A 69,821-nucleotide genomic window follows, 5' to 3' on the forward strand; every position below is an offset into this window, starting at 1 on the left:
AAAACAAAACAATAAACTAGTCTTACTGATCCTGAGCAAAACCCCCAAACAGAAGACAAGACATCTGGAACTGCTTTCAACATAGCACAGCACACTCCACTTGAGGAAGAAGTAGCAGCAGCTTTATTAATTTCGCTTTTTTATTAATTTTTTTTTTTTTTTTTGAGACAGAGTGTCGCATTGTTCTCCAGGCTGGAGTACAATGGTGTGATCTTGGCTCGCTGCAACCTCCCCTTCTAGGGGGTTCAAGAGATTCTTGTGCCTCAGCCACCCAAGTAGCTGGGATTATAGGTATGAGCCACCAAACCTGGCTAATTTTTGTACTTTTAGTAGAGACGGGGTTTTACCATGTTGGCCAGGCTGGTCTTGAACTCCCAGTCTCAAGTGATCTACCTGCCTTGGCCTCCCAAAACGCTGGGATTATAGGTGTGAGTCACCATGCCCAGCTCTAATTTAGTATTTTTAAAAAACTATGGTAAAATACAGAAAAACATAAAATTTACCATCTCAGTCATTTTTAAGTATACAGTTCAGTGGCATTACGTATCTTTATAATGTTGCGCAATTATCACCACCATCCACCCCCGTAAGTTTTCATCTTGTAAAACTGAAACTCTATACCCTAAACAGTAACTTCCCATTTCTGCCTCCCCAAGTCTGACAACCACCATTCTACTTTCTGCCTCTATAATTTTGATTATTTTAAGTACTTCGAATAAGTAGAATCTTACAGTATCTGTCCTTTTAACTTTATTTTATTCATTTTTTTTTTCTTTGAGATAGAGTCTCGCTCTGTCGCCCAGGCTGGAGTCCAGTGGCGCGAGCTCCACTCACGGCAAGCTCCGCCTCCTGGGTTCACACCATTTTCCTGCCTCAGCCTCCCGAGTAGCTGGGACTACAGACGCCTGCCACCATGCCCAGCTAATTTTTTGTATTTTTTAGCAGAGACGGGGTTTCACCATATTAGCCACGATGGTCTTGATCTCCTGACCTTGTGATCCATCTGCCTCGGCCTCCCAAAGTGCTGGGATTACAGGTGTGAGCCACCGTGCCCGGCCTATTCATTTTTTTTTTAGACATAGGATCTTGCTCTGTTGCCCAGGCTAGAGTGCAGTGGTGCATTCATAGCTCACGGCAGCCTTAACTCCTCAGCTCACATGATCCTCCTACCTTAGTCTCCCAAGTAGCTGGGACTACAGGCATATGTCACCTCACCTGGCTAAGTTTTAAATTTTTTGTAGAGACAGGATCTCACTATGTTGCCCAGGCTGGTCTCAAACTCCTGGCCTTTGACAAGACTGCCACCTTTGCCTCACAAAGCGTTAGGAAGTATTTGTCCTTTTGTGACTAACATTTCATTTAGCATAAAGTCCTAGAGGTTCATCCATGTTGTAGATATACCAGAATCGACTTAGTATTTTGACCACTCACTTTGTTAAAAACTCTGTCTTGGCCGGGCACGGTGGCTCATCACGCCTGTAATCCCAGCACTTTGGGAGGCCGAGGCGGGCAGATCACAAGGTCAGGAGATCGAGACCATCCTGGCTAAGACGGTGAAACCCCGTCTCTGCTAAAAATACAAAAAATTAGCCGGGCGCGTTGGCAGGCGCCTGTAGTCCCCGCTACTCCGGAGGCTGAGACAGGAGAATGGAGTGAACCCAGGAGGCGGAGCTTGCAGTGAGCTGAGATTGCGCCACTGCACTCCAGCCTGGGTGATGAGCAAGACTCCATCTCAAAAAAAAAAAGAAAAAACTCTCTCTTGACGGTGAGCCAAGGAGCTCCTTGTAACCATTCTTAATGTCTTAGAAACAGATGCTCTGACAACACTCAGTAGATCAGAGTTAAGCTTGGACTCTGGATCAGCACAGATCTGAGTTTAAGTCTTGGTTTTTGCCTCGTACTATAACCTCAGAAGCTTTAGTTAACTTTTCAGAGCCTCGGTTTCCACATCTGTAACAGAAAAATAAAAATACTGCTTCTCTCATAGTGTTATAAAAAAAATTTACTGAGATAGAAAGTATCTCAGGATGGACTAAGGCATTTACGAGCATTATCTGACACTTGGGAATGGGTGAGGCTCATGTAAGCGCACAATAAATTAAAATATTGTTATTATTGTCCCCTTCTGTGGTCAACCACCTGTTGTTTCTGCCATTACATCTTCTTCTGGAGAAAGCTCCCTAGTTTTCCTTGGGAACAACTTTTCATCCATTGCATATAATCCCTGTGAAACTACCTATTACTGGCCAAGGAATGGTAGCAAGACCTCAGCTACCCCAACAGATACTCGCTCCTCAGAATCTGAACCTTGAGCAGAGTTATCCAAAACTGAGAGGAAAACACAGAGAAATTAACAACAACAAAACGGTTGTAGTTTATGTGTCGCCACCAAAGAACTCAGACAAGACTGGCCATTAGCTCCTGTAGCCAGTTCCTGTCTATTCCAAGACCTGGTTTTTTGGCTTTTCCATAGATGCTGTGGCTCTCTTATGGCCTCCAATAAACATAAGTGAGGCAGAGCTGGTTTCTATTGTTTCCAACTAACGAACTTAATGGATTCTGTATTAGAAAGAACTGGTATATTCTTTAAGCAAAGACTAGGACTCTATGGGGCTCAACAAACTCTGTAATCGCCTTTCCACTCCCCTGGACAAAATAAATACATTAATTGTCTACTGCTGGAGCGCAAATTATCCCCAAACCAAGTAGCTTTAAACAATAAACATTTACTATCTCACAGTTCATGCGTGTCTGAAAATTCCAGGGCAGCTTCTCTGAGTTATTCTGGCTTAGGGTCTCCCATAGAGGTCACGAGTGAGATCAGCAAGGACTGCAGTCATGTGGCTGCTTGGCTGGAATTGGAGGACCAGCTTCCAAGATGGCGCACTCCCATGGCTGTTGGTGGGAGGCCTCGATCCCTTGTCATGTGGAGCATCCCATAAGGCTGCTTAAGTATTTTCATGACCTGGAAGCTGGCTTCACCCAAAGTAAGCAATCAAAGAGAACAAGACAGAAGCCATGATGTATTTCATCATTTACCCTCAGGAGCCAAACTCTCCATTTCTTCAATAGCGTAGTGGTTACACAAGTCAGGCCTATTCAATGGGAGAAGAAACCACACAAGGATGTGAATAGAAAAAGGCAGGGACAGTTGGGGGCCAACTTAGAGGCTGGCTGCCATGCAGGGGAAGCCTAGAAGCCTTGTAGGGGTTTGTCTACCCCACCACTATCCTCCTTTCACTTGCTACTCCTCTTCACTGAAGACCCCAAGAAGCATATCTCATTTCAGAAACCAGCAGAGATGATGACTTATAAGTCATGGAGGAAGGAAGAGGTGGATTTGAAGAGAAAGCCACAAAATAGGCAGGGTGGAGATCTCCAGTCCAAGGACCAGGTCTGGAAGACTGGAAAAACGGAACACATGACGTTTAGGGAAGGGAGACACAGGCTGCCCCAAGGTTCAAGAATAAAGGGTAGCATAAGACAAGAGTGCTTACCCTTGGCAGTGGAGTCACTTCTCCTTTTACAACCCCAAAGAAAGGCTGGCATCCAGTTCAGCCCTGCTTGTGTCACGTATCCTCTACTGCTCTGAGTCCTTGGGGCCTGAGAACTGGGACCCATGAGTCCCGCTGCCCAGCTTCTACAGGCTGAATTGTGTCCCTCTAAATTGTTATGTTGAGAAACCCCTAGAACCTCAGAATGAGACTTTACTTGGAGAATGAACATTTAAAGAGGTGATTAAGTTAAAATGAGGCTGGTTAAAGTTAAAATCCAGTGCAAGTGGTATTCTTAGAAGAGGAACGTTGGGCACATAATGAAACCAGAGATGTGTATGCATGGAGGGAAGACCACACAAGGAAACAGTGAGAAGACAGCTGTCTGCAAGTCAAGAAAAGAGGCCTTCAGGAAAAACCAGGCCTGCCACCTTGATCTTGAACCTCTAGCCTCCGGAAATGTAAAAAAACAAATCTCCGTTGTTTAAACCACCTGGTTCTGTGGCATTTTGGTATGGGGACCCTAGCAAACTGAAACCCAAGGCTTCTGCATTGTTCCGGGATGTTAGCTTTTCTGTGAACTAACTCCGAACCTCTGCTATGTAATGTGTGAGAAACCAGACCCAGAGAATGCCTTTCCAGAGTCAAGGAGGTTAGATGGGTTGGGCTTCCCCAGCCAGCTGACAAGGACGGGCCTGTGGTGGATCCATAAATGCACTTGTGCACAGTCAGAGATTGTTTCCACTCTTAGTTCCTTCGGCAAACTTTCCAACAGGCCCCAGGCCTCCTTCTGGTCTCTGAAAGCTGTTTCTAAGCTCACAGGTTCTCAGGGCGATCTCCATTGCCCGACACATCCTCTCCCTAGCTGGAAACCACCTTCTGGATCCGTTCCCGCACTTCCTTTGGTCCCAAGGACATCATCATCTCAGCTACAGGAGGTCCTTGCTGAGAACAAAAAGAGCAAATATTGCCTTACTACCTTAAACTGCCTAAGAACTGAAGCTTAGCCTCAGTCTGCAGAAATTATTCCCAGGCCAGCCCCCAAACTGCTGCCTGTGTTCTGAGGATCAATGCTTGTGTTATTTCCCTGGACAAGGATGGGTCCTAAGAGCCTGTTTCTCCCCCAACCACTGCCTTTTTTTTTTTTTTTTGAGATGGAGTCTCACTCTATCACCCAGGCTGGAATACAATGGTACAATCTTGGCTCACTGCAACCTCTGCCTCCCAGATTCAGGCAATTCTCGTGCCTCACCCTCCCAAGTAGCTGGGATTACAGGCGCACCACCACACCCAGCTAATTTTTTGTAATTTTATTAGAGACAAGGTTTCACCACGTTGCCCAGGCTGGTCTCAAACTCCTGACCTCAGGTGATCCACCTGCCTAGGCCTCCCAAAGTGCTGGGATTACAGGTGTGAGCCACCATGCCTGGCCTGTTTTTCCCATATTAAGTAAGCTATTGGTAGGTCTGTTATCCCCAATAAACTGCAAACCCCATGAAGGTAGAGATTATGAATGTTTCATTCTATACTGTATCCACTGTACCTAACACAATGCTTGCACATAGTATGTACTCAATAGTGTCTGTTGATTGAATGAGGGGAATGATCATATTTCTTTCATTCTTGTATCTTGAACATTGAGCTCAGTGCCTGCCAGGAAACGTAAGTTCAAAGGATCAATGAGGGGCTCCAGGGAACAATCCAACCTGTGTCCCTGCCTCACCTGCTGTCCACTGAGGGCCACCCGGAGGAGTTTCATCACATTACTGTACTTGGTGCCTTCCAGACCTTCTGATAGCTTCTTCAGTTCTCCACTCAGCATATCCTGAGTTAAGCTCATACCAGATCTTTCTAGAAGCCTAGAAGAAGAGGGCCAGTTTACAGGGCCTGCATGGGCCAAGGCAAGTGGGTGGGAGGAAGGGCTTCAGAAGGTTATTGATCAGCTACAGTACAAGCAGCACAACCAATGTTCAAGCCTGTTTTGAGGGAGATGAGGAAGATATTGACCACTTTCTCCCTTATCCAGGTCGAGAAGGAAAAACTACCAAGGGACCACACACAGAGAAGCCAGTGGTCACAATGCAGGGAGGTAAGAGGTGCCATAAGAGGCTTTACTCATTGCTACCTCTGTGTCATTCAATCTTTAGGCCTCAGTTTTCTCATCTGTAAAGTGGGGAGAATAATAGTACCTGAGGCTGGCGCAGTGGCTCACACCTGTAATCCCAGCACTTTGGGAGGCTGAGGCGGGCAGATCACTTGAGGTCAGGAGTTCGAGACCAACCTGGCCAACATGGTAAAACACCATTTCTACTAAAAATACAAAAATATTAGCCAAGGGTGGTGGTGGGTGCCTGTAGTCCCAGCTACTCAGGAGGCTGAGGCAGGAGAATTGCTTGAACCCAGGAGGAGGTTGCAGTGAGCCGAGATCGCACCATTGCACTCCAGCCTAGGTGACAGAGTGAGACTTTGTCTCAAAATAAAAAAATAAATAAATAATAGTATCTGTCCTGCGCAGGGATATCGTAGAGAGTTAAAACTTACAAAGCACCAAGTGCCTGAACACATGATAAATACTCAGAAATATTACTTTTTTTTTTTTTTTGAGATGGAGTCTCACTGTGTTGCCCAAGCTGGAATGCAATGGCAAGATCTCAGGTCACTGCAACTTCCATCTTCCGGGTCCAAGCGATTCTCCTGCCTTAGCCTCCCGAGTAGCAGGGATTATAGGCACGTGCCACCATGCCTGGCTAATTTAGTATTTTTAGTAAAGACAGGGTTTTACCATGTTGATCAGGCTGGTCTCAAACTCCTAACCTCAGGTGATCCACCCACCCTGGCCCCCCAAAGTGCTGGGATTATACGCATGGGCCACCATGCCCGGCCAAGTATTACATTTTATATTTGAATTTAAAATTTTAAGAAATTAGTTAAGTACATTCAAGAGCTTTGAGACATTACAAAATGATCTTAAAAGAAACAGGTCTGCTTGCAGGCACGACAAAAAAGAAACTTAGGAATAGATTTGACATAGAATGGATAATTTCTGGGAAATTATCTGAAATATAGCTTTAAGATTGGTAGAGGGAGACTTCTTTGAAGACTAGCCAAGAGAAGAAATCAGAAGACCCCCACCCAGCTCCAGCAATGGCCCCGCCACCAACTTGCTATGGCTGTTCTTCCACAAATTGAAGCCTCTAGGATTCCAACGGGCCAGCAACCAACCCCCACATCCTGGCAGTCCAGCTGAGCAAGATGTTCTCCCCAAAAGCTTTAGTTTCAGGAGAAATTCTCCAATCAGTTAGAGCTGGACTTGCAAAAATTTGTCCTGGTCCTGATTCTTAGTCAAGAGATGGGAATAGGCTGGGGATGAGTATATTTCACTGCAACTTCCCAGTTCCTCTCATTTTTCAAAACAATTAATTAATTTTTTTTTTGAGGGACAGGATCTTGCTCTGTCACGTAGGCTGGAATGCAGTAGTGCGATCACAGCTCGCTGCAGCCTCAAACTCCTGGGCTCAAACGATCCTCCCACCTCAGCCTCCTGAGCAGCTTGGACCACAGGTGCCCACCACACCTGGCTAATTTTGTTTTTACTTTTTGTGGAGATGGGGTCAAGCTATGTTGCCAAGGCTGGTCTCAAACTCCTGGCTTCAAGTGATCCTCCCATTCACCCTCCCAGAATACTGGGATTATAGGCATGAGCCATAGCACGCAGCCTCTCCTCAGTTATTACTGGAGATTCCAAAGTGGAGACACTGAAGAGGAACTGAGGCTGGACATCTTCTTCCTGGTGCAGATGATCTGTGATGGCAATTCTGACCCTGCCTGCTCAAACATGGTCCAGGCAACCGCATTCCAAAGTCAACTCAGTATGGACCACTACTGTCTCAGGGAACTGGGTTCATAAGTGATTTGAAGAAACAGCCTTTCAGTGCAGACAGATTTCCTTACTAACTGTCAGCACTGAAGCAGATGAATTTCAATTTCAGACAAGGGTGATCATTCTTACTGCATCATCTCTGTGTTTGAATGTTTGTGTTCCCCTAAATTCATATGTTGAAATTTTAACCCCCAAGGGGACAGTATTCAGAGGTGTGGGCTTTGGGAGGTGATCAGGTCATGTGGGCAGAGCCCCCATGCACAGATGAGTGCCTTTATAAAAGACACCCCAGAGAGGTCCCCCATCCCTCCACCACGTGAGGACACAGCAAAGGGCCAGAAAAGGGAAGGGCCCAGGAACAAGGCCATCACCAGACATCGAATCGGCAGCAACTTGACCCTGGACTTCTAGCCTCTAGACCTACGAGAAAGAAATGTCTGTTGTTGAAGCCGTCAGTCTATGTTATTTTGCTATAGCAACCCCATGGACTGAGACAATTCTTAACTGGGTCACATGAGTACTGCTATTTACAAAATCCAGGAGATGAAATACTGAAGACATAAAATATAATGTGGGAAAAAAGCAGACACTCTCCCCAGTGGCACTGCAGGGAAGCAGGCTGCCGAGGAGCTGACGAAAGAATGACAGGTCCCAGGCCAGGAACCATGGCAATTCCAGACCTGCTAGAGCTGGCCCAGAGCTTGGCATAGGAATAGAAGGTATTTCTAGGGATCTGGCAGCTCCTGAACATTTGGATATCAGTTTTCCTGACTCGAGAGGCAGTCCCAGAGCAAATATGAAATCCAGCCTCATGGTGGAGACAGGCACTTACGACATTGAATCCTGGTGAATTAGAACTAATAGGCCCCGGCCAGGCACATGGCTCACGCCTGTAATCCTAGTACTCTGCGAGGCTGAGGCGTGAAGATCGCTTGAGCCTAGGAGTTTGAGACCAGCCTGGGCAACATGGCAAGACCTTGTCTCTACAAAAAGTAAAAAAATTAGCTGGGCGTGGTGACCTGTGCCTGTAGTCCCAGCTTCTCAAGAGGCTGAGGTGGGAGGATGAGCCCTGAGCCGCTTCCTGCAGATTGCTACATAAGGGAGAAATGTAATTCCACAGGGGATATGTGCTGTCATTTCTTTTGTCTGGTAGAGAAACTTGCCCTCTAGTTACCTGATACAGAGCCTCTGCAGGAAAAGAGGTCAGCATTGGGGAGGAGGGGCAGAAGGGGAAAGGCAGAGAGAGAAAGTAAATCTTGGTAATGGAGTACTGACTCCTGCATTAAGCTGTGCCTCCAGCAGCCCTTCTTCTAGCATCTGCAGCTACATAAGCAATCATTCCCCTCTTGCCTAAGTCAGCTTTGGATGCATTTGTAATTGAAAGTTATTACTGTTAACAGTAAGAATTAGCATCATCTCTCTCTTACCAAGAAGGAAAAGGAAGCTCAGATAGGTACAGTAACTTGGCCAAAGTGAAGCCGCCTGAGCAAGGTGACATAATCTGGTGAGCACATGGCAGAGTTGGGATGCAACCAGGTTGGTGCAAGCAGTGAACACAGGCCTATGTACAGGGAAAGCCCGGTCCTCCGGGTAAGCCCTCCCACCAACGAAAGCCAGTGAAGGGTCACTTTTTTACTGGCCATGGGGTTGTGCTGGGGGCCCAACAGCCTAGTCTTGAAGGGAAGGGAGCCGTGGGAGGGAGAGGGGGAAGGAGGGTGTGGAACCCTGAGCTCAGCCTGCGGGTACTCACCCAAGGACACGCTTAGCAATCACATCCACCTTCTCCGAGATGGCGTCCAGCTGCGCTCGACCCACCGCAGGGCGAGTCCACAGATAAGAGTACCCTGGGGACACCAAGTCCTGCAGGCGGCAAATGTGACCCTGGGGAAGGAGGCAGTCGTTGAATGCACTAGGGACAGGGCTCTGGAAGGGAGGAGGAACTGAAGCACCCAGTAACCCCTCCCTCAGCCTCCGAGACCCCTGACACCACACCTGTCTCAGCAGGAGGATCCTCTCCACGTAGATTGGGTTGAGGACATCCCTATTTTGCAGTTGGCTCCCAAAGGCCTCCTCCACAAGGGCCTGCAGCTTCTCCACCAGCTGGCGCCTCTGGCTCTCATTGTTCACCAGCCGCTGGAGGTGCAGCCTGCGGAAGAAATCAAGGGGCTGCCCTACTGTCAACACCCCAACCCACCCAAACCATCTCTCCCCCGGGGAGAGGGTGAAGTTGGAAGAATGACATATCAGGTTCCATGAGCCCTCCCTTTCGCGAGCTAGAAGTAGAATTCTCTTTACATTTATAAAAAGAAAGGGATGTGACTAAGTTCACAAACAGCCTGAAAGTCCCAAGCAACTTGGAGACATGCTTTGTTTTCAGGGGTTTTGCTTTTGTTTTTGTTTGAGAGTCTTGCTCTGTTGCCCAGACCGGAGTGCAGTACCACAATCATGGCTTACTACAGCCTAGACCTCCGAGGCACAAGTGATATTCCCACCTCACCCTCCCAAGTAGCTGGGCCCACAGACACACATCATCATGCTCGGCTAATGTCTTAATATTTTGTAGAGACAGGGTCTTGCTATGTTGCCCAGGCTGGGCAACAAGCAATCCACCCAGCTTGGCCTCCCAAAGTGCCAGGATTACAGGTGTGGGCCACCATGCCCAGCCACGTTTTCAGTGTTTTCAAAATAGTAGCTGACATTTTATTTGTATTTATTTATTTATTTTTGAGATGGAGCCTCACTGTGTTGCCTAGGCTGGAGTACAGTGGTGCAATCTCCACTCACTGCAACCTCGGCTTCCCGGGTCACCTGCCACTCAGCCCTATTGGACCTGAAGATGATTTTGGCCAGGTGCAGTGACTCACTTAATCCCAGAACTTTGGGAGGCTGAGAAGGGAGGATCACTTGAGGCCAGGAGTTTGAGACCAACCTGAGCAACAATAGTGAGATGCCATCTCTACAAAAAAATATTAAAAATAATAAACTTAGCCTGGCGTGGTGGTACACACCTGTAGACAGCTACTCTGGAGGCTGAGGAGGAAGGATCACTTCAGCCTGGGAGTTTGAGGCTGCAGTGAACTGAGATGTCACCATTGCACTCCAACCTGGGTGACAGGGCAAGACCCAGCCTCTAAAACATATAGAAAGTGGCATTTTTTTTGAGATGGAGTTTCACTCTTGTTGCCCAGGCTGGAGTGTAATGGTGCAATCTCGGCTCACTGCAACCTCCACCTCCTGCGTTCAAGCGATTCTTCTGTCTCAGCCTCCTGAGTAGCTGGGACTACAGGCACCCACCACCACATCGGGCTCTCTTTTTTTTTTTTGTATTTTTTAGTAGAAATGGGGTTTCACCATGTTGGCCAGGCTGATCTCAAACTCCTCACCTCAGGTGATCCACCTGCCTCGGCCTCCCAAAGTGCTGGGATTACAGGTATGAGCCACCACACCCAGCCTACATCCACTCTTGAATGCCCCATTCAAAAGCTGCCCACTGTTTACTGTGTGAACTTTGGCTAGCTTCTTAACCTCTCTATGTCTTGGGTTCCTCATATGTAAAACAGGGCAAAATCATACAACTGACCTCATAGATCTGATGGAAGAGGTAAATAAACAGCCCTAAAATATCTGCAACTGATGTTAATTATCTGGGCTCATGCAAGTAAATGCACTGAGGATACTGCGTCCCCAAACTAGTGCTCTAGGCAAAGTATCAGTAAGACCCTCACCCCAGGTGCACACCTGGCTGATGGTCTTAACCACTAATAACTTTTTTTAATGACAGAATCTCACTTTGTTGCCCAGGCTAGAGTGCAGTGGTGTGATCCTGTCTCACTGCAACCTCTGCCTCCCAGGTTCAAGTGATCCTCCTTGCCTCAGCCTCCCAAGTAGCTGGGACTACAAGCATGTGCCATGTCCAGCTAATTTTTGTATTTTTAGTAGAGACAGTGTTTCACCATGTTGGCCAGGCTGGTCTCGAACTCCCGACCTCAGGTGATCTGCCAACCTTGGCCTCCCAAAGTGCTGGAATTAAAGGTGTGAGCCACCATGCCTGGACAACACTAATACCCTTTGACTCAGACATGTTAACAATGATTTGAGTTGGAACGATATTTGGAGGTTTCCAAGTGAAGAGCTACTTGCAATATCAAATACATGAAATATAAAGCAGATGCCATGGGACAGTGCTCAATCACTGTGTTGGCTGGGTGAAAGGTTGACAGGGGGAGGTGAGTCTAAAATGAAGATACCCCTCTCCAGGCTTTGGTTGTTAACAGAGTCCACACAAGGGGTGGCTAGGAACACAACGCTAATGATAAAAATATATGTACCACTGGGTGTGGTGGCTCACGCCTGTAATCCCAGCACTTGGGGAGGCCAAGGCGGGTGGATCACCTGAGGTCAGGAGTTCGAGACCTGACTGACTAACATGGTGAAACCCCGTCTCATACCGAAAATACAAAAAAATCAGCCGGGTGTAGTAGTGGGCACCTATAATCCCAGCTACTTCGGAGACTGAGGCAGGAGAATCGCTTGAACCCGGGAGGCAGAGGTTGCAGTGAGCTGAGATTGTGCCATTGTACTCCAGCCTGGGCAACAGAGTGAGACTCCGTCTCAAAAAAAAAAAAAAAAAATATATATATATATATATGTATACCATTTACTGAGCACTATGTATGTGCCAGGGCTATACAAAATACTTTCATAGAATAATCATATAAGATTGGTACTGTTATTAATCCCATTTTAGAGAAAAGGAAACAGGCTCAAAGAGGTTAGGTGATTTAGTCGTGGTCACACAGAATTAGGTACCAGAGTCCATTATACCCTCTGCTGTAGAGACTGTCTTGAGCAAGAAAGCCCTTTCCCACCAGGGGATCTCCATGATCCCTACTCACCTGTTGAATTCTGGGAGCTTCTCCAGGTCCAGCAGGGCTGAGTGACAGGTGACCTGGGTCAGGTTGAATTGCGTGATCAGTTCTGGCAGGGTCCTGCCCATTTGGTTCTCTGCAAAGAAGAGAGGCCCAGCCATTCAGCTTCCTCCCTCCCTTCCTCCTTCCACTTTATCTCTTTTTTTTTTAAGAGACAGGATCTTGCTCTGCTGCTCAGGCTGGAGTGCAGCAGTACAATCATAGCTCACTGTAACCTCAAACTCTCAGGCTCAAGCAATCCTCCAGCCTGTCTTCCAAGTAGCTGGAACTACAGGCACATACTGCCACACCCGACTAATTTTAATTTTTCTGTAGGGCCAGGCATGGTGGCTCACACCTATAATACCAGCATTTTGGGAGGCAGAGGTGTGCAGATCATGAGGTCAGGAGTTCGACACTGGCCTGGCTAACATGGTGAAATCCATCTCTACTAAAAATACAAAAATTAGCCAGGCGTGGTGGCACATGCCTGTAATCCCAGCTACTCAAGAGGCTGAAGCAGGAAAATCACTTGAACCTGAGAGGCGGAAGTTGTAGTAAGCTAAGATTGTGCCATTGCACTCCAGCCTGGGCAACAGAGTAAGACTCCATCAAATATATAAATAAATAAATAAATAAACAAAAATTTCTGTAGAGACAGAGTTTCACTATATTGCCTGGGTTGGTCTCAAACTCCCAGGTTCAAATGATCCTCCTGCGTTGGCCTCCCAAAGTGCTGGGATTACAGGCGTGGGCCACTGCGCCCACCCTCCTTCTACTTTCAAACACAAGGGAGGCTGAGTGAGCAAGCCGTGGGCTCCCCATTCCACTTTGCCCAAAGGGATTTAACTTCTAGCTATTTATATATCTAGAGGCTGAATAGGTTTTCCTTTTCCGAAAGGGTTCTGTCGTTAAGGAAAAAAGGGTCTGAAAACAATCAGGCTAAACCCATCTCCATTACTCTCAAGACATGAGCTGCAGAACAGTATACTCATTGCCTGGCTGTACCAGAGATCTGAGTCAACTGGGTTTGGTTGGGGTCTGAGCATATTTTACAAGCTTCCTAGTTGATTCCAAAGCACAGTCAAGAGTTAAGAACCAGGCCAGGTGCAATGGTTCAAGCACCAAGGCGGGCGGATCACCTGAGGTCAGGAGTTTGAGAACAGCCTGGACAACATGGTGAAACCTCGTCTCTACTACAAATACAAAAATCAGCCGGGCGTGGTGACAGGTGCCTGTAATCCCAGCTACTCGGGAGGCTGAGGCAGGACAATCGCTTGAACCCGGGAGGCGGAGGTTGCAGTGAGCCGAGATCGCACCATTGCACTCCAGCCTGGGGTACAAGAGCGAAACTCTGTTTCAAAAACAAAAAAGTTAAGAACCATGGTGCTGGGAGCTGCTTCTTGTGAGCAGCAGCTCGGTCCCACACAGTCAGCAGGCACCGTGATCAGGCATAGGCCTAAAGCACTATATCCCTCACTAGGTGTGTGACTTTGGCAAGTTACTCAGCTTCTCTGAGCTTCACAATCCTCTTACGAACAGTGGAGACATGTATCTACCCTTTAACAGTATGTTCTATTAAATGAAGTGAGACCAGCAGGCAGACTATTCTGGACACATTTTCAGAAATCCTTCAGGTCATCCTATCTGATACTTGCTTCTTCAAGGTTTAGGTCTAAGTCTTGGATCATGGATAAGTGCTCAGCTTGAAATAAACTAGATTCATCTGGCAGTAAAATGAAGAAGGAAAAAAAGAAAGTAGATCCATATTAGTTCTAGTAATACTGTTAGCATACATGATTGTAATAGTAGCAATAATTGTCATAATCATAGGGTCTGTCATTTTTTGTGCTTATTGTGTGACAGGTGCTGGGCTCGGTACCTTACACTCCTGAGCTCAGTGAATCCTAACCCTATGAAGTAGACACTTATCCCCATTTTCCAGATATGCAACTGAGGCTCAGAGACTATAAGCCCCTTGAGGGCAGGGATTGTGTCTATCGTGCTCACTATTGTAGCCCCAGCACTTAATGCAGTGTCTGGCAAAATAAACATCTGTTGAATAAAAGAATAAACTTGTCCAAGGTCACCCGGCTGGTAGATGGCAAAGCTGGGACCAAAGAGCAGGACTGTCTGAGCCAAAGCCCTGCTCCTCCTGGCCACACTCTCTGCTGCTGGGACCGCTCAGGTGGACAGGTACCTGCAAAACCTGAGCCACAGTTGGTGATGATGTCCAACAAGGAATCGGGCAGGAAGCCTTCAGCAGCAAAGTGCTCCAGGAAAATGTCCCCTTGCCTCTTGGAGAGCTTGCTACCATCCCTGTTGAGGAGCAGGGGCAGGTGGGCGAAGTGGGGTGGCTGCCAGCCCAGGGCCTGGTAGAGAAGCAGGTGCTTGGCAGTGGAGACGAGCCACTCGGAGCCTCGCAGCACGTGGCTGATGCCCATGTGGTGGTCGTCCACCACGCAGGCCAGGTGGTATGTGGGGAAGCCATCGCTCTTCATGATGACTGGGTCTCCCTCCACGCTGGCCACGTCATGCCTATTCCAGCCATACACCAGGTCCTCGAAGGCCGGCGCTGCCTGCTCCAGGCGGAAGCGGATCGCAGGCTTGGGGTCCTTGGCCAGCTTCTGGGCCACCTGCTCCTGGCTCATGTTCCGGCACCTATTGTCATACCTGATGGGGAGCAGAGCAGCGTGAGTACTGCTGATGGACAGGTTGATGGACAGGAGTCCTACCTTTGTCATAGCTGTGTGACCTTAAGCAAGTCAGTTACTACTGCAAGCTGCTTCCTCAGTCTAGAACGGGGATAATAATACAGTTGTGTGGAAAACCAAGATAACATGGTGTAGCAGACATGAATGTCTGCCTATCTACCAGCCATTCCATGCTTTTTCCCTGCTAACAAGAAAATAGCAAAATGCTTAGTCTGAGGGGCTGAATCCTGATTGGTATAGCCAATCTTGCAATCCTATTGCCCCATGCCAGTGACGAGTCCAGGCAGGAATGTAACCCCATCCTAGTCACTAGGATGCGAAGAAAAGCACGCCTTGGGTGTGAGGAAGAATTAAGGTTCTGGGAAAGGTTTTTCTCTCCAAAGGACAAGGAGAGACAGCCACAGGAGGAAAATCCCTTCTTAAAATTTCCCACTACCCCACTTCTGTCCTCTTTGGATGTTGTCCTGTGAGGGGAGCATGCTTAAACCTGCCACAGCTACTTGCAACTGTGGGAGGGAGGGCAATGAAGGCAGAGAGAAGCCAAAATAGAGCCCTGGCATCCCTACGCTGCTAGTCTCATCCTGGAGTCACCCACCTCCAGCCTTGTGCAGAATCAAAAGACAAATGTCTATGATCGATGTCCTGGCTACTCAAAGTGTGGTCTGTGGGCCCCTAGCATCAGCCTCCCGGGAGTCAGTCAGAAATGCAGGCTCTCAGGCTCCACCCCGACCTACTGAGTCAGAATCTGCACATTAACTAGGTCCCCAGGTGATTCATCTGTGAGTTAAAGTATCGTTTCTCCCTTCTAACAGGGTATTCCGCTAACTACCCAAAAGCGTTCTGAGACACAGATGGAATGCTTGTAAGGATAGTCTTTGACACAGCTAAGCGTTCAATCAATCAATAAATGGTGCATGGGACTAGACACCGTTGCTCATGTCTGTAATCCCAGTGTTTTGGGAGGTCAAGGTAGGAGGACAGTCTGACCTCTAGAGTTTAAGACCAGCCTGGGTAACATAGCAAAATCCTGTCTCTTATTTAAAAATTTAAAATATCAGCCTGGGCAACATAGTGAGACTCTGTCTCCACAAAACAAAACAAAACAAAACAAAATCAGCCAGGCGTGGTGGTGCATTCCTGTAGTCCCAGATCCGTGGGAGACCAAGGTAGAAGAATCATGGGAGCCCAGGAAGTTGAGGCTGCAGTAAGCTATGATGGCGCCACTGCACTCTAGCCTGGGTGACACAGCGAGACCCTGTCTCAAAAAAAAAAAGTTGTTTTTTTTTTTTTTTGAGATGGAGTCTTACTCTGTTGCCCAGGCTGGAGTGCAGTGGCATGACCTCGGCTCACCACAACCTCCGCCTCCCGGGTTCAAGCAATTCTCCTGTCTCAGCCTCAGTACTCTGTACTCAGTACTCTGTCTCAGAGTAGCTAGGATTACAGGTGCCTGTGACCACGCCCGGCTAAGTTTTGTATTTTTAGTAGAAACAAGTTTCACCATGTTGGTAAGGCTGGTCTCAAACTCCTGACCTTGTGAACTGCCTGCCTTGGCCTCCCAAAATGCTGGGATTACAGGCGTGAGCCACCATAACCAGCCAAAAAAGTTGTTTTTAAAAATGAGTCAGTTGCACATGAGTGAACAGAAGGGTGTTCAGCTGCAGGAGTAGGGCAGTGCAATGTCTAAATCAAAGGAATTTGCTTCTTCAAGCTCTTCTGGCAGCAATTCTGACAGTGAGGTTGACAAAAAGTTAAAGAAGAAAAAGTAAGTTGCTCCAGAAAAACTTGTAATGGAACAAAAGACTGGCAAAACTCCGGGAGCTCTGTCATCTTCCAAACAGAGCAGCGGCAGCAGAAATAATGCTTCTTTTCTTTTTTAAATTTCATATAGAGATGGCGTTTCACCATGTTGCCCAGGCTGGTCTTGAACTCCTGCTCTCAAGTGATCCACCCTCCTCGGTCTCCCAAAGTGCTGCGATTAGATTACAGGCCACTGTGCCGGGCTGATAACATGTTTCAGACTGGGAAAATGAAGTACCTTAGTGTTTGGGATGTTAAAGGGGAAGTGCTAATTGATGATATTAGAGATTATTGGATGGATCTCGAAGGTTAAATAAAACCAGGAAGAAAAGGTATTTCTTTAAATCCAGAGCAATGGGGTCAGCTGAAGAAACATTCATTCATTCATTGAGACAGCAGACAAGGTTTCACTCCCGTTGATCAGGCTTGAATGCAGCGGCGCAATCATGGCTCACTGCAGTCTTGACTTCCTGGGTTCAGGTGATTCTCCCATCTCAGCCTCCCAAGCAGCTGGGACTACAGGTATGCACAACTATACCCAGCTACTTTTTTGTATTTTTAATAGAGACAGGGTTTATTTCTTTTATTTTTCTTTCTTTTTTTTTTTTGAGTCAGGGTCTCACTCTGTCACCCAGGCTGGAGTACAGTAGAGTGATCACAGCTCACTGTAGCCTAGACCTTCCCAAGCGTAAAGTGATTCTCCCACCTTAGCCTCCCATGTAGCTGGGACTACAGGCATGCATCACCATACCTGACTAATTTTTGTATTTTTTTTTGGTAGAAATGGGGGCTCACCATGTTGCAATGGCTGAGTTTGAACTCCTGGGCTCGAGCAATCCACTCGCCTTGGCCTCCCAAAGTGCTGGGATTACAGGCATGAGCCACCGCGCCTACCTGGAACAGATATTCTACATCGATACATTGATGATGCAGTAAGAAAACTATAAAGTTGGCCGGGCACAGTGGCTCAAGCCTGTAATCCCAGCACTTTGGAAGGCCGAGACGGGTGGATCACGAGGTCAGGAGATCGAGACCATCCCGGCTAACACGGTGAAACCCTGTCTCTACTAAAAAAAATACAAAAAACTAGCCGGGCGAGGGGGCAGGCGCCTGTAGTCCCAGCTACTCGGGAGGCTGAGGCAGGAGAATGGCGTAAACCCGGGAGGCGGAGCTTGCGGTGAGCTGAGATCCGGCCACTGCACTCCAGCCTGTAAACTATTTGATCAAGGGCTCAGCTATTTGGCCAAGGTCATGACGTTTACGGTGACATTGTCTTTTTATTATAAACAATCTATTTGTCTGTTGACAGAAGATTTTTTTTTTCCCCATCTCATTCTGTGACCCAGGCTGGAGTATAGCAGCATGATCACAGCTCATTGCAGCTTTGAATCTCCTGGGTTCAAGCAATCCCACAACCTCAGCCTCACAAGTATCTGTGAACACAGCCACGTAGCAACACTCACAGCTAGTGTTTTGGTTTTTTTAGTTTTGTTTTGAGATGGGGTCTCACTCTGTCCCTCAGATTGGAGTGCAGCGATGTGATCTCGGCTCAAGGCAACCTCTGCCTCCTGGGCTCAAGCAGTCCTCCCATCTCCCAAACAGCTGGAACCACAGGTGTGTGCCGCCATGCCCGGCAATGTTTTTTTGTTTTGGTTTTTTGGTAGAGGCAGGGTTTTCCGTGTTGCCTGGGCTGGTCTCAAACTCCTGAGTACAGGAGATCCACCCACCTCAGCCTCCCAACGTGCTGGGATTATAGGTGTGAGCCATCATGCCTGGCTGGCACACAGCTAGTTTTCAAATTTTTGTAGAGATGGAATTGCCCTATTTTGCCCAGGCTGGTGTGAAACTTAAGCGATTTTCCCACCTCAGCTTCCCAAAGTGCTAGGATTATAGGCATGAGCCACCATGCCTGGCCAACAGATTATTATTATTTTTTTAAAATTATAGTCATGCCCTGTTGTGGAATCCATGCAGCCATGTATGTATGTATGTATGTATGTATTTATTTTAAGCTTTCAGGATTTGTATTAAATCCTAGTCTAGTTTAACGGTATCTGATGTTATACACATCATCTCATGGTGAACGTGTTTAATAAGCGAAAGCAAATCAGACAGTTCATCTAAGTTGTTATATTTTGCAGACTAAACAGGAAGGTAATAATGATGGACACTTGCTCAGTGTTCATACAAGCTGTGTTGGTTATCAAAGTATATCTGCTAATATTTAATAAAGAGAGTGAAATATCACTGGGGTGGAAAAGTCAAATAAGCCTAGACATTTGGTTGGAAAAGAACAGATCCAGTATGGATTTTACAAACCAAAAGTTTGTGAAAACTCAGTGCAATACAAATCCTTTTTATTGTAAAAGCTTAATTGAAGCTAAAAGATCTGTAAAAACTATTACTTTGGGCCTTAAACAGTACCAGCTCTTAGGATCAAAAAAAGACCACAAATCCAGCCTGGGCAACATGGTGAAACCCTATCTATATTAAAGTACAAAAATTAGCTGGGTGTGGTGGTGTGTGCCCGTAATCTCAGCTACTCAGGAGACTGAGGCAGGAGAATCACCTGAACCAGGGAGATGGAGGTTGCCATGAGCTCAGATTGTGCCACGGCACTCCAGCCTGGGAGACAGAATGAGACCCTGTCTCAAAAAAAAAAAAAAAAAAAGGAGGGGGCCACAACTGTTGAGACTATATTACTTGATTTTATTTTACACTACGTGGTAGGTACAAAGCAATCCTCCTTAATAAAGTTGACAGTTAGCGTCCCTGAAAACTTTTGTTTTCAGACAAGGTCTTGCTCTGTCACCCAGGCTGGAGCGATGCAATCGTGACTCACCACAGCCTTGACTTCCTGGGCTCAAGCGATCCTCCTGCTTCAGCCTCCCAAGTAGGTGGAACCACACATTACCCACCATGCCCGGCTAATTCTTTTTTTCTTTCTTTTTTTTTTAATTTCTAGTAGAGACAAGGTTTCATTACCCAGGCTGGTTTTGAACTCCTGGACTCAAGCAGTTCTCCTGCCCCTTGTCCTCCCAAAATGCTGGGATTACAGGAGTGAGCCACTGCACTTGGACAGAACATATTTAATAATGCACATTTGAAACAGGTATTCATCTTACAGGTTGTTCTGTAATCCAAACATGACAGCTTGGAGAACAGCATTTAGAAAACAAAAGTCAATGTAAAAAGACAGACTAAAACAACTAGAAGCCAGGCACAGTGGCTCATGCCTGTAATTCCAGCACTTAGGGAGGCTGAGGTAGGCAGATCACCTGAGGTCAGGAGTTCGAGACCAGCCTGGCCAACATGGTGAAACCCCATCTCTACTGAAATTAGCCTGGCATGGTGGGGTGCACCTGTAATCCCAGCTACTTGGGAGCCTGGGAGGCAGAGGCTACAGTGAGCCAAGATCACGCTGCTGCACTCCAGCCTGGGTGACAGAGTGAGACTCCATCTCAAAAACAAACTCAAAAAAACCCAACTAGGACAGTACAGGTTTTATATGGCTCAGACTTTATAGTTTTCTTTTTTTTTTTTTGAGACGGAGTCTTGCTCTGTCACCCAGGCTGGAGTGCAGTGGCCGGATCTCAGCTCACCGCAAGCTCCGCCTCCCGGGTTTACGCCATTCTCCTGCCTCAGCCTCCCGAGTAGCTGGGACTACAGGGTGATGATGTGATGATGCTACTGTGGATGGGAGTATAAACAAGTAAAGGGCCAGCCACTTGGCGGTATCCATCAAAGCTACAACTCGACCCAGGAATTCCACCTCTAGGAAGGTATTCAGCAAACACACCGAACAAGTGCAAAATGACATATGTCAACATTAGTCATCATAGCTCTCTTTTTTTATAACCAAATATTAGAAATAACATAAAGGTTTGGGCCGGATGTGGTGGCTCATGCCTGTAATCCTAGCACTTTGGGAGGCTGAGGCAGGTGAACTGCCTGAGCTCAAGAGTTAGAGACCAGCCTGGGGAACACGGTGAAACCCTGTCTCTACTAAATACAAAAGAAAACTAAACTAGCCAAGTGTGGCGGCGTGCACCTCTAGTCCCAGCTCCCCGGGAGGCTGAGACAGGAGAATTGCTTAAATCCAGGAGATGGAGGTTGCAGTGAGCCAAGATCACACCACTGCACTCCAGCCTGGGCAACAGCGCAAGAATCCTTCTCCAAAGAAAAAAATAACAACATAAATATTTGTTAAGGCCGTGCGTGGTAGCTCATGCCTGTAATCCCAGCACTTTGGGAGGCCACCTGAAGATCACTTGGGCAGATCACTTGAGGTCAGGAGTTTGAGACCAGCCTGACCAACATGGTAAAACCTCGTCTCTACTAAAAAAATACAAAAATTAGCCGGGTGTAGTGGCGGGCGCCTGTAATCCCAGCTACTTGGGAAACTGAGGCCAGAGAATCACTTGAACCCGGGAGACGGAGATTGCAGTGAGCCAAGATCGCGCCACTGCACTCCAGCCTGGGGAATAGAGCAAGGGAAAGGGAAAGGGCGGGGGGGGGGGGGGGGGGGAGGGGAAGGGAAAGGAATGAAATGAAATAAAATAAATTAAAAATAAAGGTTAAGATGAAACTGATTAAGTAAATGAAGTTATATCCATATATATTATATTATACATTATTATGGACTGATATCTGATCCTCAAGATAGTAAGTGGACATGGTAAATTGCCCCACATAGCACATACATAGTACATTGTGTGCTACCATGTGAATAAGGAAAAAGAGAAAATATAGGCCCTTATCGGTATATGCACTGAATGTCTCTGAAGGAGACATAAGAAAATTTTAACATTGGTTGTCTCTGCAGAACTGAGTGGCCACAGTCAAGACTGGAAGAGACCTTTAGTCGGGAAGGACGGTGGTATTGAGGTTGGCATACGTATCAAGGACAGCAACTACCATGGCATCCGAAGTTTTGCCAAAACCTCAGATGCGTGGCCTTCTGGCCAAGTGCCTGCGATTTCATATGGTTACAGCATTCGTGCTATCCCTGGGAGTTGCAGCTTTGTATAAGTTTGGTGTGGCTGATAAAAGAAAGAAGGCATACGCAGATTTCTACAGAAACTATGATGCCATGAAAGATTTTGAGGAGATGAGGAAGGCTGGTATCTTTCAGAGTGTAAAGTAATCCTTGGAATATAAAGAATTTCTTCAGGTTGAATTACCGAGAAGTTTGTCACTGACTCCTGAACTATGACACATGAATATGTGGGCTAAGAAATAGTTCCTCTTGTTAAATAAACAATTAACAAAAAAAAAAAAAAGACTGGAAGAGAGTTCTTTCAATATACGTCTTTGTGGACCTTTTTTTTTTTTGAGACAGCTTCCCTCTGTCACCCAGGCTGCAGTACAATGGCACAATCTCAGCTCACTGCAACCTCCACCTTCTGGGTTCATGCGATTCTAGTACCTCAACCTCCAAGGTAGCTAGGATTACAGGCATGCACCACAAAGCTCAGCTAATTTTTTTCTGAGACGGAGTCTCGTTCTGTCACCTAGACTGGAGTGCAATGGCACGATCTCAGCTCACTGCAACCTTCACTTTCCAGGTTCAAGCTATTCTCCTGCCTCAGCCTCCCAAGTAGCTGGGATTACAGACACCCACCATCATGCCCAGCTAATTTTTGTATTTTTGTAGAGATGGGGTTTCACCATACTGGCCAGGCTGGTCTTGAACTCCTGACCTCAGGTGATCTGCCCACCTCGGCCTCCCAACGTACTGGGATTACAGGCATGAGCCATCACTCCAGGCCTAATTTTTGTATTTTTAGTAGAGATGGGGTTTTACCACGTTGGCCAGGCTGGTCTCGAACTCCTGACATCAAATGATCTGCCTGCCTCTGCCTCCCAAAGTGCTGGGATTACAGGCTTGAGCCACCACACCCGGCCCTTTGTGGACCTTTCGTTTTTCTTTTCTTTTTTCTGCGGGGAGAGAGACTTGCTCTGTCGCCCAGGCTGGAGTGTAGTGGTGCAATCTCAGCTCACTGCAACCTCCACCTGGGTTCAAATGATTCTCCTGCCTCAGCCTCTCAAGCAGCTAGGACTACAGGCATACCACCACGCCCAGCTAATTTTTGTATTTTTAGTAGAGATGGGGTTTCATCACATTGGCCAGGCTGATTCTGAACTCCCGACCTCATGATCCACCCACCTCAGCCTCCCAAAGTGCTGGGATTACGGGCGTGAGCCACCATGTCCGCCCTGTGGACCTTTTAAATATAGAACATTTTGCCCATTCAAAATAACAAGTAATTAAAATTACTTTACACATTACTTTCTGAGACCCAATGTGTCAGGCAGCTTCTAACATGGCCCCCAATCATTCTCGCCTTCTGGTGTTTCTGTCCTTGTGTAGTCCCCTCCCCTTGTGTGTGGGCTGGGCCTAGTGACTTCTGTCTAATGAACAAAAATAATGCCAAGTATGTCTAATCTGAAATGCTCCAATGGTCCAGGTACAGTGGCTCATGACTGCAATCCCAGCACTTTGGGAGGCTGAGGTGGGAAGACTGCTTGAGTTCAGGAGTTTGGGAAGAGCCTGGGCAACATGACAAAATCCCATCTCTATTAAAAACACAAAAATGAGCCAGTTGTGGTGGCATGCGCCTGTAGTCCCAGCTACACAGGAGGCTGAGGCAGAATTGCTTGAAGCTGGGAGGCAGAGGTTGCAGTGAGCCAAGATGGCACCACTGCACTCCAGCCTGGGCAACAGAGTGAGACTCTGTCTCAAAAAAAAAAAAAAAAAAAGCCACAACTATCTGACATTTGAAACCTTTTGAGTGCTGACATGATGCCATAAGTGGAAAATTCAACACCCAAACACATGTGACAGGCTACAGTTAAAATAGTCAAAACTTTGTTTCATGCACAAAATTATTTAAAATATTGCATAAAATCACCTTCAGCCTATGTGTATAAAGCATACATGAAACATGAATGAATCTCATGTTTAGACTTGGGTCCCATCCCCAAGGTATCTCATTATATCTGTGTAGATATTTCAATATGCAAAAAATCAAAAATCCAAAATCCAAAACACTTCTGGTTCCAAGCATTCCAGATAAGGAATATACAGCCTATAAAGTGGTGAGAAGTCGCTTCCACAACTAGGTGGACTCCAGCTTGTACCTGCTCACTCTCTCCTTGGCTGGCTTTCAGGAATGCTGGCTGCCATGCTGTGAGCTGCCCTATGGAGAGGCCCACATGGCAAACAACTGATGTCTCCAGGCAACAGCTAGCGAGGACCTGAGGCTGGCCAATAGCCTTGTGAGAGAAGATGGAAGTAGATCCTCCCCAAGCTAAGCCTTAAGAGAACTCCAGGACTGGCTAGGACCTGTAGTTGCTAGTGGCTTTGAGAATCCCTGAGCCAAAGGAACGGGTGAGGCCACACTCAGATGCCTGACCCAAAGAAACTGAGAGATAATACACATTTAGGGAAATTTCTTATGCAGCACCAGGTAACAAACACACCCAATGTCGGTGAGGCATATGCAACAAGTTGGGGTTCTTACCGGGGAATCTGGTGGTTCCGCAAGGCCTCCTTCTTCAGGAGCTCCAGCCGCTGGGGCGAGCAGAAACAGGGATAAGCAGCTCCGGTCTTCAGCAGCGCCTCTGTGGCCTGGGCGTACAGTTCCAATCGCTGAGATTGCTGATAGGGCCCAGCAGGACCACCCCGGCGGGGGCTCTCATCAGGGGGGATACCTAGAACACAGGCCATAATGACAGCTAAGGTACACACAGCACTCGTTCCCAGGCATGGCTCTAAGTGCTTTATGCATATATTAAAGCTTTAATCCTTATAACAATCCATAAGGTTGGCATTAGTACAATGTCACCCCCTGCCACTTTTCTATTTGAGGCAGAGTTTCACTCTTGTTGCCCAGGCAAGAGTGCAGTGGTGTGATCTCAGCTCACAGCAACCTCCGCCTCCTGGGTTCAAGCAATTCTCCTGCCTCAGCCTCCTGAGTAGCTGGGATTACAGGCATGTGCCACCATGCCTGGCTAATTTTTGTATTTTTAATAGAGACGGGGTTTCTCCATGTTGGTCAGGCTGGTCTTGAACTCCCGACCTCAGGTGCCACCCACTTCGGCATCCTAAAGTGCTGGGATTACAGGTGAGCCACCACTCCTGGCCCTACCCCCCGCTGACCTCCCTTCTTTTTTGAGGCAGAGTCTTGCTCTGTTGCCCAGACTGGAGTGCAGTAGTGCAATCTTGGCTCACAGGAACCTCCACCTCCCAAGTTCAAGCAATTCTCCTGCCTTAGCCTCCAGAATAGCTGGGATTACAAGCATGTGCCACCTCACCCAGCTAATTTTTATATTTTTAGCAGAGACAGGGTTTCACCACATTGGTCAGGCTGGTCTTGAACTCCTGACCTCAGGTGATCCACCCACCTCGGCCTCTCAAAGTGCTCGGATTATAGGTGTGAGCCACTGCACCCGGCCCAATGTCCCTTTTGGAGATGAAAAGTTAAAACACAGAGAGGTAAAGCACTCAAAGTTGCATGGGCTCGTGGACTAAGGAGCAAACAGAGGTGTACGGGCTCCGAAGTCCACACCCCCAATTGTATGTCCTCTCAATCCATTGCTTCCCTGGAGAGGGAGAAACAAGCCCCAGGCCTGGGAACAGCTGACTTAGGAGAAAAAAATCATGGTTCAGAGAACAGCCCATCAGGCCCTGGTTGGACTCCTGGTTCTGCCACTTAGTAGCTGTGACAAGGGATCCCGAGGTGCTACCAATGTGTGAGTACCAGGAAGCTGAGTGCCATAAAAGACACTTTTGGCTGGGTGCGGTGGCTCATGCCTGTAATCCCATCACTTTGGGAGGCCGAGGTGGGCGGATCACGAGGTCAGGAGATCGAGACCATCCTGGCTAACACGGTGAAACCCTGTCTCTACTAAAAATACAAAAAATTAGCCAGGTGTGGTGGCAGGCGTCTGTAGTCTCAGCTACTTGGGAGGCTGAGGCGGGAGAATGGCGTGAACCCGGGAGATGGAGCTTGCAGTGAGCTGAGATCGTACCACTGCACTCCAGCCTGGGAGACAGAGCGAGACTCCGTCTCATGGGGAAAAAAAAAAAAAAAAAAAAAAGACACTTTTCCCCGAAGCCTCAAACCCACCCTAGCAGGTAGGTGCGGTTATTTCCCCATTCTGTAAGGAGGACACTGAGGCACAGACGTGCTTTGTCACCTGGCCGAGTAGAAGAGGCACAATCAGCTTCAAACCCAGACTAATGGGCACTGGAGCCAACACTCTTAACCACTTATTACACTGCTGTTTGTGGTACTTAGCCTTTTTCTTTTTTTTTTTTTTTTTTCCTGAGACGGAGTCTCGCTCTGTCACCCAGGCTGGAGTGCTGTGGCCGGATCTCAGCTCACTGCAAGCTCCGCCTCCGGGGTTCACGCCATTCTCCTGCCTCAGCCTCCCAGTAGCTGGGACTACAGGCGCCGCCACCTCGCCCGGCTAGTTTTTTTTTTTGTAGTTTTTAGTAGAGACGGGGTTTCACCGTGTTAGCCAGGATGGTCTCGATCTCCTGACCTCGTGATCCGCTCGTCTCAGCCTCCCGAAGTGCTGGGATTACAGGCTTGAGCCACCGCGCCCGGCCGCCTTTCTTTTTCTAAGAGATGGGGTCGCACTCTATTACACAGCTGAAGTGCAGTGGTATGATCATAGCACACTGCAGCCTTGAACTACCAGGCTCAAGCCACCCTCCTGCCTCAGCCTCCCGAGTAGCTAGGACTACAGGTGCACATTACCACATCTGGCTAATTTTTTAGTAGAAAGCGAGTCTTGCTGTGTCACTCAGGCTAGGGTGCAGTAGTGCAATCATAGCTCACTACAGTCTCCAATTTCTAGGCTCGAGTGATCCTGCCACCTCAGCCTCTCGAGTAGCTGGGATTATAGGCATATGCCACCATGCCCAGCTAGACTTAGTCTTTCTAAGCCTCAGTTTCCTGTTTTGAAAAGTGGAGCTAGCAACCTGTGCAGAGGGAACTGTGAGAATAAATGTGTCAGAGCTTACAAGTGCTTAGCCCAGTGGTGCATATTTAGGACAGTTTCAATATATGCTCTAGATTAAATATGATCTACTGTAAGCCAAACTCCCAATCCAAAGTCCAATTCCCTCTGGTTACGTAGGATAAATTTCATTATGAATGCTTTCAGGAGAGGGCTCAGGGACACGAGAACTGGAAGATGATGTTTCTGCCCTCAAAGAGCTTTCAAATGAATTGGGAAAATAAGGACATTGCTCACCCTGCTACCCTCAATGCTAACACAAACTGGGCTGAGTGTGCCTGGGTTCAAATGTACCAGACAGCTCAGACACCTTGGGAAAGTCATCCTTCTGGGCTCTGGGTACTCATTTGTTAAAGAAGGAAATAAGTAGTAACTTTCTCATGAGGATCATCATGAGACTAGAACATGACGATGTAACTAAAGTACTCATCATGTGGCCTGTGCTCAGTGCTCTCTATGCTTTGGTATTTATTTATTTGAGACAGAGTCTCACTCTGTTGCCCAGGCTGGAGTGTAGTGGCATGATCTCAGCTCATTGAAGCCTCAACCTTTCAGGCTCACGCGATCCTTCCACCTCAGCCTGCCAAGTAGCTGAGACTACAGGTACATGCCACCAGGCCTGCCTAACTTTTTTTAAGTTTTCTATAGAGACAAGGTCTGCCTATGTTGCCCAGGCTGGTCTCAAACTCCTGGGCTCAAGTGATCCTCCTGCCTCAGCGTCCCAGTGCTGGGATTACAGGCATGAGCCACGGCACCCAGCCAGCTGTGATTATCATGTTACTTGGCTCCCTCCCACGGGACCTCCATTTCTTCATTTGTCAGAAAGGAGGGCTGAATCGGGTAAATTTGGGGGGGGGGTCCCTTCTTGATCTAATGCTAAACCAGTCTCTTTAATGTGGTATCTTGGAATGCCCCAGAGTTTAAGAGGGACTCCCCTAGGAGAACGGAAAACATGTTAATTTAAAAACTGGCAAGTAAATGTTCATAAGAGTTTTAATCGACAGCCAAAAACCAGAGGTAACCAAAATGTTCATTCACTAGTGATGAATAAACAAAATGTGGTATATGCATACAATGAATATTATTTGGCTACAAAAAGCAACGAAGCACTTATAGACCACAGATGAGCTTATGGTAAGCGAAGGAAGCCAGTCACAGAAGGACAAATGTTGTATGATCTCCTTCACATGAAATGTCCAGAAGATGCAAATCCATGAAGGCAGAAGGAGAATGGTAGTTGGAAGACAGAAAGAGATTGATAGTTGTCAGGCGGTAGGAGAGGGTAGAATGGAGAGCGACCGCTAATAAGGAAGAGTTTCTTTTAGGGGTGATGGAAACGTTCTGGAATTAGTGGTGATGGTCGCACAACACAGTGAATACATTGAAAACCACCGAATTGTACACTTTGATATGATAAATTTCATATTATGGGAATTATATGTCATTTTTTTTTTCTTCCCCCAAGACAGAGTCTAGCTTTGTCACCCAGGCTGGAGTGCAGTGGCACAATCTCGGCTCACTGCAACCTCCAACACCCAGTACAAGCAATTCTCCTGCCTCAGCCTCCCGAGTAGCTGGGGTTACAAGCATGCGCCACTAACCATGCCCAACTAGTTTTTGTATTTTTGTTAGAGACGGGTTTCACCATGTTGGCCAGGCTGGTCTTGAACTCCTGACCTTGTGATCCGCCTGCTCTGGCCTCCCAAAGTGCTGGGAGAGCCACCCCAGGTGAGAGCCAGTCGAGAGCCACTGCGCCTGGCTTGTATGTCAATTTTTTTTTTTTTTTTGAGACGGAGTCTCGCTCTGTCGCCCAGGCTGGAGTGCAGTGGCCAGATCTCAGCTCACTGCAAGCTCCGCCTCCCAGGTTTATGCCATTCTCCTGCCTCAGCCTCCCGAGTAGCTGGGACTACAGGCACCCGCTACCTTGCCCAGCTAGTTTTTTAGTAGAGACCAGGTTTCACCAGGTTAGCCAGGATGATCTCGATCTCCTGACCTCGTGATCTGCCCGTCTCGGCCTCCCAAAGTGCTGGGATTACAGGCTTGGTATGTCAGTTCTTTAAAAAGGCCGGGCATGCTTGGTCATGCCTGTAATCCCAGGACTTCGGGAGGCTGAGGTAGGTGACTCATTTGAACTCAGGAGTTCGAAACCAGCCTGGGTAACACGGTGAAACACCACCTCTAAAAAAAATAATAATAATAGCCAGGTGCGGTGGCTCACACCTGTAATCCCAGCACTTTGGGAGGCTGAGGCAGGCGGATCACGAGGTCAGGACATCGAGACCATCCGGACCAACATGGTGAAATCCCGTCTCTATGAAAAATACAGAAACAAAATTAGCCGGGTGTGGTGGTGGGTGCCTGTAGTCCCAGCTACTCAGGAGGCTGAGGCGGGAGAATGGCGTGAACCCGGGAGGTGGAGCTTGCAGTGAGCTGAGATGGCGCCACTGCACTCCAGCTGGGGCGACAGAGCAACTCCATCTCAATCAATCAATCAATCAATAAAATGAAAAACATAAGAAAAGAAAGAATGACTCCCAAAGCAAGGTGCTCTAGAAGTCAGCCACCACGGGGTGCCTGAATACCTGTCCTCTGCCTCAACAAAATACCAGGGTGGGGGACAAGGTCTGGGTTGCAAGCCTCATTCTCACAATGATGCTGCCACAGGAGTTCCAGGAGGGTGGGGCCCGGCACCATCAGCGCTGTTCATCACTGTATCCCTCATGCCTGGCATGGTACCTGATCAGTAGCAGATCCTCCGTGAAAGTGAAGCCTTCATCTCGCTCTGTGAGGCACCAGGTAATTTGGCTCCTGGAAAGCCTTTTTTTTTTTTTTTTTTTGAGACAGCGTCTCACTCTGTCGCCTCAGGCTGGAGTATAATGGCATGACTGACAGGAGACAGACAAATTCCTATGCAGTCACGGACAATCCCTGGTGAAATGACCTCTAAGCCAAAGACAGCTCAAAGCCTGAAAACCAAACTGTCAGCTCAGGATAGAGTCCATGACTGGAGTGAGAACTTCTTTCTCTGTCTCACCCACTCTCTCTTGATTGGTTCCTTTTGGAGGATATGTCTTAACCAACTGAATGGTCCTTTTTCCAAGACCACTCACGGACCAATCAGCAGACACTCCCCCACTCTAAGCCCATAAAAATGCCAGACTCAGCCTCACAGATGGCTACCACTTTCAGGGTCCACTCTCGCAGTGGAGAGCTTCCCTTCGGTCACTCAATAAAATTCTTCTCTGCTGTACTCACTCTACAGTACCTGCACACCTCTTCCTCTTGGTTGCAGGACAAGAACCCAAAACTCACCAAGCTGCGGGTGATGGGAATAAAAGAGCTGTAACACACTCCCGCTCACCGGACTAGGGAGAAAAAGAGCTGTAACACGCTCCCGCTCAACGGACTAGGGGAGAAAGAGAGCTGTAACATGCTCCTGTTTACCAAGCTACAGGAGTGAAGAGCTGAGACAGTGCTGGGGGCTCGGACCTGGGGGCTCGGACCTCAGGACTCCCCAAAGAAGAGCCGTAACACCCCTTGGAGCTCCACAACTGCTGGCATCTCCCAAGTTGTTGGGTGCCACCATTTTCCCCTCATCTAGATGCCGGCACCCAACAAAGAAGCCACTCGTGGCACATCCAGTCCAGCCATGGGCTGAATGTGGGGCCACAGCAGGTGTGGGATCCAAGTGGGCATGAGCCAAGTGCAGCCTGCTGGGCCAAGTGGGCCCAGAAGGCCCAAGCGAGGCCCGACAGAGGCGACGGCAGCTGCAGAGATTTCTGGCTGGTAAAGTGGCACCGAAGGAATCCTGTAACATGATCACAGCTCACAACCTCAACTTCCCCAGGCTCAGGTGATGCTCCCACCTCAGCCTCCCAAGTAGCTGGGGCTATAGGAGTACACCACTACCCCCGGATCATTTTTTATAGAGAAAAGGTCTTACTTCGTGGCCCAGGTTGGTCTTGGATTCCTGGGTCCAAGTGATCCTCTCTCCTTGGTCTCCCAAAGTGCTGGGATTCCAGGCAGGGACTCCTGTGCCCGGCCTGGGAAGCCTTCTATCCTCACATCCCTGGTCATTCTGCTCACTATGGTTAAACCAAGCTGGTCTTTTTGATGCTCCACAAATACATCCAGAACTTTCCTGCCGTGTGGCCTCCGCATTGGCTATTCTTTTTGCTTTGAACATTCCCCCCGCCAGGTCACCACGGGGCTGGCTCCTAATTCATGCAGGTCTCTGCTCCAGCGTCACCTCCTAAGAGGAGACCACGCTATCTACAAGGGCATCCCTCGCCCCAGTTTCTAAGCCTGTTACTCTTTTCTCCATACTGGTTATTATCATCTAATATCCTATGAAGAATGAATTAGGAGCCAGGAGTGATGGTTCATGACCGTGATGCCAGCATTTTGGGAGGCCAAGGCAGGAGAATTACTTGAAGTCAGGGGTTCAACAGCAGCCTGGGTAACATAGCAAGACCCAATCTCTACAAAAACATAAATTAATAAAATTAGCCGGGCGTGGTGGCACACAGCTATAGTTCCAGCTAGCCAGGAGGCTAAGGTGAGAGGATCCCTTGAGCTCAGGAATTTGAGATTACAGTGAGCTGTGTTTGAACCACTGCACTCTAGCCTGGGCAACAGAGCAAGACTTTGTTTGTTAAAAAAATTTTAAAAAAGAGAAATAATTAATCCACTTATCTGTCTTTCCCTTTGTCACTGAGCACAGGGTTTTTTTTTTTTTTTTGAGACGGAGTCTCACTCTGTTGCCCAGGCTGGAGTACAGTGGCGCGATCTAGGCTCACCGCAAGCTCTGCCTCCCAGGTTCACGCCATTCTCCTGCCTCAGCCTCCCGAGTAGCTGGGACTACAGGTACCTGCCACCACGCCTGGCTAGTTTTTTGTATTTTTAGTGGAGACAGGGTTTCAGCATGTTAGCCAGGATGGTCTCAATCTTCTGACCTTGTGATCCGCCTGCTTCGGCCTCCCAAAGTGCTGGGATTACAGGATTACAGGTGTGAGCCACCGCGTACGGACATTTTTTTTTTTTTAAGACAGTCTCACTCTGTTGCCCAGGCTGGAGTATGGTGGCATGATCTCAGTTCACTGCAACCTCTGCCTCCTGGGTTCAAGCAATTCTTGTGCCTCAGCCTCCCAAGTAGCTGGAAATACAGGCACATGATACCATACCAGCTAATTTTGTATTTTTAGTAGAGATGGGGTTTTTGCCATATTGGCCAGGCTGGTCTCGAACTCCTGACCTCAAGTGATCCACACGTCTTGGCTTCCCAAAGTGCTAGGATTACAGGCACGAGCCACCATACCTGGCCATGTGCAGGGTCTTTGTTAAATGTCTCTAGCACCTAGAATGGTCCCTTGATCACAGTATCTGATCTTGTATAGAATCCTTTATTCAACGGACCTTGACGGAACACCTGCTAAAGCCTTTTACAATAAAAGATATGAAATCATTTTGTACTTTTTAGGAATCCAGAGTCTAGTGAGTAATTTACCTAAGATTAGAACACACATCTCAAAACAGTCTTGGGATTTTTCTTTCTTTTTTGTTTTTCAATCTCTAGACTAGCAGAGTCTTGGTATTTTTCCTTGGGAATCTCCCCTTTCCTAGTCACACCTGTCCATATAGGTAGACAATTGTCGACCCAGGAAAAGGAAACACACTCCTCTTTGTTCTCCCTAACCTTAGCTGTCCTCAGGATTAAACTTCCCACAAGATCAACTTCAGAAGCTGTATGTGTGGCTTATACAATGTGGTTAAAAAAAAATCTGAGCCCAGATTTAATAAAGGTAAGCATTCATCCAGAAAAACTGTATTTCTGGCTCTTCTTGGAACTCAGAAGACTGGACAAGCTGGGCCAGCATTCCCGCATAGGCACAAGGAGCTGGGAGCTCAGAGGCACTCCCTCCTCTGGATGAGATGTGGTTTCCACAGCTCAGCAGCACTGGCCCAGCTCCTCCAATTCCCACTTGGCCTGTGTTTCCTGCCTGGCCCCTGTAGGGAATGGACTTGAGATTCTGCGGTGAAAATAGGAATCTCAAAACAGGCTTGTCAGTGGCTCACACCTGTTATCCCAGCTCTTTGGGAGGCTGTAGCAGGAGGATTGCTTGAGCCCAGGAATCTGAGAATAGTTTAGGCAACACAGCGAGATCTCATCTCTACAAAAAAATAAAAAACTAAAAATTAGCCAGGGGTGGTGGTGCGTGCCTGTAGTCCCATCTACTTGGGAGGCTAAGGTGGGAGGATCACTTGAGCCCAGGTCAAGGCTACAGTAAGCTATGATTGTGCCATGGAACTCTAGCCAACAGAATGAGACCCTGACGCTAAAAAATTAAAAAATAAAGAAACCAGTCTTGGAGCTATGTTTCAGAGAGCTTCAGCATTTTTTTCAGGTGGCATCTGCTACCCCGGGCAGTACAAACACAGTTATTTCTCCAGGAACTCCTGATTTTCCACTCTGAGCTCCATGAGAAGACCCACAGACTCCTTTTCCTGCTTCCTGTTCCTTCCCTGCAGAAAGATCCTTTCTCTGCCAGGCTCACCTGCCCACTCCAGCATATCCTCAATATTCTCCGCTGCCCCAGGCACAAAGCGAGTCTGATCTGTGTCCTCCAGCCTCAGGATGAAGCTCCCCTGGTACTTCTTAGCAAAGATGTAGTTGTACAGGGCAGTGCGGAGGCCACCCAGGTGCAAGAAGCCTGGAGAAGAGAACAGCTCAGATAAGACAGGGAAGATGAGCTAATAGGCCTCAGCAAGGGGCAAGTAAGCACTACTGTGACAGAACGTTGCAATAAATTTCAAAGACCAGCAGGATGCATTGGCTCACACCTGTAATCCTACCACTTTGGGAGGCCAAAGCCAGGGGGATCACTTGAGCCCAGGAGGTTTTTGTAGGTTTTTTTAAGACAGAGTCTCGCTCTATCACCCAGGCTGGAGTGCAGTGGCACAATCTTGGCTTACTGCAACCTCTGCCTCTTGGGTTTAGGCAATTCTCATGCCCAGCCTCCCGAGTAGCTGGGACTACACGTACGTGCCACCACACCCAGCTAATGTTTGTATTTTTGGTAGAGACAGGCGTTCACCATGTTGGCCAGGCTGGTCTTGAACTCCTGACCTCAAGTGATCCCCCAGCCTTGGCCTCCCAAGTGCTGGGATCCACCAACTGCATCCACCACTCTATTTTGATATTTGTCTCAAGGCCAAGTTTTGCCTGAAAGAGAAGCGGGGTTATTCATTGAGGCCATATCATGTACATTTAACTTACAGAAATTCAGTGATGTGTGCTGGGGAAAAAAATTAATTACAAACGAACTAGAAATTTAAAATACTGTACAATCACACTGTGGGCCAGGTGCAGTGGTACAGTCATGGCTCACTGCAGCCTCAACCTCCCAGGCTCAATCAATCCTCCCACGTCAGCCTCCTGAGTAGCTGGAACTACAAGTGTACACCACCATGCCTGGCTAATATTTGTATTTTTTTTTTGTAGAGGCAAGGTCTCACTATGTTGCCCAGGCTGTTCTCGAACTCCTGGGCTCAAGCAATCCTTCCACCTCAGCCTGCCAAAGTGCTGGGATTACCGGCATGAGCCACCACACCTTGCCAAGATTTTCACCCTAATTGCTGGCTTTACACACTAACCAACAGTGGTGTTTGATTCCACTATATTTCTCTTCATCACTGTAAACTCATAAGATTTTCCTTTTTCATCATTCCTGTCTAAAAACTGAAAGTTAACACTTTTTACGGGTTGTCATTACCTCTTACCCTACCTTCTTTGGTCCAGCCCACAGCTCTAAGTCTCCACAACGAGCTCATCTACATTTACAGGTACAAGAGGCAGCAGAGGAGAGGAAAAGCTCTTCTGGGACCAGGCCAACCCTGCTTCAACACTGATGTGTGTAACCTTCGGATAGTTACTGCAAGGACACCAGAAAACCAGTGGTATTCAGCGGCACTAGGTCCCAAGAGTCCCCAAGACAAAAGAGGGACCCAGCTGCTAAAAACAAAGCCTCTTACATTAAGCATACGTGGAGTCAAATTCTGCATCCACCATTTATTAGTTGCTACCCCTTTGGAAGGAACTCAACTTTTATGAGCTTCTATTTCCTCAACTGTCAGAGGGATTAAGAGCAAAAAAATAAGAATTTTCCTCATTATAGGGTTGCTCAGAGGTCTAAATGCTGACCAAAGTAAACCCTCAATTAATTTCAGCTACTGTAATGATCTGTGCCTGATAATTCTTTTATCTGTTTATAGTCAAAAGCCTTTCCCACGTGGGCTTTTCCCGCAAATGAGCAAGAAAATAAAGAGGATGTTTATTAAGTGCTTTCTGGGTGCACTAGACCTTGCTAATTGGTTCAGCTGCATGAGCTTAACCCCATAAGACAGACACTATTAGCCCTGTTTTCACAAATAGTAAAACTGAGGCTCAGATTCATTAAATAATTTGCACATCTAGGCCAGGTGTGGTGGCTCACGCCTATAATCCCAGCACTTTCGGAGGCCGAGGCAGGTAGATCACTTGAGCTCAGGAGTTCGAGACCAGCCTGGACAACATGGCAAAACCCCATCTCTACAAGAAAATACAAAAATTAGCTGGGCGTAGTGGTCACACACTTGTAGTCCCAGCTACTCGGGAGGCTGAGGTGGGAGGATCACTTGAGCCCCAGAGGCTGAGGTTGCAGTGAGCCGAGATTGCACCACTGCACTCCAGCCTGCGCGACAGAGCCAGACCCTGTCCCCAAATAATAATAATAATTTGCACATCTAGTAAGTTACACATCTAACAAATGGCAAAGACAGAAATTTGTATCCAGGCAATCCCAGGCTTTGGCATTCTACATAAGTGCTCTTCAAAACAAAGTGTGCGATGCAGTGCAGGTCTGAAAAGTTATCAGTTCACAATCATGTACAGAAACTGAGAGTAAAGGTTTAGAAACTTTTGTTGTTGCTGTTCTTTTGAGATGGAGTCTCACTCTGTCACCCAGGCTGGAGTGTAGTGGCACGATCTCGGCTCACTGCAACCTCTGCCTCCTGGGTTCAAACGATTCTCGTGCGTCAGCCTTCTGAGTAGCTGGGATTACAGGCCTGGGCCACATGCCCAGCTAATTCTTGTATTTTAGTAGAGACAAGGTTTTGCCATGTGGGCCAGGCTGCAGAAACTTACATAGCCACCTGACAGCATGATTTTACCTCTGCTAACCCCAATAAAAAGAGATGGGTTTGTATTTTGGATGTTTTCAAAATTTTATTTTTCTGGTCATTAATTTATATTAATTTTGTGGAAATATTGACACAATTGAATGGAAATTTAAAACAAGCACTTCTACCACAGATGGTTTGAAAGGCACTGCTCTATGCTATACTGACCGCCAGAAAGATCCTATCATGTACAGCTGGGATTTTGCCACAAAGATCCTTGTATGTTCATCCCGGCATTTGGGATAAGAGGCATACTCAGTGTACAGAAGGTAGAAGGTAGCCTTACTGGTGGGAACCAGAAGGCCCTGACAAGATCTCTAACAGGCTATATAAAATGGGCCTCTGTCACCCTCTAGCTTGCTAAGATCCCAACAACACTAGCACAGTGCCTTGGTACCTGCGATTTCCTCTACCCAGAAGATTCCTTCTTTTTTGTTTCTGAGACGGAGTTTCGCTTTTGTTGCCCAGGCTGGAGTGCAATGGCGAGATTTTGGCTCACTGCAACCTCCATCTCCCGGGTTCAAGTGATTCTCCTGCCTCAGCCTCCCAAGTAGCTGGGATTACAGGCATGCGCCACCATGCCCGGATAGTTTTGTACTTTCAGTAGAGATGGGGTTTCACCATGTTGGTCAGACTGGTCTCAAGTGACCCACCCACCTCGGCCTCCCAAAGGGCTGGGATTACAGGCTTGAGCCACCCCACCCGGCCTCCAGAAGGTTCCTTCTATAGGCTTCACGCAGCGCGCTCCTTCTTGTCATTTGGATCTCAGCTCAAATGTTACCTGCTCAGTAAAGCCTTCTGGAGCGCCCTTCTTAACTCCCAGTCTCCTATCCTGTTTCACTTCCCGCATGGCACATGTGACTCTAAAATTACATTTATTTTTATAGGTGTCTGCGGCAGCCACTAGAGTGCAGACTTCTAGAGAGCAGGGCCCCTAGGCCTTTCTCAATGATCAGTGTATCCCAGTGTCTACAACACCTGGCACACAGTTTGTCATCAATACACATGTACGGAATGCATGAAAGATCGAAAGAGATGGGATGGCACAAAAGACACAAAGAAATTCCTGGCAATTTGAAATATTTCTGTTCCTGCATCTCAGTTTCTGCCTCTGTAGAATGGGCTAGCGCTGCCTTAACCCTCCTCCGCCCGCCCACTTGACACCACCGGAAAGGATTCTTTCGGGAACATTCGGGGGGCGGAGACGAGACAGGGGGCCTCGGCCTGTAGTGTCACGTCCGCCAAGGTTACCTGTGGGGCTGGGAGCGAACCGCACTCGCACCGCAACCCCGGGACCAGTGCCCAGGCTGGCCTCGCGCCGTCCTACGGGGCGGCCAGAGGCCGCCGAGGGCCTCCCGCGCTGCAGCAGTCTCCCCAGGAGCGCCGCCATGTGGGATGGAATCGCACACGTGGGCTTCTCCTGCGTCACTTCCGGGGACTGCTTCCAGCCAATCGGCCTCCGCCACAGGAAGCGCAGCCCTGCCCCTTAAAGTCACAGGTCCTCTAGCGCGAAAGTCCACGCCCCCCTGCACGGCTGCGGCCGCTCTCGCCACCAGGGGGCAGAGCCCAGAGAAAGGGCTATTTCCCGGACCCGCCCCCTTCGGCTTGGAAAAGCTAAAGCGTGGCAGGGGCCGGACCGGGGAAGCGGAGGAGGCGGGTCTCCATAGAAACCTCCACCTGTTTCCGGCCGGGCTGTGAGAGATTAGGGGCTGCTGCGGGGGCCAATCTCAGCCAGCTCGCCTCTTCCCAGCGGCCTCTGCGGGAGCGGTGGGTGTTGTACACAATCATCATGGCGGCGGCCGGGGCCCCGGATGGTGAGTGCGGCGGGGGTGGCGGGCGCCGGGCCCGGGCCGAGGTTGCGGGCGCTCTTCTGGGGGATGCGGCCCGGCCCGGGAGGGAGAAGCGTGGCTCGGGAACAGAGGTCCGGCGGCGCCCGGACAGCATCCGTTCCCAAGCCCAGCCCGCGGCAAGCGCCCACCCCCTAACCCCCTTGCAGGCATGGAGGAACCTGGCATGGACACGGAGGCCGAGACCGTGGCGACTGAGGCGCCCGCGCGGCCCCTCAACTGCGTGGAGGCTGAAGCCGCGGCGGGGGCGGCGGTCGAGGACTCTGGCGCCGCACGAGGTAGCCTGCAGCCGGCCCCGGCCCAGCCCCCTGGGGACCCCGCCGCCCAGGCCTCGGTCAGCAACGGCGAAGACGCGGGCGGCGGCGCGGGCAGGGAGCTGGTGGACTTGAAGATCATCTGGAACAAGACCAAGCATGATGTGAAGTTCCCCCTGGACAGCACAGGCTCCGAGCTGAAACAGAAGATCCACTCGATTACAGGTAATTCCTGCGGCGCTGACAGCCAGCCTTCCCCACCCCGCCTCCTGATGGCCCTTGCACCGTGCTAGGCACCTGGTGGCTTTCCTTGCATCAGGCACCCCCATCCTCACAGCAGTCTTCCGAAGAACATTTGGATGCCCATTACTCAGCTGGGGAAAGGGACTCAAGTTTATAGAGCTAGTAAGTTGCAGAACTGGGATTCAAGCCGAAGTCTGACGTTTAGACCCCAGTGTCTCATTAATGTTGCCCTAACATCTCTAATTAAAAAATCACCTAAGGCACTTGTTTTACAGCTTCCGGGACCTTTCCCAGGAGATTCTGATTCAGTGGGTCTGGTATGTAGCCAGGAATTTATTTTTAGCAAATATCTTAGGTAATTCTTCTAAGTGAAGTTGAGGAAACACCGCTATTGACTTTGATGCTGGTTCTTCACAGTTGATTCTGTTTCTTAATTTTACCTTGTTTATAGTGCTTTACCATCTGAAATTTCTTTTTCTTTTTCCTTTTTTGTTTTTTTTTTTTTTTTTTGAGACGGAGTCTCGCTCTGCTGCCCAAGGTGGAGTGCAATGGCGCGATCTGGGCTCACTGCAACCTCCGCCTCCCAGGTTCAAGCGATTCTCCTGCCTCGGCCTCCCAAGTGGCTGGGATTACAGGCGCCCGCCACCCCACCCCGCGGGGCTAGTTTGTTTATTTTATCTGCCTGCCTCGGCCTCCTAAAGTGCTGGGATTACGGGCATGAGCCACCACTCCTGGCCTTGAACTTTTTTTTTTGTTTGTTTTAAAGCTTTCTACATGTAGCCTTGTAAACTCCATTAAGAACAGGAGTTTTGTCCCTGTCGGCTTTTGTAACTCTGATGCTTGTGGATTCTCACTTAATATTTGAATGATTTAGATGACTGAGAAACAACTTGGAAAGAATGAGAGCTAATATTTATTGAACAATTATTGAATGCTAGGCACCGTACTAAATGCCCCACATTGGTCTCATCTCTTAATCCTTGAAACAATTCTGTATAGAAGGACCTACTCTCATAAGTCTTCCACAGTTCTAGAAACTGAGGTTAAGAGGTTGTAAATCTCCCAAGAAAGCTAATAGGTGGTGTAGTCAGTATACACTTTTTGGTCTGTTAACCAAAGAGTTGTGTAGTATCCATACATTTTTCTTTCCTTCCTTCCTTTCACTGTCCACCTTCTACCTTTTCCCAAGGTCTCCCGCCTGCCATGCAGAAAGTCATGTATAAGGGACTCGTCCCCGAGGATAAAACATTGAGAGAAATAAAAGTGACCAGTGGGGCCAAGATCATGGTGGTTGGCTCTACCATCAATGATGTTTTAGCAGTAAACACACCCAAAGATGCTGCGCAGCAGGATGCAAAGGCCGAAGAGAACAAGAAGGAGCCTCTCTGCAGGCAGAAAGTGAGTCCATCTTGTGCTTCTTGGTCCTGAGAAATTTGAGGCTTTGTCCTCTCAAGCCTTGGCTGGTTGTATTCTCCCTAGAATAAGCTCCTTTTTGGACAGGGCCCATGATGGAAATTTATGGCAGCAGTTGGGTGCCGCAGAGTGGAGGTGACAACTACCTGAGATTTGCAACTTTGTCTCATCTGGCGGGTCAGTGTGTCTCAAGTCTACCTACTTTAGGATAAGACCTTGGTAAAGGGAGGCTTCAGACCATGTGTTGAAAGGAATCAGACGTGGATTTCTCTCTCCTATTTAGTGCCAGAGAAAAATACCAGTACTAGAAGTAAGCCCTCATTTTGCACAAGTGCTTACATTTGGCTTTTTGGTTTGTGGCTTTTCCCAAGTCAACAAGCCTGGTTAGGCATGGAAATCAACAACTCTCAGAGGTTCCTCTAAAACTGACCGTTTCAGGAAGCTGAATGAAGCTGAGTAGGAAGACAACTACACTGATGGATTTATTTATTTATTTTTTGTCCTGATGTGTGAAATAGGAGATTGATTTTTTTACATTCTTTGTTCTTTTGGCTGTAAGAGATCCTGCCTTGTCTCGTGCTCATCATAGCCATTAACATTCTTTTATGAATAAGGACAAGTGAGATGATTTTACTATAGAAGGAAGAGGTTGTAAGAATCATCACTTGTTATCTTTTTAACTGGCAAATTCTACTGATTGCTCTGTAGCCTCCTGATCATTCTTCCTAGCATTCCAAGGAAAACAGGTATTCTCAACTGTGTCCGCAGTAGAGTAGATCGACTTGAATCAACATTATTTAGTGACCATAGACACTAAGATGTATGACCAACAGTAAGAGAAGGACACAGTTTGTGTTACAGATCTGTAATCACTCATGTGTGCTTCCAAAACCCCAAAGAAGTCTAAAAATGAAAAGTGTTTTTATAAATTTAACAGGACCAGAATTAGTGTGAATTTTCCTCTTTGGTGACAAGGTGCTGCCCCAGACTCCACAGAGAAGATTGTTATGTATTTTAAAGCAATATCATCTTTATAAGACTTTGAAAACCCTTAAAATTCAAAACGCTAGGGTTTCGGATAAGGGGTTGTAAACCTATATTGTCTAATTATCTAAAAGGTGTTGATTTGGAGACTTCACCCCCACATATGGGGTCGCACTGTCTTGAAACCGATTGAGTTTTTCTCATATTCCTGTTTTCCTCTGCCACATGTATGAAATAGTGAAATGTGAGCGTCACATAGGAGTGGTCCCACTGGTCACACCCTTGGAGCATAACATGCCTCTTAAATACAGGTTTTTAGTTACTAATGGTAGCTTAACAGGCCTAGAACTGTTCTCCACAGTACAGGAAGTCTTGTTCAAAAGGTACTTGAAAGGTGTGACTGGAATTGCACTTCCAGCCCATGCTGCTGTGTTTCATTGATGCCAATTACGATGCATCACATGACCTAATGAGAGGGATATAGTCCCTTGCCTTTTTATCAGCTTATTAAGGGGTCTGGGGCTGATGTCTGGAGTGGCTTTTTACTAACAGTCTGGCAGTGCTGAGTTTATTCCTCCCAGAGGGATTCCACCATGCCAGTGAGGATTTGGGCTGGCTTGTGGCTGCCTGGTACTTACATTTGATTAAATTGTTACCTTCTATCCATTCATTGTCCCATAGTTCCAGCTTTTCCAAGCAGTGGCTGTGCCTGTAAGGCCACAGATGGAGAAGAAATAAGACTCAGGTGGGCCAGGCAGGAGCGCTGTTTAAGAGGCCCTGAACTTAGAATCCTTAACGAGCTGCCTCAGGGTTCTTGGGGCAGGCTGGTAGGGGTGGAGTTTAGAGGCTTCTTAATGTCAGGTTATAGAGTAATCAGCATTTCTTTCCAAAAGGCGGCTCTTCCAGGTTCCTGTTTAGCTGGAGTTAAGGGTAGGGCAGTGGGGAAAACTTCGGCGATGGGCTGGGTCTCCATTTGTTGAAGAACCGCTCCTTCTAGGCAGTTAGACAGATTACCAACATCTTTTAGGGTTCTCTGGGAATTCAAGTTGAAAAAGGTGGGTGCCATTTTTTTGTCCTGCTAGGAGAACAACACCCTTTGTTGCCCTCTTTAGCTTGACGGTTTAATCATTTAAGTGGTGGTTTTTTTTGAGGGGAGAAGGGCAATCTGGAAATCCTGTTTGCTCTAGAACTTTGATAGCTAATATGGTAACTAGCTACATGTGGCTGGTTAAAATGAAATTAACAATTCAGTTCCTCAGTCATAGTAACCGCATTTCAAGTGCGTAATAGTCACAGCAGTAGGTAGTGGCTAGCACAGGTACAAACATCTTCGTCCTCCCAGAAAGTTCTGCTGAACAATACTGTGCTATAGTTTCAAAGGATCCATAGTCTGTCGTCATTAAAAGCTTTTGAGCCAAAACACTGAGGCTTGCTTCATCCTGTCTTTCAAAGGAATCGTAACACGACTAAATGTAGTCAGCTGTTTCATTTCATTCTCTCTTCTAACTTATAGCAACACAGGAAAGTATTGGATAAAGGAAAACCCGAAGATGTGATGCCATCTGTTAAGGGTGCCCAGGTAAGGTGGATTTCTTTGTGAGCATTCTGAAAATGAGCCAGCCCCACCATCTGACTTGAGTTCCTCCAATCCTGTCCCTTCTCTTTTTTCCTTTTTTTTTTTTTTTTTTTGAGAAAAAGGCTTACTCTGTCACCCAGGCTGGGGTGCACCACCACACGTGGCTAATTTTTGTATTTTTAGTAGAGACGGGGTTTTACCATGTTGCCCAGGCTAGTATTGAACTCCTGACTTCAGGTGGTCCACCCGCCTTGGCCTCCTAATGTGCTGGGATTACAGGTGTGAGCCACTGTGCCTGGCCCCCTTCTCTTTTTTTCAGACCGTCCCACCATCTCTTACCATGCTCTTATGCCTCCAGGAACGCCTGCCAACGGTACCGCTGTCCGGCATGTACAATAAGTCCGGAGGAAAAGTGAGACTCACCTTTAAACTAGAACAAGACCAGCTGTGGATTGGCACTAAAGGTATGTTCTTCCTTGCGTCCTTGCCTGCCCACTGCCTGCCTCTGACACCCAGCAGCACTCACATTGTAGAGTACGATTCCGCCCCTGCTTCTGAAACCTCTCTCTCTCCACTGTGCTTTGCGTGCTTCTGGCTTTTAAATTTGCTTTTAGACGCTTGCCTTTTGTTTGGACCCTTTTCCCTCATTGTTTTGATTCTGATCTCAGGGCTGATCCACCAAACATTGGCTCTTCAGTTGCACACAGATTCAGAGGCCCCAAACACAAAGCTCAAAGGCCAAATCTGGTCCACAGAAAAAGGTTTTGTGGGATGACACGCGATCTGTAAAAATTGGGAGATTTCACTTAATCTGAATTTTTTTTTATTTTTGGCTTCTCTTGGAAAATCAAATGATCTGGTCTTTTGGGGCCTGCATTCTCACGTGGCATCGATCCACTAGAGCCGAGTGGTGGTTTCCAGTGGGCCATGCTACAGTCCTCACGTCCCATTTATCTTAGAAGTAGCCAGCTTTGTTCACTTATCACCTGCCTGGCCCCTGTAGGTCAGAGTTTGACCCTGTAGTAGGTGAAGTTTTCCTCACTGCTGCCTAGGAGTCTGCCTCTCCCTCCCCACCTGGTTGCCCTCTGCCTGCCCCACCCTCGCCTGTGCACGGCGTCTGGATCAGCCTTGCTGTTTGCTGGGAAGTGTCTCTGGCTGTCCTCCCTCTTCCTTCCCCCAGATGTTTACAAAGTCTTGTCAGTTACACTGCAGAACTGTCTGTCCCTTTCTTTGCCACACTGTTGTGCCAGTTAAAGTTCCCAAGCATCTTTAAACTTGGTCTGTTCAAAGCAAGTTACCCTGTTTCACTGCCCCATCTGTGTTTTCTTCTGTCCTGTCCATCTTACCTACTGCTTTTTATCCTGGGTACCTGTGCTGAAGGACCTTTGGCTCTTTAAGGACACATTCAGATGCGTAACCATAGCGTTCAGTGTTCTCAGCACTGGGCCTTAGTTTGAATTTTGGTTCCAGCTTCAGGCCCGTTTGCCCTGTGGTCCCCTGTGTATTTCAGCCGCATCTCTCTGTGAAACTCCCATGTGCTTTGCACAGCTCCTTGTCTTTGCTCATGCTGTGCCCTTACCTGGAATGCCTTCTTCCCATTCCTTGTTATTAATAAAATCTTCCAAGGCCCTACTTAAATGTTCTCTCCGAATGAAGCCTTCCTTGATTCACCCCCCACCCTCCAAATGACTTGCTGCCGTTTCTGTTCATAGAGCGCTTCGTTTATATCCCCAGAGCACTCATTACTCTCTGACTTGTCTGTCCCCCTGTTAGATTCCTGGAGGGAACCGAACATGCCTAAATCACCTGTTTCTGGCCAGCACTGTAGGTATTCAGTGTTCGAGGTAAATGCTAAAGAGAAGTATAGGGGGTCCCATCATCTGACGTTCACTGGTTTCAGGGACAGACCATTTAGTGAGACTCCACTTAACATGGAACCAAGTTTTATGGAGAATAATTGGGGCAGGGGTGGTGGGGAGAGAGAGTTTTTAATCATCTAAAACACAAAAATCAGTGTTCAACCCTATACTGATTGTTAAAATGAACAAAAATTGAAATGCCAAAAATGCTTGAGTTTTCTGTCAATTTTATGGTAACTCACTGTTTTCTTCATTTCACATTCAACTCTAACTGCATGGTCAAAGCAAGTTTTGCAGAATATCTGAGGGTTCCCCCCAGTTTTTGCAAGGGCCTTTGAACCCTCTGCTACATCATACTCTTCTGCAGAGCCTGTCCATCTTCCCCTTGTCAGTAGTTAGCTGCCCAGCGTCTGTCGACTTTGCAGGTGATTTTGCTTAGTTCTGTCCCATCGCATTCACTTGCCGAAGTGCATAGACTTCCTGTCTCTTGCTGGACCTCTACTTTTGCTTGTGGGCAGCCTCATTGAAGGCAGTTGCTAAGGCTGATCTGGAAAGACCCTTCCATGAGGATAGGTGCAGGCAGAGAAGTCTGGATAGGAACTAAGTCTGTAAGTGCTCGTTGGTTCCTCCGGGAATATTTCTGTGTCAGGAAGTTTGTATGGGGAACACATCATAACTGTAGGAACTGATAGAACAAGAACTTCCTGACCCTGTATTGGAGGTTTTCTTTTTGCTAGTGGGAGCAGCTGCCTTCCTGCTTTGGTCTAAAGGCAGAACTCTAGAAGAAGCTCAGTATGTTGGGGCTTCTGAGCCCTTGAAAGCCTCCTTACTCACCAGCCTTGTCAAGGAGTGTGGCCATGAACTACTCATGTTTTCTAGGGTTGAACAAGGCTAAGATTTTCATTCCCACCCATAGCACTGTACCTCTGGAGCCCAAGGGGCAAGCACTCTTCCCACTTGCCCAGGAGTCCTGTCACCTTAGTGTCATAAGCACTCATAAGAGGACAGCTTGTTCTGGGAGTTGGCTACTAGCCACTGGCTTCGTCTTCTGCTGGCAAGAAGAAGCGGCTATGGAATGACCATCCCAGCAGCGAGTTGGCCTCTCCATGGGGCGTTTTGCTGAGTAAGTGACCCTTAAGGGCTGCTACTCTTGACTAAACTTTGCCAGCTTGTGTAGGAGGAGGCAGTGCTAATAGCCTCAAAAGAATGAGAACAAGCTCCAGGCAGGAAACCAGAAGCTGCTGGGGGAGAGCATGTACCCTGCTTGTAGGAAAGTTGAATCTGGCTGAAGGTCTGATGTAGTGATCAGGAGTGTGTGTCCAGAATTGCCCAATTTTTGGAGTTTTCAAGAGAAGCCAGAAATCAGTTGTATATTTTTGTGAAATCTCCAGACATTTCCGGATGAAAGGTGTTTTAAAAGCTTCCATCTTAAAGACAACTGCTGCCTAGGTCCTGCTTTAGGGCCCACTGTTGTAGAGCCACTAGAAGTCCAAACCTAAATGAACATCTTCAGGTTCCTTCTCCCCAGCCCCCAGTTTTCAGAGACTGAGGCCCACAGAACTGAAGTAAAATGTCTTAAGTCCCCAGCTAGACCAGAACCCTGATCTCTAAATTCTAGTCTGTTTGGCCACCTTACCTATTTTTAGACTCTATCTTTCCAGATTTTTCTTTCTGCAAAGGCTGCAAGTTTTTTTCCACTTGGTTTAGCTGTTTGCTGAGCCTCCCCCCCCCCCCCCCCCCCCGCCCCCGTCCCCGAGGTGTCTGCTGCTCTGGGGTGGCTGTGTCCTGTTGTGCAGGTGCACCATGCCTCCCCCTGACCTCACCCAGTTCCGCTTCACTTGGCTCACTCCCGGCAGTGTCATCTCACTCCAGGCATCCGTTGCTGCCCCCCTCTCTTCCCTGCCATCCTCTTAAACGCGCCTCAATGTCTTCTGACCCCATGTGACCAGTGGTATCTCAAGTGTTAATCATAAGAGGTTATAAATGTTTTAAGAGAACTTCATAAAAGTGTGTGAATATGGAGTGGGGAGGACTTGAGGAGGGAGGCGGGAGAAGGAAGCAGGGTCGTGGTATAGAATCTAGCCCTAAAACCCAGGCAGTCCCCTGCCCTTGTGAGAGCCACAGGGGAATGTGTTTCCTCTCTTTGTAGGCCTTTTGACTCTCCTTACTGCCCAAGACTTTAGCCAGTGCTGGGCTTGCATAAGGTTACAAAGGAATTTCTTGGGTATTTATTTATTATTATTTTTTTGTTGAGACGGAGTTTTGCTCTTTGGCCCAGGGTGAAGTGGCACCATCTCTGCTCACTGCAGCCTCCGCCCCCCGGGTTCAAGCGATTCTCCTGCCTCAGCCTCGCGAGTAGCTGGGATTATAGGCGCCTGCCCCTAAGCCTGGCTAATTTTTTGTATTTTTAGTAGAGATGGGGTTTCACCATTTTGGCCAGGCTGGTCTCGAACTCCTGATCTCAGGTGATCCACCTGCCTTGGCCAAATCCTAACTCCCAAAATGTTAGGATTATAGGTGTGAGCCACTGCGCCCGGCCTTTCTTGGATATTTATTAACCATCAGATTTTAAAAAGTAATCCCAGGGAAGATACATCTCTGCCCTCAGAGACCTTTACTATACCATTACCAAACCCAGTTTCCCACTTGCTCCTGCGGAGTTCCCAGCTCCCACACAAGGCCTTACGTGCACTGGTCAGAAGACCCTGTCGTGTTGTCCCCAGAGTGCATGGTGCCAGTCACTTAAGTTTACCGTAGATCCCACAGCCACCAGCCCTGATGAGGGACTGCTGAGTCAGAGGAGTTAGAACAGGAGGGCCTTTGAATAATCACTGTAATCCCTCTCAACTTAGAGCGGACTGAGAAATTGCCCATGGGCTCCATAAAAAATGTGGTCAGTGAACCTATCGAAGGACATGAAGACTACCACATGATGGTAAGTAGCACTGGCTGAGTCCAGCCTCTCACTAGACTCCTGCTTTACCTGGCAGGAAACAGTTTTAACTGAGCTTGTTTAATGGAAGCAAACTCAGTCTCCAGAAGATGCACTTTTTTAAGACCCTCATGTTTTCTTCATCTACTTAGAACTTAATCCATGGCCTCTATTCCTAGTTCTGTTTATTTTGTATCCCCCCAACACACACCTTCCATCGGTTTAAAGGGGATATGTTTTCTCTTACCTCTTTTAGAAAAGTCTCTTTTGCCTCCCTCTTGTCATGTGTTGTTTCTAGATCAAGAAAACAAATATAAAGAGGAGGAATGGCTTGTGGATTTTCATTATAAGTTTTATCTTGCATATAAAACAAGACTTGCCCCAGCCTTGGTGTTGGTGAGGGCACCAGGCAGCCTCTTTTCTGTAATAATGATGCCGCTCTTGCTAGGCCCAGTGGCTGAGGGCCTCGTGGGGAGGACGGGCTCTGTGGAGCATCTATTCTGCATAGAGGCCACTCTGCAGAGAGCAGGCTTCCTGCAGGAAGACAGAATGTTTGGAGGTGTTCCACAATTCTGCAGAACAAAGCAAAAAATTCATTCCTCCCATAAAATGAGCAGCTTGGGCAAAGTTTCCAAAATTTTCCCAGCGCTGTTTGGAGGGGCCACATTGTCAACGAAGTTGATTCTGCAGTTGCCCATCAGGGTCCTGGCCTGAGCAGCTGTAGTGTGAGGGTGGGGCCTCCTGCCATTGTTCATCCAAGGAGGCAGGCCTTTCAGTGTCCATTCCATAGTCATGAAGCCACATCCGCCCCATCCCAGGAAGAAGGAACTAGTGGTTTGGCCTGTGGATTGGGGTACCAAGTCCCAGGCAGAGAGAGGTGTTGGAAGATCCTCTTGCTATAGAAAAAAAATCAAAGGGGCTTAAAGTATGGTGGGCAAGGGAGGCAGCCCTGTCGGCATCCTGCCCAGTGCTGCTGTAGCAAGGCCATAGCTGGGAGTGCAGTCCCTAGGCTGTGGGGCTCCTGGGGTTTTGTCTTCTGGAAGTGATGATGATGTCACTGGGGCTTCTCTCAGGCCCCCGGCAGCCCTTCCACCCTACTCTTTCTGTGGTCTTTTTTTTTTTTGAGACAGAACCTCGCTCTGTCACCAGGCTGGAGTGCAGTAGCGCTACCTCAGCTCACTGCATCCTCTGCCTCCCAGGTTCAAGCGATTCTCCTGCCTCAGCCTCCTGAGTAGCTGGGACTGTAGGCGCATGCCATCACGCCCAGCTAATTTTTGTATTTTTAGTAGAGACGGGGTTTCACCATGTTGGCCAAGATGGTCTCAATCTCTTGACCTCGTGATCTGCCCGCCTCAGCCTCCCAAAGTGCTGGGGTTACAGGCGTGAGCCACTGTGCCCAGCCCTCTGTCTGTAGTCTTTATTACAAAGATTGCAAACAGATTGATTCGGCCTGGTCAATTATTTTTTTCTGTTTTAACAGTTGGGCCAGGCGCAAAGAAAGGAAGAAAGAAAAAAAGAAAGAAAGAAAGAAAGAAAAAGTTGGAGTTGAATATTTTTAACTGGGCCCCATTACTCCTTTTTGAATAATTTGTGTTACCAGTCGCACCCTGTAGGGTTTGTAGCCTGAGTTTTCAAGCAGCCTGGTGGTAGGAGGTACAAGGAAGTTGAGTGGACTATTTTGGGCTTCTGTGGAGGAATTGGTGTGGATGGGTAATGACTTAGTATTTCATTGAAAAGTTCATTTCTCTCGATTTATTTCCGGCAGAGAATAGCTCTAATAGCCCCCTTCTCTTTTCCAAACACCTTTACCTTTGTCCTAATGAAAGTACTTACTTATCTCTTTGTGCAGATGCCATTTCTTTAACTAAATTAACATGTCATCATTCACAGTTGGAAAACTGGCTGTGCTTTTTCATTTTTAGAGAAATGTTTTTAAAATACAGAAAAGAGGCTGGGCGCAGTGGCTCACACCTGTAATCCCAGCACTTTGGGAGGCCGAGGCAGGTGAATCACTTGAGGTCAGGAGTTCAAGACTAGCCTGGCCAATATGGTGAAACCCTGTCTCTACTGAAAATAGAAAAATTAGCCGGGCATGGTGGCGCGAACCTGTAATCCCAGCTACTTGGGAGGCTAAGGGAGGAGAATCGCTTGAACGTGGGAGGCAGAGGTTGCAGTGAGCCGAGATTACACCGCTGCCCTCCAGCCTGGGCAACGAGCGAGACTCCAGCTCAGAAAAAATACAAATAAAATACAGAAAAGAAAGAGAATAACTGTCACAAGCCCATATATCCGTCACTGAGAAGTGGCAATTATAAATATTTTGTAATTTGCTTTAAATTTTTTTTTAAATAAAAGAAATAAAGTTTATTCACAGCAATGATGGCCCCACTGTCTTCCCCTCCCCCCATTACCATCGTCGTGTGTCACGTGCGTCCTTCTCATCTATCCATTCTTTTATTTACATGTGTATCCACGAACAAGATGGAGTATTGTTTTGTGCTTCCAGTTTTCGTAAATGGTATCATGTATTGTGGTACAGCCTGCTTTTCTTTGGTTCAGCATAAGAATCTGTCAGTATTAACTGTAGATCCATGTGGACCCAGTTGATACCTCTTTAAAAAGAACTCCAGTATTGGCCTTGTCACTTTGAATTCTACATTCCCTTACTGATGGATATGTAGGTTGTTCCCAGGTTTTTGTGGTTTCAGACAGTGCTGCAATGAACATTCATACCTGTTTTCTTGAGCATGTGTGACAGGTTTTCTAGGGCAGTGTTTCTCAAACTGTGGTCCCTGGATCAGTAGTGTTGCATCACCTGGGAGCTTGCTAGTTTCTCAGGCCCCACCCCAGACCTCCCCAAATTAGAAACTTCACAGGGGTGGAGCCTGCTGATCAGTGTTCCAGCAGGCCCTCTGGATGGCTCTGATGACCACTTAGGTTTGAGAACCACTGCTTTAGGGTTGGCTCAGCTTAACCCTCACCCTGCCTGTTTTTGTTTTTGGTTGGGAGAATGCTCCCCACATGCAAAGTTTTGTTTGGTTTTTCTTCCCTTTTTAATTAACTCATATCCTAACCCTCCCCCATGTTTGTCCTGCCTGATTGGTCTCCCGACCTCTGAAGTACCGCTTGGTTTTCCTTTTTCCCTTCCAGGCGTTTCAGTTGGGCCCCACGGAAGCCTCTTACTACTGGGTGTACTGGGTTCCAACTCAATATGTGGATGCAATCAAAGACACTGTGCTGGGGAAATGGCAGTATTTTTGAAAGCACTTTCACCTCTGGCCCAGGAGACTGACCCAAAGTGAAGGACATTGCCGGGAGAGGCCTGCAGCATCCCTGGATTTCAGAGTTCTGGAACTTTGTTCATAAAAAATCTATATTCAGTCTGAGGTGATGTGGTGACTGAAGCCAGAGGTGATGTACTTTCACCATTAGCTTAATTTTAACTTAAAATGACCAGTTCCCCTTCTTGTAGTCAGCTTCATACCATTTTTAAACTCAATACGATGGAAATCAATAAATCTGAATTCCGAACATGTTGTGTGGAATACTCTTAAGTGTGTTTGAGAGTAGATCTGCCAATTATGTTGACAAGGGAATGATCAAAAGCTTTGTTTTTTAAAAAAAAAAAAAAAAAGCGGTTTCAATTGAAATATTTTCATACATCTTTGGTTGCAAACATTTGGACTGCATTGCAATGAGTTGGGGTGTTTTGTTTTCCTTTTTTGTATAAAATTGTATGCAAAATGGAGGGGGGTTAGTAAGCCATATATTTCTGTCCATTGATTCAGATTTAATTCTTTCCCTTTTTCATTCTCTCGCTTCCTCGATTTGAGTTTTTGTTTTAAGAACCCAAAGATGTCAGTTCCTCTTTTGGTACCTCATCAACGCTTCCTTTCCTGGGCTCCCTCCCGCCGTGCTGCTGCTGCCTGTGAACGCACGGTGGGAGAGGGAGAGCTGCTCGGTCTTGGGCAGGGAGCTCTCACACTTGCTGTGGTGTTCGTTGAGCAGCAGAGTATCTCCCAGTGGCTCCTGTTTAAACGTCTTGCCCTTTGGGCCCCATCTCTGAGGAGTTCCATTGCTGGTTGGATGATTGTCTGCACCCCTCTCTGAGCTTGGCCTAGAGACCCAGCCTGGCATGGTTGTGCCTGGGCTGTGCCACTCAAAAACCCCAGCTCCCAAGCAGACAAAGGCCTCTTCCAGGAGGAGCCAGGTAGAAGATAGACTATACAGCCATATAGCTGCAGATCCAGATGTAAACTTCTTTCTTTGGAAGTTTTCAAGAAATTCTTAAGCAGTCCAAGGATGATTTCAATTATGCTTCTCCATTGGGTCCTTCTGCTCATGCATTCAGTTCAAGTGTCCTTTATCCCAGGTTCAGAGATGCTGCCTTTCTCAAGAAGACATCTGACCCTAGCAGTTGGCCAATGTTATTGAACAACAAAAATGGGATAAATTGCTTTCATGATCAGCTCACCTCTTCTGGTTTTAGCCCTTCTGCCCTTCTGTTCTTTGTACACGTGAACTTCTGTCATCTCCTTCTGGCTTGGTTGCCTCTGAAAGGAGGGAAAGTCTCTTGGTAAATGATCTCCTTTGTGCTGTTTGCTGTTTCTCTGCTGCCGTCTTTGCAGTTCTCCTCTCACTGGTTGCAGGCTCTCATAGTAAGGTTTGGCGAGAAATGTTCCAAACGTCCCATTTTGGATTCTAGGCTGTCATCCCTCATTCTGTGAAATGTATTAGCATGTGTTCGCCCAAGATGACTATTTCTTGTGAGCCAGTTAATGATGATATTGTACGCCCTTCCCTTCTAAGCTGTAGTTCAGGAATCCAGCCCACATAGGCTCTTGCTTTCTGTGGTGTGTTCAATGCCAAGTGATGCATCTAGGCAGGAAAATCTACTCTTTGCTTTTTTGGAGGCAATTAGTACATTTGTGAAGTGCAGCATCCAAGAAACAGCCTGTTTTTCATCCCTTGAGAAAGGAGCAGTCATTGCAGCTTTTCTGTCCTTGTCGGCCTGCAGTTCCTGAGGAAAAGAGTGCATCTGAGCTACTTGTCCAAGCCTCTGTCTGCAGGTGACAGGTTTCGGGGGAAATGAGATGGCATTAAGTAGACCATCATCTCGGGTCAGACACTGCCGCTTTTGTTTGCCAATGCCCCAGTCCTAGAGACTTGTCCTGACAGTGCCGCACACCTACTTTTGATCTCTCAGAGCAGGCGGCTCCATCCCCAGGCTGGCCTGGCTGCTCTTCGAGGCCTCTCCACTTGCTCCCCTTATTGCCCCATTCTTGTGGCTCGCCAGGCCACTTGGCCTCCCCTCTTGCCAGTGACAACAAGCGTTTCCATCATCTCCCTGCTGCCCAAGGGCCAACTGCTTCTCACTCAGGCTGGTGTCATTTCAGGAGGACCAAAGCCTGCGTGAGCATTTTTGTTTTCAGTAAAATGGTGCTTTTTTCCTTACTTAGAGATACTATATATAAATAATAATGTAAATGACACCTTTTCGTATGGAGCTGTTTGAGTATTGCTTTACAGAGCTTACTAAATCAGCTTCAGCAATCTTGAGCTCTGTGGCTCCTCACCCTGTCTGCATGGAAGACCTTGCTGGAAGCTCTCGGGAGAGCAGACATAGCACCAGAAGCCACTGGGAGAAGTGTTTTCGATCGTGTCTGGGTCACAGTAGTATTCACTGTTTAGTCATTGAGTTCCGTGAGCAGTCTCTGCATACATTTCTTACAGTCTGGAGTGTACTGACTAAATCTGTGTAAGCAAATTGAAATACTCTTTCTCTTAGGTAGCGTCACAGTGGTTTTTTTTCCCCTCAGGATAATTTCTATACAATTTCCTCACTGTCAGAGGGATCAGATCTTTCCCTCACTGTGGCAGGGGGCGTGCAGGTGGATAAAGGAAGAGCTGGTTTCCGGAGAGTGGCCGTAAGAGCGTTGACTAGAAGCCAGAGATGGAGGGGTGGCCATCTCTTACACACTAAACACCTCTCAGAGCCTCCTGAGGGCTTCTTTGTCTTCTAGAATCTATACCGGTGGTCCTCCTGCAGGTTCTGGCTCACAGACGTCACCATGCTTTTCTTTCGCTCCCTGAGGCGCCTTGGCAGAAGAACATGACCCTGTGAGCCAGGGCCCCCTCAGCTCTGCTTCAGATCACAGAATGCAGACAGACTCGCGCGTTGCTGGACCTCTTTGGTATTAAGTGTTTGAATCCATGATGGGCCTTTTGCAAGTAGCGTTAGCTCTTTTTAAATGTTGAACTGAGCTAAGGATGCACTTTCTTGTGGGCATAGAAGGGGCCCACGTGAGGCCCTGAGTAGGCTCCTTAGTTGCTGCTTTAGCTAATGAGGGCCAAAGAGATTAACTCTGCCTCATTGCCATGTCTCAGAAAAGTTGCCATATTTCACCCCGAAGGGGCTCGTTTTCCTCTTACTCTTAACTTTAACCATGTGCCTGGAGGAGCCGTTCTGGGCTCTTGCACTTGCCCAACCTTTCTTTGCCAGGGGCAGAGAAGGGAAAGGGGGTAGATTGAGTGTGCCAAGGGCCGTGCAAGGGCAGGCTTGCTTTCCACCCATCTGCTGAGGGAACCCTCGCCTCTTGCTCCTTGCCTCTGTTCACGCCTGTTGTCTTGGAAAAGGATGGTCCCTTTGTCTTAAGGCTTTGTGATGAAGTCATCTCCAGTTAGGATCGGCACCTGTTTCCTTCATCCTAGTGCCTGGCAGCCTTTCTGCAGTTACAGGTGGTTGGGAGCCCTCTCACGTGCAGAACATCTGGTAGACTGACCTGCCAGGCTGGGTGGTTCTACTGCTTTCTCAATTTCTAAGAACCTTTTTTTTTTTCCTTAAAGAGTTCTGTGGAATTATTTGACAATATTTGTAAGTACCATGTTTCCTTGTGGTGTACGCTCTGTTCTCGTTTCTGTTTTTAAATCAAACGCCTGTTTGGGAGGAGATGAACGTATTTAGTCTATTAGATTTGCGCTGCTGGATTTTTTTTTTTTAAAGTGTAACCTTGACTAGCTGTCTTATTGTTTATCCTGTAAGATTAGTCTATTGATTAAAGTTTGATAATTAATTGTGTCTCTTTTTCCTTCCAATTCTTCATGCGCCTAATCCATACTGGGGATTAACCAACATTTGGAATTGGGCCCAGAGCCATTTCTTTGCCAGTTGTGGTCTTACTTGGCTTTAAGTATATTCAACTGTATTCTCTGCTGAAACAGTTGACATTTACTCTGCAAAATGGTGAAAATGACTGGCGTGCCAGTGAGCCACACTCCTGTTAGAGTAGCATGGTCTGCTCCTTGGTCGGCCCTGGCCTCCACATGTTGGAAGAGAAGCTGTCTCTCTGTACTCACACCTCCCGACTAGTGCCATTTAGCCTTCGAGGACATGTTTTAGAAAACACTGAGATTGGAGCTACAGGTTTAGCCCCAAGCTATAAAGACCCAGGAGTCGGGAGGAAGAAAATCTGTTACAAAAAAATGGGCCAGGTTCAGTGGCTTACACCTGTAATCCCAGCACTTTGGACACCAAGGTGGGAGGATCCCTTGAGCCCGGGAGTTTGAGACCAGCCTGGGCAACATAGCAAGAGCCCCATCTCTACAAAAAATACAGATATCAGCCGGACACAGTGACCCACACCTGTAGGCCGAGGCAGATGGATCACCTGAGGTCAGGAGTTTGAGACCAGACTGGCCAACATGGTGAAACCCCACCTCTGCTGGAAAATATAAAAATTAGCCAGATGTGGTGTCAGGTGCCTGTAGTCCCAGCTACTTGGGAGGCTGAGACACAAGAATCGCTTGAACTCCGGAGGCAGAGGCTGCAGTGAGCCGAGGTTGTGCCACTGCACTCCAGCCTGGGTGGCAGACGAGATTCTGTCTCAAAAAAAAAAAAAGGCGGAGACTAAAACAGAATCCTTGGTATATGAAGAATGATGGAGTTTGTCCCTGCTGGTCTTCCTTCTTCCTGGCAGGGGGAAGGAGTCAGCTCTTCACTTTTTCCCAGTACCTCATAATCCTGAAACAACACTGCTGGATGCTTAGGGATCTGACTCCTACATGGGGCAGGGGGAGCAGTGGGATTGTGTCACTTGCTATACGTTGGCTGATGCCCACCTAGAGAATCTGCTATCTGGTACTTCTAGGCTGGGTGTGGTGGATCATGCCTGTAATGCCAACACTTGGGAGGCTGAGGCGGGCAGATACCTGAGGTCAGGAGTTCGAGACCAGCTTGACCAACATGGAGAAATCCCATGTCTACTAAAAATATAAAATTAGGCGGGCATGGTGGCCCGTGCCTGTAACTCTAGCTACTCAGGAGGCTGAGGCAGGAGAATTGCTTGAACCCGGGAGGTGGAGGTTGCAGTGATCTGAGATTGTGTCATTGCACTCCAGCCTGGGCAGCAAGAGTGAAACTCCATCTCAAAAAAATAAAAAATAAAAAAGGGCTGGGCGCGGTGGCTCAAGCCTGTAATCCCAGCACTTTGGGAGGCCGAGACGGGCGGATCACGAGGTCAGGAGTTCGAGACCATCCTGGCTAACACGGTGAAACCCCGTCTCTAGTAAAAAATACAAAAAGCTAGCCGGGCAAGGTGGCTGGTGCCTGTAGTCCCAGCTACTCGGGAGGCTGAGGCAGGAGAATGGCGTAAACCCGGGAGGCAGAGCTTGCAGTGAGCTGAGATCCGGCCACTGCACTCCAGCCCAGGCGACAGAGCGAGACTCCGTCTCAAAAAAAAAAAAAAAAAGACCACCTAGCAGGATGTTTTGACTTCTTGCTATGTGCCAGGCAAATGCTGCTTCTCGAGGCCTCCAGCCCTGGAGGGAAGAGTGGACATCACCTTTGGGTGCTCTTCCACCACGTACTTGCTCTAAACACTCTGCATTCAGGTCCTGTGACATCAGCTCCTTTCTTATGTCTTAGTGTGAAGAATGTTACGTGCATTATGTAGTCAACACTACACCACATCCCTCCTGTGACCCCTGCTTTGGCCACTAGAGGAAAGCTTAGGTTCAGAGAAGTTAGATGGCTTAGCCAACGCCACATGCCTGTTACCAAGTGAAGCTACAGTTCAGAACCCAGCTTTGCCTGATGCTCAAGTCTGTGCTCTTAGATACTTACCTCGTACTTGAGAAGTTAGGAAAGAACCCAGCTGCTTTATTTTGCTTTCAGATTTTTTCTTTCCTTGGTTTTGCTGTGTGTCTTAAGGGCACTAACTTGGGTGCGTGACTGGCGTTTCTAAATTTTGAACCTTGGCATTTGTTTATTGGCTTTATTAATTAGCTTTGCATATTAATAAAGTTAATTTGTCAGTTAAATTTGTTTAATTGGTTTTATTTATTAGCTGGCTACCACTTAAAACATTGAAACAGTAACACATGCACTTGATAAAGAATTTCAGGTGATAGGTAAGTCTTTCACTCAGTTCTCCTAGCTTCTCAACCCCAGCACCAAATCATCCCTGAAGAAGTAGAATTCACATTACGCTCAAGTACTTAAGTGTGCATCCCAGGGGCGGAGGACCAATCATTCCCACTTAAGCCACTTCCTAGAGTGGGGTGAGTGGACTCCTCCATGGGAACTTAGCAGGAGGGAGCCGGCACTGGGGAAGCACCTCAGCAGTGCTCAGACTCCTAACCTGACATTTTTCTTGAGCTCTTGCTCATTATCCGTTGCCTGCTCGGGTATCCCACAAACACCTCAAATTCAATGCATCAGATCCAATCCTCTGGTCCCTGCTTTAGACCACAACTCACCCAGTACTGGTAGGTTGGGAGATAGCTTAGACACAACTGATGAGATTCTGCCATTTATTTGTTTTATTTTATTTATTTTGAGATGGAGTCTCTGTCGCCCAGGCTGGAGTGCAGTGGCATGATCTCGGCTCACTGCAACTTCTGCCTCCCGGGTTCAAGCAATTCTCCTGCCTCTGCCTCCCAAGTAGTTGGTATTACAGGCACCTGCCACCATGCCTGGCTAATTTTTGTATTTTTAGTAGAGAAGAGGTTTCGCCATGTTGGCCAGGCTGGTCTCGAACTCCTGACCTCAGGTGATCCACCCACCTCAGCCTCCCAAAGTGCTGGGATTTCAGGTGTGAGCCACCTCACCCCATCTATTTGTTTTTCAATTCTTTTTTAGAGAGAGGGTCTCCCTTTGTTGCCCAGGCTGGAGTGCCATGGTGCAATCATAGCTCACCGTAGCCTCTAATTCCTTGACTCAAGTCATCCTTCCACCCAACTTCCCAGGTTCTGCCATTTTATTCTCAAAATCTTTTGCCAATCCATCTCTCTTTATCCCAGCCTCCAAATCTGGGACTAACTGGTACTACAGGCATGTGACACCACACTCAGCTAATTTTTAATTTTTTTGAAGAGACAGGGTCTCACGATATTGCCCAGGCTGGTCTCAAACTCCTGGCCTCAAAGTGCTGGGATTAACAACAGGCATGAGCCACCATGCCAGGCCTCTCATGACACTTTTTAAAGTCCAGGCCTTATAAACTGTCCCACCTTCCGGATTTGTTTCCTCATAGTCAGATTCAAGTTACATGATTTTCACAGGAGTGCCTCAGAGGTGACATGACCTCAATGCCTCACATCAGGAGCAGCATAGGAGGTTGGCTTGTTGCGTCATTGGTGATGCTGAGTGTGATAACCTCCACCTAGGTTGTACCTATCTCCCTTACAAGGTGGTGAGTTCCTGGAGATGGGAGACAAACTATATGGTGTGAAACTGTACTCAAGCTCCAGGAGTGCTTAACACACAGTGGGTACTTCCTTGTGTGGAGCGAGTGAGTGAACTTGCTGGGTGGAGGACACAGTGAGCAGACGGAAGCAGCTCCACTGGAGATAGGGTGGGGATGGCTGGAGACAGGGCTGGGACCAGGTCATGACAGGCTTCACAAGCCACCCTTTCCTAGTGGGAACGGTATACAACAGGCACAGGTCCTCAGAGGTGTTTTCAGCAGCTATTCCATACCATATGCTTACAATTCCATTTACCCTGTTCTTGAATTCACACACACTTTGGAATGCTACATTTGGCCAGTTTGCTGCCTATCTATAGTGGCACAGAAGTCTCTCAGCAGAACATTCTGATAAGCTCTTAGAGCAGAAAGAACAGAAAGGCCTTTGCTATTGCTTGAACAACCAGACCCTAAATGGCCTTGGGGATGAATGATCTGTGTGTGTGAGATCCAGTAAATGTCTTCCCTCATTCTGGCTTCTTTGGGGCTTACACCAGCTACTGGGTGACGTGAATGGGCTGTTTCACTGCAGGCGTCTGCTGAAGATAGTAGCAAAGCAGGCACTCAAGTGGCAGTACAGTCAGACTTTGTGATCTTAGGCAGACACAATCACAGACGCTTTTTTTGGCAAAATGTACAGCTGCCATGGGATTTAAAATAGCCAGAACAACTTGGAGACTATCACCAAAATATCCCCAGTGTTAAACTACCGGACGTTCCAATCAAAGGAATAACACACAGCCTGTTTACTCCCGATTTGATCACCAGTGCTTAGTAAGTGTTCAAGCTATTGTTAAATAAATGCAGTTGTAAAAGAACAATGAAGAAGCACCTTATCCTCCAATTTGGCAGTTTTCCAAGATATGTTGCTGAGTATTGAAAAAAATAAAAAAGGTCTAGTGTAACAATGTATGATTTTCATGACTGAAAAGGATATGCTTTCTATTGCTAAAAAGGGGCCAGGCTCAGTGCCTCACGCCTGTAATCCCAGTACTTTGGGAAGTGGAGGCGGGAGGATCTTTTGAGCCCAGAAGTTCAAGACCAGCCTGGGTAACACAGTGAGACCCCATCTCTATAAATAACTTAAAAAATTAGTAGTGGTGTGCCTACTTGGGAGGCTGAGGGAGGAGGATGGCCTAAGCCTGGGACATTGAGGCTGCGGTGAGCCACTATCGTGTCACTGCACTCAGAAAATGAGGTTTCTGCACTCAGAAAATGAGGTTTGCATTCGACCCAGCAATCCCACTACTAGATACACATAAAGGAATAGAAACCATTCTACCATAAAGACACATGCATGCCTGCGTTCACTCACTACAACACTATTCACAGTATCGAAGACATGACATCAACCTAAATGCCCATCAGCTGCAGACTGGGTAAAGAAAATGTGTAGGCTGGGTGCGGTGACTCTCGCCTGTAATCCTAGCACTCTGGGAGGCCGAGGCAGATCACTTGAGGTCAGGAGTTCGAAACCAATCTGGCCAACATGGTGAAACCCCATCTCTAATAAAAATACAAAATAAGTATCTGGGCATAGTGGTGGACGCCTGTAATCCCAGCTACTCAGGAGGTTGAGGCAGGATAATCACTTGAACTGGGGAAGCGGAGATTGCAGTTAGCCAAGATTGTGCCATTGCACACCAGCCTGGGCGACAGAGCGAGACTGTCTGAAAAAAAAAAAGAGAATGTGTATACACATACATACAGACACACACACGCCATGGAATACTATGCAGCCATAAATGGTAAGATCGTGTCCTTTACAGCAACATGGATGCAGCTGGAACCAGTATCCTAAGTGAACTAACACAGGATCAGAAAACCAAATACCACATTCTCACTTGTAAGTCGGAGCTAAACATCGAGTAAACATGGACAGAAGGGAACAACAGGCACCGGGGCCTACTGGAGGGTGGAGGGTGAGGATCCAAAAACGACCCATCGGGGGCTGGGCGCAGGGGCTCACATCTGTAATCCCAGCACTTTGGGAGGCTGAGGTGGGTGGATCCCCTGAGGTCAGGAGTTCATGACCAGCCTGGCCAACATGGTGAAACCCCGTCTCAACTAAAAATACAAAAAATTAGCCAGGTGTGGTGGCAGGTGCATGGTAGCGGGTGTAATCTCAGCTACTTGGGAGGCTGAGGCGGGAGAATCACTTGAACCTGGGAGGCGGAGGTTGCAGTGAGCCAAGATCGGGCCACTGCACTCCAGCCTGGGCGACAAGAGTGAAACTCCGTCTCAAATAAAAAAACCCATGGGGTGTTATGCCTATTACCTGGGTGAAATAATCTGTACACCAAACCCCATGACACATAATTTACCTATGTAACAAATGTGTACATATACCCTTGAACCTAAATAAAAGTTAAAAAAAAAAAAAAAAGGAATATGCTTACCTAACATGCCTGAAGTAGCTCTAGAGCAACCCAGAAGGAACCGGCGTATTGGTACCTGCAGGAAGGGAAGCAGATGAGTGTGGACCCAATCCCAGAGCTGACTCCCATCCTTCGACCACCTCATCTCAGCCATGAGATTCTCGGCTGGCTGAGGGCCCCTCACCTTAGTCCCTCTGCCTCGAAGACACTACTTACTTTAGGCCTTTGGTTCCTCTTCCCTCCCGTACTAGAAATGTCAAGTAAAAGGAGAGCAATTATTTTGATGTAACTCTCAAACTAAACCTTATCAAGAGCTAGGCAATGTGTGCATGTTATCCACATCAACCCCAAGGAACCAACACAGTGCGAAGAGTAAAAGGGGCAGAACTGATAATGATGTATGGCAATGTCAAACTGACCTTCCAGGAGGAAAGAGAGCCTCCCATTCTCCAAAACTGTTAAACTGTATTAATTTGGAAAGGGATCTTTAGGACAGGGATGAACAACTAGTCCCACCTGCTGATATCAGCTGATAATAAGCTAATGGAAACCAAAACAAAATTTTTTTTGAAGCAGAAAGTCCATTTCCATGAATATATTCACTCGTGATATGAAGGTGGGGAGGGAGTCTGTCTTCAAGTACACGGTTGGAGAAGCCACTGTTTTTGACATGCATGATACCAATGACAAATTAGACCTTTAAAAATATTAAGCAGTGTCAATATGAAAATATAAAAAAGCACTTTATAGACATCATTGAAAAACTGAAGACTAGGGAAACTGTTGGTTTTATAGATTTATTTTCAAAGAGTAAAACACTTATACAATTTAAATACAAGTCCATCAGAATCACTCTGTCAGAGTCAGCAATGATGCGAAAATGCGTCCTCACTGCCAGACATTCGCCACTATCATCTGAGTCTTCTCTCCCCAAAGCCAAAGGGTCTGGAAAAGATAAAATAAGTTCAGTGTTATTTTTGATGTGTTCTTATTAATGGTAAGTGACATCTTTCAGGTGCTAAAAATGCAGCATCTGGCTGAGTGCAGTGGCTCATGCTCGTAATCCCAGCCCTCGGGGAGACCAAGGTGGGCGGATCACCTGAGGTCAGGAGTTCGAGACCAGCCTGGCCAACATGGTAAAACCCCATCTCTACTAAAAATATAAAAATTAGCTGGGCGTGGAGGTACACGCCTGTAATCCCAGTTATCCAGGAGGCAGAGGCAGGAGAATCGCTTGAACCCAGGAGGCGGAGGTTACAGTAAGCCGAGATCATGCCACTACACTCCAGCCTGGGCAACAGAGCAAGATTCCATCTAAAACAAACAAACAAACACACAAAAAGACAGGGTCACTAAAAGCTAAAGACACTAATATAATGTTTTAATGCAAAAAGTCTTATTTGATTATTCTAGGGCCCAAGTAACAAGAGCTACTATTTACTAAGAGGCTTCTTTACATCATTGTATCAAGTGATATATACACTCTCTGCAATTTTGCTTTCACAAAAGCCCCAGGTAGGTCCTATCATTACCCCCATATTACATACGAGGAAACTGAGGCTTACAGAGCTAAGCAGTCTGCCTGAGACCACCAGGCTTACAGAGTGTGGCAGAGCTGAAAATAAACTTGGGTGTGTCTAACTCCAAAGTCCATCCTCTTACCCATGAGGCCTCTCTTGCCTAATTAAGAGCCAGGTCAGGCCGGGCGCAGTGGTTCATGCCTGTAATCCCAGCACTTTGGGAGGCTGAGGCGGGCAGATCATGAGGTCAGGAGATCAAGACCATCCTGGCTAACATGGTGAAACCCTGTCTCTACTAAAAATACAAAAAATTAGCTGGGCATGGTGGCGGGTGCCTGTAGTCACAGCTACTTGGGAGGCTGAGGCAGGAGAATGGCGTGAAACCAGGAGGCGGAGCTTGCAGTGAGCCAAGAGCGCACCACTGCCCTCCAGCCTGGGTGACAGAGCGAGACTCCGTCTCCAAAAAAAAAAAAGAGCCAGGTCACCTCAGTGTCTTACCCAGCAGGCTGGGCTTGCCTTGGGTGAGTAATTGAGGGAGATAGAGGTCTGTTTCCAGGTTACCCTGCTCAGTACTTTGTACAAAACTCTGCTTTTGTGAGGAGAGCTGACAGTCAAGGGAGTTCTGTCCAGGAATGACAGCTCTCAACCTCTCAAAGATCACCACCACGGCTGGGCCCCTTTGAGTGGCAGACAACAGGAAAGGGCTTGCATTTTATAAGCAGTGAAAAATCTTGGTCAAGCATTTCCATTTTCTATTTCTTCTTGAGTTTCGTTTATTGAAGAACCACAGACAATTAAATCTACGGGTGAACATCATAATGAAGTCTAATTATTTACCTGATACTTTATTCATATACATCTTTCTTATCTGCAATGTAATCTACAATTTCTTGTGGACACATTAACTTTTCAGCATCTGTATCAGGAATTTCAAACCCTAAAAGAAAAATACACAACAATGTGAGAGAGTTTAAAAAAAAATCCTTTAGAACTGAACACACCTGACCCTTCTACAACAGCTACAAGTATATCAAAACTTTCAGCAACCTTGAATGCCATTTAGGTTGTGGGCCAGTTAGCTTCTAGACAGTATGCATGCAGGTTGGGTACAATGCTTTGGAGGTATGTTTGTTTGTTTCTTGAGATAGAATTCATGTAATAGCAAATTCCTCCTTGTACACATACATATATATATATATATAATTTGGTTATATATATATATATACACACACACACACACACACACACATATATATATATAATTTGGTAGTTTTTAGTATATTCACAACATTGTGCAACCATCACCATTGTGTAAAAGAGACCCAGTGCCCATGAGCAGTCACTCCCCATCCTCCCTAGTTCTGGCAACCACTCATCTACTTTCTATCTTGATTTGCCTCTTCTTGATATTTCATGTAAATGGTATATAACGTGTCATCTTCTGTGTCTGGCTTCTTTCACTCAGCACGTTCTCAAGGGTCATCGTGCTGTAACACACGTCACCCATGCTTTTTTTTTTTTTCATGATGGTTGGGTTTTTATAAATGGCTGGGTTTTGATAGCTTACTTTGGGCCAAACGCTGTGCTGAGCATTTTACACATAATCTCTAATTCTCACAGCAATCCCAATCCTGGGGTTCCTACTATTATCACCCACTTTACAGCTGCGGAAACAGGCTTTGAGAGATAGTTACTTGTCCAGGCTCATACCTAAGCTCAGTTCCAGACCTGGTACTGTGAAGCACTAGGCAAAGGATTCCATCCTAGTCAGCATCATCTGTGAGGAATTTTAACTAGGCCCTGCTCTGCAGAATAGCACAGAAGTCCTTTGATTTCCTCTTCAACCAACTCACGCAGAAACAGCCATGGAGCCTTAGAAAGGTCTCACTTGCACAACACACCGTCCCAAACTTGGAGTGTGCACATGAGCCAGGATAGGAGACCAAGGCCGGAGGCTCTGGGTGCGTCTCTTGTCCTGGCACACACTACTTCCACCTGGTTCATGTCACCCGAGCTCAGGAGGGGCTGACGTGCCATTGGCATGTGTTCCGGGCAGGCTTTTGTCCTTTGTCTTAGAACTCCGTCTGAAGAATCAGTCCCCCGGAACCATCTCTGGTCATTCGGCTCTTGGCATGACACTGGGCACTCTGCTAGGCTTGTGCAAGGTGCTTTCAGAATAAGTGTACCATCCCTAAAGCTTACTTCACCTGATGGTAAGTGGGCAGGAAGGTGTGTGTGTAGGACAGTGGATACTACTGTTTCTACTAATATTTAATTCTAACTCCAATTCAGACTCCCACCATTTCTTTCAGTTTAATCCACCTTAATCAAAAATCACAGTATACAGATACAAGACTGAGCCTTACCAAATTCGTCTTCCATGGCCATGATAATCTCCACTTGGTCCAAACTGTCTAAGCCCAGGTCTTTCATAAAATGAGCATCTACTGAAAGCTGCAAGAAAGGAGCACCAAACACAAAATGTACTCCATGAAAGCATTTGCTTCCCAAGATAACAGGGTGGTACAATGCCACTTAATCACTGTATTGAATTTTTTTTTTTTTTTTTTTTGAGACGGAGTCTCGCTCTGTCGCCCAAGCTGGAGTGCAGTGGCCAGATCTCAGCTCACTGCAAGCTCCGCCTCCCAGGTTCACGCCATTCTCCTGCCTCAGCCTCCCGGGTAGCTGGGACTACAGGCGCCCGCCACCTCGCCCGGCTAGTTTTTTGTATTTTTTAGTAGAGACGGGGTTTCACCGTGTTAGCCAGGATGGTCTCGATCTCCTGACCTTGTGATCCGCCCGCCTCGGCCTCCCAAAGTGCTGGGATTACAGGCTTGAGCCACCACGCCCGGCCACGAATTTTTTTATTATACTTTAAGTTTTAGGGTACATGTGCACAACGTGCGGGTTTGATACACAGGTATACATGTGCCATGTTGGCTTGCTGTACCCATCAACTTATCATTTACATTATGTATTTCTCCTAATGCTATCCCTCCCGCAGCTCCCCACCCGCTGACAGGCCCCGGTGCGTGATGCTCCCCACCCTGTGTCCAACCGATCTCATTGTTCAGTTCCCACCTATGAGTGAGAACATGAGTGAGGACAGAAGGTTTTCTGTCCTTGTGACTATATCAAATTCTTTTTAACATACAGAGGCCATGGCTGACATTTTATATGTAACCTGTGCTGGTATGTACATGGTTTGCTTTATCTTATTCTACTTTAAAGTGAACAATATATACATAGCTAATGAAGAATTTCACTCTGTATGTTTTTTTTGTTTGTTTTTTGAGAGAGTCTCGCTCTGTCACCCAGGCTGGAGTGCAATGCAATGGCACGATCTTGGCTCACTGCAAACTCGGCCTCCCGGGTTCAAGTGATTCTCATGCCTCAGCCTCCCGAGTAGCTGGGATTGCAGGCACCCACCACCATGATGCCCAGCTAATTTTTTTGTATTTTTAGTAGAGACAGGGTTTTTGCCATGTTGGCCAGGCTGGTCTTGAACTCCTGATCTAGGGAGATCCACCCACCTCAGCCTCCCAAAGTGCTGCGATTACAGGCGTGAGCTCCCGCACCCGGCCCAATCTGTATGTTTTACTGATATCTCTGATCATTGCTCTGAATGACATCTGAAGAAATTTGGGTATTTTTGCTGCCTTACTGACAACTAAGGCCTAGACTCCACACCTTAAGTGGCATTATGATTATAAACTGTAGACAGCTTCATGTTACAAAGTGTTTATTATCACCCCATCACTCTAATTTAGACCTCAGGATCACCAGGAATGATTCTTCAAAAACACATATCAAAAACAAACTGCCTTACCTACACAACAGATTCCATTTATTTTCATTGTTACACAGTCTCACCCTGCCACCCAGGCTGCAGTGTGCAGTGGCGTGACCTCAGCTCACTGCACCCTCTGCCTCCCGGGTTCAAGCAGTTCTCTGCCTCATCCTCCCAAGTAGCTGGGATTACAGGTGTCTGCCACCACGCCTGGCTAATTTTTGTATTTTTAGTAGAGATGGGGTTTCACCATCTTGGCCAGGCTGGTCTTGAATTCCTGATCTCATGATCCACTCGCCTCAGCCTCCCAAAGTGCTGGGATTACAGGCGTGAGCCACCGCGCCCAGCCCCACTTGTGTTTTTATTATTTATTGTTATTATTTTTGAGATGGAGTTTCACTCTTGTTGCCTAGGCTGGACTGCAACGGCGCTATCTCGGCTCATTGCAACCTTCACCTCCCGGGTTCAAGTGATTCTCCTGCCTCAGCCTCCCAAGTAGCTGGGATTACAGGTCTACACCACCATGCCTGGCTAATTTTGTATTTTTAGTAGAGATGAGGTTTTTCCATGTTGGTCAGGCTGGTCTCGAACTCCCAACCTCAGGTGATCTGCCCGCCTCAGCCTCCCAAAGTGCTGGGATTACAGGCATGAGCCACCGTGCCCGGCCACTTGTGTTTTTTTAAAAAGGGTGAGATACACATATAATATACACATAATATACACACATATGTGTATACTTCTTTAACATATGCACTGAATACCTTTGGAAACACACATGAAACTGGTAGTGCTGGCTGTCTCCCAGAATGGGCCTAGGCAGCTGGGAGCCAGGGAGATTTTTACTGAGTATCTTGCCCTTTGCATTTTGTACCATGTAATTTAAATACTCTATATTTAAAGAAAAAAATTCAAACCACCATCAGTTACCTTCTCTGGGTCAATCTTGTCATAGAGTTTCAATACGTAAAGAACACGGTCCCGGATGCCCTCTAACGTCAAAGGGGGCATGTCGCTATACTGACGGCACAACTGTGTAACTCTACCAGGAACCTAGAGCGAGGGCAGGAAGAAAACACTGTCATTGAACGGAAAATGCCTCTAAATCAATGCACAAGCCTATAGGTAACTTTCACAGAACTTTTGGGGCTGTAGAGAACGCACAGCATCTGATTCTCATTGTGGCCATTAGGACACACCAAGTTGCAGGACTGGGTAATCGCAGAAGCCCCAACAGGTCGGCAGCATCTCAGGCCTCCTTCCTGGGAGCCAGGACCGGCTCCTCTGCCTCCTGGGTTCAACCCTCAGGCTCCGGACATTCATCCTGCTCTGCGACACTAACTGCCACTAAAATTGTCTAGCGTCTGCAGAATGCCTATGTCTCCTCATGGCAGCTTCAGCATCCCGAGGCCTCTACAGGGTGCTGCCACCTTTAATAGGCAGAACCAAGTCAAAATAACCCACAAGGAAAGAGCTGTCATGGTAAACCCAAAGGCAATTCAAACTGAGGACCATACACCAGAAAGGTCTAGTTTGGTTCCAGCAGGTGTCTCCCTGACCTCAGCCAGGACAGAGGAAGCTGGCCACCCACCCAAAGAGAGGATGAGGGAGCTTACAGTCATTATATTCCAATCTGTTTCCCTTCCAGCAAGGCTTACCTCATGGCCACCAGCCAAACCATGAGCCCTTCTGGCCTCTGCCACGTTACGGCAATATCTCACGTATCTCTGGTATTAGTCAGCTCGATGTTTAGGTATTTTAGGGTATTGACCAGATTTCATTCAACAAATGTGGAATGAGCTGCAATTACAGGTCAGGGGGTTTAATGCTATGGAAGGTACAACAAAGAACCAGAGAAAACAAAACAGGGTATCTGGCAGTTTTGCTCACTACAGAAATCCCTAAACTGGCTGGTCATGGTGGCTCATGCCTATAATCACAGCACTTTGGGAGGCCAAGGTGGGCAGATCACCTGAGGTCAGGAGGTCGAGACCAAGCAGGCCAACATGGTGAAACCCTATCTCTACTAAAAATACAAAAATTAGCCAGGCATGGTGGTGGGCACCTGTAATCCCAGCTACTCAGGAGGCTGAGGCAGGAGAATTGCTTGAACGTGGGAGGCAGAGGTTACAGTGAGCCGAGACCATGCCATTGCATTCCAGCCTGGGTGACAGAGTAAGACTCTGTCTCAAAAAAAAAAAAAAGGAATCCCTAATCTAAGTTGGTTTGTTTACCTCCTGAAGTTGATTTTAAGTCCGAGGCTTGGAGTTCTTAAGGCATTTCCCTATAGAAAGTGGGGCTGCTTGTTAGGGCTCAGGTCCCTGAAACTCACAAAGGTCCATGAAAAATCATAATAAATACTGCCCAGGGAACCAAACCAGTATAACCTCTGTATAAGAAACATTCATCTTGCATAAAGAACAGGTATTGGGCCAGGTGTGGTGTCCCACACCTGTAATCCCAATACTTTGCGAGGCCGAGGTGGGCCAATCACTTGAGGCCAGGAGTTTGAGACCAGCCTGGCCAACATGGTGAAGCCTCGTCTCTACTAAAAATACAAAAATTAGCCGGGCATGGTGGTGTGTGCCTGTAATCCCAGCTATTCAGGTGGCTGAGGCATGAGAATTGCTTGAACCCAGGAGAGAGGTTGCAGTGAGCCGAGATCGTGCCACTGCACTCCACCTTGGGCCACAGAGCTGAGACTCTCTCTCTCAAAAAAAAAAAAAAAAAAAAGAAAGAAAATAAAAGAAAAAGAAGTCAGTTATTAAAATCAGGTTTACGCCGGGCACAGTGGCTCACACTTGTAATCCCAACACTTTGGGAAGCTGAGGCAGGCAGATCATGAGGTCAGGAGTTCGAGACCAGCCTGACCAACGTGGTGAAACCCCATCTCTACTAAAAATATAAAAATTAGCTGAGTGTGGTAGCATGTGCCTGTAATCCCATCTACTCAGGAGGCTGAAGCAGGAGAATCGCTTGAACCTGGGACACAGTGAGCCAAGATCACACCATTATACTCCAGCATGGGCGACAGAGTGAGATTCCTTCTCAAAAAGAAAAAAAAAAAAAATCAGGTTTAATCAGCAAGCTAAAGAGATGAGTTGGAGAGTTAGATATTCTAACTGAGCCTTTCTGAGTACTTTCAAGAGTTTTAGAGCACTTTTCTTTGTCTAAATGTCTGGTCTCCTTTCCTATTATACATGGTATCCTTTCCTATTATGGGTTAAGGAGACCTTTGATACAGGCACATCACTGGCCTACTTAACAATGACTCAAATAGGTTTCCAAGTCATAAATAAAATGGGGAAGAAAGGAATAAAGAGAAAGGGGGAGAAATGAGGTAATATGGCAATGGCAGAAAAGAAGTTTCAGGTGGAAGGATCCAACAGAGGCTATGTGCTTATCAAGAAATGGTATGAGGCCAGGTGTGGTGGCTCACACCTGTAATCCCAGCACTTTGGGAGGGCAAGGTGCGCAGATCACTTGAGGTCAGGAGTTCAAGACCAGCCTGCCCAACATAGTGAAACCCCGTCTCTACTAAAAATACAAAAATTAGCTGGGTATGGTGACGTGCGCCTACAATCCCAGCTACTCAGGAGGCTGAAGTGGGAAGATCACTTGAACCTAGGAGGCAGAGGTTGTAGTGAACTCAGATCTTGGCTCTACACTCCAGCCTGGGCGATAGGGTGAGACTCCTTCTCCAAAAAAAAAAAAAAGAAAAAAAATGGTACGAGGCCAGGTGTGGTGGCTCACGCCTGTAATCCCAACACTTTGGGAGGCCAAAGTGGAAGGATGGCTTGAGCCCAGGAGTTCCAGACCAACCTGGGCAACAAAGCAAGACCTTGGACCCAGGAAGACTGGTGAGGGTATACTCTATGTTCATACACAGCTACCTATGAGGTCAACTAGGTTGTCAGCATTGTCCTCAGCAGCTCCGGCAAGTACCTACAGGGGCCAGGTGGGCACCGTGTGATTAAATTAAATGAGTCTCTGACTGGAGGCCACATGCCATCTACAGTGGGTGTTGCATTAGGGTCAGCATGAGGCAGTAAGTTAGTGGGCAAGAGCTCAGACTCTGAAACTAGACTGCCTATGCCTGCACCATGGTGCTGGCTCTCACTAGTTGTTTGGCCTTGGGTGGGTTACTTAACCTTGTACACCTCAGTTTCCTCATCTGTAAAATGGGGATAAACAACAGTACCATACTCACAGGACTGTTGTGAAGAGATGAAGTAAAGGGCTT

General features: G+C 47.3%; 4 protein-coding genes and 1 pseudogene across 7 annotated transcripts in view; 3 read left to right on the plus strand and 2 right to left on the minus strand.

The window, feature by feature from the left end:
- Positions 1–1,984: 1,984 nt before the first annotated feature.
- Positions 1,985–37,455, minus strand: EARS2 (glutamyl-tRNA synthetase 2, mitochondrial). Of its 3 annotated transcripts, XM_023189342.1 has the most exons (9): positions 37,292–37,455; positions 33,379–33,534; positions 24,319–24,508; positions 14,482–14,954; positions 12,270–12,378; positions 9,367–9,520; positions 9,125–9,255; positions 5,218–5,353; positions 1,985–4,439 (listed from the first exon to the last, which is right to left on the minus strand). In XM_023189342.1, exons 1-9 carry the CDS (start codon positions 37,428–37,430, stop codon positions 4,356–4,358), a joined length of 1,572 nt encoding a protein of 523 aa, XP_023045110.1. In that variant the 5' UTR covers positions 37,431–37,455; the 3' UTR covers positions 1,985–4,355. The 3 variants fall into 3 exon arrangements, with proteins under 3 accessions (XP_023045110.1, XP_023045111.1, XP_023045109.1); XM_023189343.1 differs by lacking the exon at positions 33,379–33,534 and having other exon boundaries at positions 37,292–37,448; XM_023189341.1 differs by lacking the exon at positions 1,985–4,439 and having other exon boundaries at positions 5,003–5,353.
- Positions 16,672–17,739, plus strand: LOC111524215 (annotated as a pseudogene).
- Positions 21,657–22,074, plus strand: LOC111524216 (cytochrome c oxidase subunit 6C-like). Its single transcript, XM_023189345.1, has one exon. It carries the CDS (start codon positions 21,711–21,713, stop codon positions 21,936–21,938), a length of 228 nt encoding a protein of 75 aa, XP_023045113.1. The 5' UTR covers positions 21,657–21,710; the 3' UTR covers positions 21,939–22,074.
- Positions 37,449–54,221, plus strand: UBFD1 (ubiquitin family domain containing 1). Of its 2 annotated transcripts, XM_023189347.2 has the most exons (7): positions 37,449–37,854; positions 38,037–38,366; positions 39,574–39,782; positions 42,295–42,360; positions 42,716–42,821; positions 47,069–47,151; positions 50,299–54,221. In XM_023189347.2, exons 1-7 carry the CDS (start codon positions 37,830–37,832, stop codon positions 50,407–50,409), a joined length of 930 nt encoding a protein of 309 aa, XP_023045115.1. In that variant the 5' UTR covers positions 37,449–37,829; the 3' UTR covers positions 50,410–54,221. The 2 variants fall into 2 exon arrangements, with proteins under 2 accessions (XP_023045115.1, XP_023045114.1); XM_023189346.2 differs by lacking the exons at positions 47,069–47,151; positions 50,299–54,221 and adding an exon at positions 44,131–46,502.
- Positions 54,222–61,052: 6,831 nt separating this feature from the next.
- The window catches only part of NDUFAB1 (NADH:ubiquinone oxidoreductase subunit AB1), a 12,478-nt gene continuing 3,709 nt past the window's right edge, over positions 61,053–69,821 (minus strand). Inside the window, exons 2-5 of the mRNA XM_023189348.1 lie at positions 66,509–66,631; positions 64,158–64,245; positions 62,629–62,728; positions 61,053–61,216 (exon numbers count right to left, since the gene is read on the minus strand). Of these exons, the coding sequence (XP_023045116.1) occupies positions 62,637–62,728; positions 64,158–64,245; positions 66,509–66,631 (303 nt within the window). The 3' untranslated portion in view covers positions 61,053–61,216; positions 62,629–62,636. The remainder of the gene's footprint in view (positions 61,217–62,628; positions 62,729–64,157; positions 64,246–66,508; positions 66,632–69,821) is intronic.

This window comes from Piliocolobus tephrosceles, chromosome 17 (genome assembly GCF_002776525.5).
Source record: "Piliocolobus tephrosceles isolate RC106 chromosome 17, ASM277652v3, whole genome shotgun sequence".
In the NCBI taxonomy this organism is placed as follows: Eukaryota; Metazoa; Chordata; class Mammalia; order Primates; family Cercopithecidae; genus Piliocolobus; species Piliocolobus tephrosceles.

Bases quoted from the DNA above. Each gene is read 5' to 3' on its own strand.
- LOC111524216 (XM_023189345.1), top strand. From the start codon at position 21,711: ATGGCATCCGAAGTTTTGCCAAAACCTCAGATGCGTGGCCTTCTGGCC.
- EARS2 (XM_023189341.1), bottom strand. From the start codon at position 37,430: ATGGCGGCGCTCCTGGGGAGACTGCTGCAGCGCGGGAGGCCCTCGGCG. The intron at 33,535-37,291 runs GTAACCTTGGCG...TCTCTTCTCCAG, and splicing joins GTTCGCTCCCAGCCCCACAG to GCTTCTTGCACCTGGGTGGC. The intron at 14,955-24,318 runs GTAAGAACCCCA...GCTCCCCATCAG, and splicing joins CGGAACCACCAGATTCCCCG to GTATGACAATAGGTGCCGGA.
- UBFD1 (XM_023189346.2), top strand. From the start codon at position 37,830: ATGGCGGCGGCCGGGGCCCCGGATG. The intron at 39,783-42,294 runs GTGAGTCCATCT...TCTAACTTATAG, and splicing joins AGCCTCTCTGCAGGCAGAAA to CAACACAGGAAAGTATTGGA. The intron at 42,822-44,130 runs GTATGTTCTTCC...TCCCCCTGTTAG, and splicing joins GCTGTGGATTGGCACTAAAG to ATTCCTGGAGGGAACCGAAC.